Source organism: Nipponia nippon, unplaced genomic scaffold, assembly GCF_047370975.1.
Source record: "Nipponia nippon isolate SJK-2023a ecotype South Korea unplaced genomic scaffold, ASM4737097v1 scaffold_40, whole genome shotgun sequence".
Lineage (NCBI taxonomy): Eukaryota > Metazoa > Chordata > Aves > Pelecaniformes > Threskiornithidae > Nipponia > Nipponia nippon.
The window spans coordinates 910,117-978,569 of NW_028262359.1; the positions used below are offsets into that span (position 1 = coordinate 910,117).

The 68,453-nt window shown below is 55.9% G+C and overlaps 3 protein-coding genes across 4 annotated transcripts in view; 2 read left to right on the forward strand and 1 right to left on the reverse strand.

Annotated features, from left to right (window-relative positions):
• The first annotated feature begins 29,011 nt into the window (after window positions 1–29,011).
• Window positions 29,012–32,086, forward strand: LOC104017597 (eotaxin). The gene is made up of 4 exons (XM_087777640.1): window positions 29,012–29,134; window positions 29,702–29,822; window positions 29,940–30,126; window positions 30,465–32,086. Exons 1-3 carry the CDS (start codon window positions 29,068–29,070, stop codon window positions 30,109–30,111), a joined length of 360 nt encoding a protein of 119 aa, XP_087633766.1. The 5' UTR covers window positions 29,012–29,067; the 3' UTR covers window positions 30,112–30,126; window positions 30,465–32,086.
• A 6,885-nt stretch (window positions 32,087–38,971) lies between these two features.
• Window positions 38,972–41,955, forward strand: LOC104017603 (C-C motif chemokine 19). Its single transcript, XM_087777677.1, has 4 exons — window positions 38,972–39,093; window positions 40,238–40,361; window positions 40,729–40,825; window positions 41,335–41,955. The coding sequence occupies exons 1-4, from the start codon at window positions 39,036–39,038 to the stop codon at window positions 41,353–41,355; spliced, it is 300 nt and encodes a 99-aa protein (XP_087633803.1). The 5' UTR covers window positions 38,972–39,035; the 3' UTR covers window positions 41,356–41,955.
• A 21,994-nt stretch (window positions 41,956–63,949) lies between these two features.
• The window catches only part of IL11RA (interleukin 11 receptor subunit alpha), a 23,879-nt gene continuing 19,375 nt past the window's right edge, over window positions 63,950–68,453 (reverse strand). Inside the window, exons 5-13 of one of the 2 annotated variants that reach the window (XM_087777618.1) lie at window positions 68,210–68,324; window positions 67,294–67,326; window positions 66,742–66,905; window positions 66,438–66,601; window positions 66,181–66,322; window positions 65,619–65,714; window positions 65,323–65,422; window positions 64,582–64,664; window positions 63,950–64,474 (exon numbers count right to left, since the gene is read on the reverse strand). In XM_087777618.1, the coding sequence (XP_087633744.1) occupies window positions 64,458–64,474; window positions 64,582–64,664; window positions 65,323–65,422; window positions 65,619–65,714; window positions 66,181–66,322; window positions 66,438–66,601; window positions 66,742–66,905; window positions 67,294–67,326; window positions 68,210–68,324 (914 nt within the window). In that variant the 3' untranslated portion in view covers window positions 63,950–64,457. Of the gene's footprint in view, window positions 64,478–64,581; window positions 64,665–65,322; window positions 65,423–65,618; window positions 65,715–66,180; window positions 66,323–66,437; window positions 66,602–66,741; window positions 66,906–67,293; window positions 67,327–68,209; window positions 68,325–68,453 lie in introns of both variants that reach the window. The other variant, XM_087777619.1, reaches the window with a different exon arrangement.

Genomic DNA, 68,453 nt, shown 5'->3' on the forward strand with positions numbered 1-68,453 from the left:
GGACAGGGATGTGGTGCTTGCAAGTGGGTTCAGCAGTCTCCACGTTGCTTTTGGTGTCTCCATCAGCCACATTCCCATACCGCAGCATCCTACGGGCAGGCTTCATGCAAAGACTCGTCCCCAGCCTCTCCAAGCCTGGAACCCCAATCCCTTACCCACGCGAGGGGCTGTGCATGGTTCCTGGGCTGCATCACAGCATCTGATGCCTCTCACCCCTCTTGGGGACCCCTGAGCAGCTCCGGTGGTGTGAACAGGGACAGGTCTACGAAGCAGCAGAGCCCCAGCACGCCGCCGCCTCTTAATCAGCTAATTGTGTGTTTGGGGTTTCAGGCGAGGGCCCCAGCCTGGCGTTGCCATACCAACTGCATCAGCATCACTTTCAAACATTTACCAAGCAGGCTTGAAATGCGGGGGCGGGGGGGGGATTAAAAAAGGAGAGGAGGCCAAACAGAGGGTTGATGGGAGGGGAGAGTAAAAGGGCTGTCTGCGCCTCTTTCATTACACTGCATGGAGTCCCGCAGGGCAGAAAGCTCTGATTAAAACGTCTCTTGCTGGGATTCAGAGGCTTTTTGGGGAAAAAGAAAGTGCCCCTGCCTGCTGGAGGCTGTCTGAGGCACTGTTGGTAGTAGCATCGTCTCGGTTCCTTCAGCAGGGTGAGGCAGGCTGTGAGACAAGGGGGCCCAGGTTGTGTCCCCAGGCAAAGGGAGCAGGGACTGGCAGTGGGTGCTGGCCCTGGGGACCCATGGTGGTCCTCAGAACTGGCCGGGCTGGTGGTGCAGCCAGCTGGTGCGGCGGCTTGGTGGAGGAGGGAGAAAAGGTGGCTGGGGGGTGATGTGGGGGCAGATCTGACAGCTCAGAGGGTCTGACCCACGTTTGTCCTCGACCTGGAGTCATCCTGGGGTATGGGGCAGGACCCCCGCCCCCAGCAGTGCTGGCCCCCGCTGACATGTGCCCACCCTGCTTTCTGGGCCTGTCTCCCCTAGTCCCTGGCTGTGCCCCAGTTCCTCCTCTCTCTCCTCTTTCCAAATCCTCCTCTTTGCCACCCTTGGCCTTTCTGTGAGCTGGATCAGGACCCTCCACCACCTCCTGACCCCCTCCATTCTCTCCAGCAGTGACCAACCCAGTGCAGGAGAGGGACCTGCCCCAGGCAGGGGCCATGGATGCGGGTGCATGTTCCCCCTCCTGCTCACCAGCTTCCCCTGCAAACCCATTTAACAGATCAAAATTTTATATGCTGAGCCATGCTGGAGCCCAGAGCACAGCACGATTTTGCAGATTTTAGTCAAAGGAGGGCTATGTCACAGGCAGGAGGCATCGGCTGCTGCAGAGATGCAGGGGAGACAGGGAGAGGGGAGGGCAAATGAGAGGAAGGATGGCATACAAGGCATCAGATGGCATACAAAAACCCTGTTTTTGAGGGTGACATGTGGCCTTTTTGGCATCCTCTCTCATGGGATGGCCCTTGCTGTGGCATCCAAGTGCCTCTGCCCAGCTCTTCTCCATCCCGGCATCCCCCGTCGGGACTCTGACACCCACCTGAGCAGCGTGAGAGCCTGGTGGCACAGGGCCATCACCCTGGCTTTGGAGGATATACAGCCAGTCCCTTCTGCCTGCTCATCACCGAGGCTTCAACATGTAGGGCTGCTTCCCTTCAAACCCCTGCTCCTCCTCCTCTGCGCTGAGCAAATCTCTCCATCCCTTGCATGCTGGCGATGTGGCTCAGCCATGAATCACTGTGGGCAAGGCTGCTCCTTGGGTGTTTCTTGGTCTCCAGAGGAGAGCCTGTGCACCATGCTCCCTCCTGGCCGTGCACCTCCTCCCTGGCCATGCTGTGCTCCTCAGAGCCCCCAGCTCTCTGACTTGCCGAGGGAAGGGGCTGGAGGGAGGCAGAGGGCTGTTTCTCTTGCATGAGCTCTCTTCTTCCCCTCCCAGGTGACTACGTGAGCTCTGCATGCCCCGATTCCCATCGTGGTCATTGAGCATCAACCAGCACCACCAGAGAGGCTGTCTGCTCACCCTCATCATGGAGGGCTGCAGGGACATGTGCTGTGCCTGGTGCCCTGGAGGACCTTGCCCACCCCACAGCTCCTTCCAGCTGCATATGGGTCCCCTGGGAGTCCCGTGTCCCACCCGTCATTTCTGTGGTGCTGAGAGCTGCTGGAGGTGGCTGTGGGGTGGCTGCTCTGAGCCTCAGGCTGAGAGCAGATGAAGAGGTCAGTGCAGAAGTGTGTCTCAGGCTTTGCTGGGGAAGCGCCGGGATCGTCTGTGCTGCCTGGGGCTTTGCAAGCAGCCGTGAGATGGCTTGGCGGGTGCAGTTAGCGTGGTGCCAGGTCCCAGCTTATCAGCCTTGCCGAGCATCTCTGAGTGGTCCAGATGGCTTTCTGCTGGCAGAGCGCAGCCCTGGCAGCTCGCGTCTGCTGCAGACGGTGTGCGGGCAGACCCCCTGCCTCCTCCTGTGCACCCCCGGGGGCTGGTGTGCTCGGTGTCTGCTACTGGGGCTCACCCAGAGCTTGCCACAGTGGAAATCAAGAGGTCAGGAAGGTAAATCGTCCCGCTCCAGGCTGTGTGTGTGCTCCTAGCTGCTGCCGACCCCGCTTTAATGGAGCAATTTGGCAGGTCTCAGTGGGATGCCCTGTGCCAAGGGGTGTGCCTGCTGGGAGCACCCTGGGGTGTTCCTCTTGGATCATGCACCCTCCCTATGGCTTCCCAACTATGGACCAAGCACCAGCCAGGAGCTGGGGCGAGCAAGGGCATCCCCTGTCACAGCTGCTGGACAGGCTGTGTCCTCCTGGCTGCTGCCTGCTTTGCTTTGCTCTTCCACAAACATCATGGTTTGTTCTCCATCCTCACCGGTTGTCCTTTTGACAGGGAGAAACCTCCAAACCATGATCCCCTGCCGCTTCAGAAGGAGATGGCCAGAGTGACCTCCATGCAGGTGGTGGTGAGAGGGGACATGGTGTCCCGGGACCCCACACCTCATCCCAGGAGGGCTCGAGCATTGCTTGCTCCCATGCAGCACTTCTGGGCCTCCGAGGGCTGGGCGTGAGGCTCCTTTCCAGACAGCTCTGTCCATGAGTTTTACAGCTGCCTGGCACATCTCCGAAGGATTGATTTACTGTAATTCCTTTGGAAAGCAACTTTTGTGATTGCTAGCCTGGAGATCTCAAGCTGGACTTAAACAACAGGATCCTAAAGAGGCCATGAATAATTGAGCCTAATAAATATTAATAACTCGCCTGCATGGTGGCAGGGCATGTAATTGCAAGGAGCGTTCTGGAAGCACAGCTCTGCAGGCAAGTGTGTGCTCGCGGCAGGGCTGGGGCAGAGCCTGATTAACACTGATGCTGCTGGTCCATGCAGAGCCCTGCGTGGCCACCAGCCCTGCCACCCTCCCCTGGGGCTAGCCGTGGCTGGGGCAGGGGGTGCAGGACACCATGCGAGTATTTAGATGTGCTCGATGGACCTCTCTCCCATGAGCTGGTCTCCTGTTGAAGCTGAGTAGACTTGCAGCATCCACTGGATCTTTTGGTAAGGATGTTCTCCATCTCTGAGCCATCCTCATCCCTCAGGCACCCTGGAGGACCTGGGCCACCCCCTTCAGAAAGTTCTGCCTGCCCTTACGTACAAGCCAGATGGAGGTATGTCTTAAATTGGAGTCAGTCTGTGGATGCTCCCTGCTATTTGTCTGCAAGGACCGGGTGCCCTGTCTGTGGCCAGACTTCATACAGGACTGTCCTATGCATCACAAAAACTGATGCACTGCAAAATCCAGCTCCCAGGGCCAAGTGATACCAAGAAGGCACAGTCTAAGCTTTGTACGACCCAACAAGTCCTCCAAAGTTTGAGTGTGGGTGGGTTTGGGTGAGTGAAGACATGAATGAGGGATGGGATATGAGTTTTTTTGGATGAAATACAGCCACAAAGCTTAAGACAAAAGCCACCCGTTCTCCTCCTGGGGTGCTCTAGCTCCTCACTGAATCACACGCCTGAAATAACGCTCATGCCTGTGGCTTTGCCAATGCCCGATCAAACCCAGCATTTCCTAGGCTTCTGCTCTTCAAGGAAGATGAGGAAGAGGAGTCTAGAAGGGATCACAAGCACTTGCATTGAAGGGCACAGTCTCAGCAGTGCTGTAAGCAGGGTAGAAAGGGGAACATGGAGGCTTTGCCACAGCTTTCTGGCTGTTGCAGTTCAGGGTGGGGAGCTTGTAGACCTGCCCCTTTGCAAACCACTGTCGGCTCTGCTACCTGATGCTGATGGAGTGATGAAGGAACCTACACAGCTATACAGAGAAGTGGGACAAAGAAACCCTGAGCTCACGGCAAAGGCAGGGGGGAGTTTGGGTAGGATGTTCCCACAGGTTTCCACTTAAAAACTGTCGTGCCTGGGCAACTGAGAAGACCTGGAATGCTTGGCAAGGGTATTGCGAGGCTATATCCCCTGCAGGAGCTTCTCCCACACTAAGCAAGTGTTTCTTTTCCCCAAACTGCCTGTCTGTTGAGATTGCATCTTGCAAATGCGGTTTCAGACAATAACAGCTTGCAATTATGCAGTGCTTTCAAAACCAAGATATCCTGAATTTCGTTAACGTCTTTGTATAAAAGTAGCTGAGGTTGCTGCTGGGATGCAAAGCTCCAGCCTGCGCGGAAACATCACAGCTGGGATCACCCAAAGCCTTCCTCTGTGCCATGCTGGAGATAGTTGATCCTGCAGGATATTTTAGGGCACTGCTGGCTGGCTGGGACCCAGTGCCTGGGCTGTCCCAAGCCAGAGCAAAGAGGGCACAGAGACATCTCGTGGTCTCTGCCCCCTGCTTTCTGTGTTTTCTATTGCTATACAATCGGAGGATGAGGACTTACTGGTGGTGCCAGGAGCCAAAGGGCTCTGTGCTGTGCAAGGGAAGGGGAGACGTGACTTGGTGTGCATCAGTAAAGGGAGCGGTAATTGCTGTAAGACACATTATGGAGCACAACCTCTCAGATGCCATTTCCGAGCACGTCAAGGACAAGCAGGGATTTCCCAAGGGAAGACTGTGCTGGACTCCGAGGGTGACCACCGACAGCTCGGCAGCCGGAGGGTGGCTGGTAACGACTGAAGCACCCGGGGGCTGACACAGGGCGCTGAGAGAGGATGGACCTTCAGCGAAGCCTGAGATGCCACTAGACGAGGGTGGCTGACACCTGGCACAGCCTCAGTTTGGGAGGGATTACAGAAATGTGAGCATTGACCCCCTGAAATTCATCAAGGGGGATGCAAAGTGCAGCACTGAGGTGCAATAAGCCCAGGCTGGGAGCTGCGCACCGAGCAGCAGCGCTGATGGGAAGGACCCAGGGTTATCATGGGCACAGGGCTGAATATGAGCCAAGAGAGCACTCTCGTCGTGAAAAAGGCAAACCACATCCTGGGCTACATTAGGAGGAGCGTGGCCAGCAGATCGAGGGAAGTCATTATCCCCTCTCCTTGGCGCTGGTGAAGACGCACAGATCGCGGAAGCAATTCTTGAATAGCTCCTAACAGCAGCTCTCCCGCAGCTTCCTCTGTTGACAGAGACGTGAAAATACAGACAATGATACCAGGGTTGCTGCAGGAGCAATAAAAGGGAACTGTGGTGTTATCCCAAGGCACTTGGAGCACTTGCTTGGGAAATAGATGGCCTTTCTTGAAAGTCCCATATAGTTCAAATGAGACATTTGGGAAGCAAGGAGCTTTACACTTAGATATTAGCTTCTCTTTTGGATGAAAAATTAATGAAAGGCTTGGCTGAAAAGAGTTTGTTTTTTTCTGTGGTCACAGATACCCTAAAATATGAGAATATCAAAACGCTTCCAGTTGCTCTGTGTTGCTCTGCAGCCGATCCCCAGCTGAAAGGCAATAATACTTCGTCTGCTGGACTGTTTGCAGGCTAGCGATGAACCTGAAAGCATGAAAAAGCGAGTGGTCAGTAGCTTGGCTGATCACTGCTGCGTGCAGCTGACAGCGGGGGTTAACTCTGCAAGGTCTCGCTGTGTCTGCAAGAGAGCGAACAGCAGAAATGAGTATTTGCCCGGGGCTGACTGCCCAGCTTCTGTGTTGCACAGATCCTGCTCACATCAGTGCTTTTTCAGGCCTTTTTTCTTTCTAGTGACATCTGATTCAGAGTTTTGGATGAGATCCATCTGTCATGGATGGGTAGAAACACTGTGGCGCTTTTTCCCCCCAGGGTTAACTTCATACCCTGCGGTTGAGAGGAACTTAAATCATTTTGGGGATTCTCACAGCTATCTATGCACTGGGGGAAAACTATCAAGTTGCATTTTAAGAGGTCTCTAAGGCTGGTGACACCTGAGAGGGGTCTCACCAATGGGTGAAACAATTACCGTGCTGTTGTCGCTTCAGAGGGAGCAGGCATCGCGTGGCGAGGCTGGCAAGGAGACGCAGACCAGAGAGCCGGTGGCATGGCCAGGCTGGTGACAAGTGGCTGGACAGATGTTGAAGCTGCTGGCATGGCCAGGCTGGTGACAAGTGGCTGGGCAGATGTTGAAGCCGGTGGCATGGCCAGGCTGGTGACAAGTGGCTGGGCAGATGTTGAAGCCGCTGGCATGGCCAGGCTGGTGACAAGTGGCTGGGGAGAGCCTCGTTCAACAGGGGAACTGGGGCAGGACTGCATGCCCTGGGGCACTTTTACCCCCAGCTCCTCCCTTCATGGGTGATTGCAGAGCATCGATCCCCAAATCCTCTCCACTGCTCAAAGCTTTTATGTTCCCTGGGCTCCGCTATGCTCAAAGGCAGCTGCAGGAAAGAATATTTTCTCTTTGTAAACAGATGCAGTGACCTGCTTAGCATCGATCCTGTGAGGCTGGGCTTCAAATTCAATTTGTTTCCATCATACCTGTGAAGAGCTTGGTAAATTGATTTTTAAGAACAAAAATGTATTGAGAGTGATTACAACTGATAAATACCATTTTAAATAATAAGATGAGGCTTATGATCACCGAATTGTTCACCTGAGGGGTGCAAAAATGTACAGTCAAGACAACAGTATTTCTCTAAGGCATCACTTAAAGCGCTGACCTTGATTTTTCATGAGATGGCTCCTATTTCCATGTCTTTTTCAGAGGAGGAAGCCCTGGGAAAGTCACAGAGTGCAGCTGATGATCCCTAAACCTGCAATTTATGCGACTGTTGTAATCTCCGCACAACCGTAACTGATGAATATGCATCATATCATTTCTATGCATGGCAGAAAGTAACCTACTTCTGGCCCCCAGCAAGCTGCAGCAGGTCTGGCTGCATCTTCCTGCGGCTCTGTGCCCGTGGCAGGGCTGTGGGATTTTGGGCAAGGTGGGGACACCGTGGGAAAACCCTGAGTCCAGACCCGTTCTGGGGGTTAAGGCCAGCTCCATCCAGCCATCTCATGGGTGCTGGGCGTGCTGCTCTGTGCCTGCCTCCTCTTAAGACCCATTTAATGCAGGGTTTGGGAGACAGTGAGGCGGCAGCCTTCTGGGGGGGGGGGAGGGAGGATGACGGCCACCCCAGAGGCAGCCCCAAATTAACATCTTCAAGCAGAAGCGCAGAGATGTGATAGACGCAGAAGAATGGCCAAGTGACACTCTAATGAGTGTTAATGGGAGGCAGGAATTAAATCCTGCTGGCTCATTAGCATGGGAAGAGGTGCCATCTGCCATGGCTGGCAGGTTCCCTGCCGCCGTTTGAGGGGGGGCTGCTTCTGCAGGGATGTGGGGAGACCGGTGCCCGGGAGGGTCCATGCTGCTTTGCCTGTGACAGCCGGGAGCCAGTGCTGGAGTATCGTGCACGAGAGCCTGCTTTGCCCAGATGAGGGGCTGCCTCGGAGGGAGGAGGAGTCCCTGTGCGCTCTCATTTTGTACGTGGATCCCCCCAGCCCTTTCCAGCCCGGCCAACAAGGCAGCAGGACTGGTAGCAGAACTGGCAGGAGGACGAGCTTTGATCATGCCAAAGGAAGATGATGGCCTCTCTGTGAGCTACCACTACCTGGACTCTTCCCTCCCCAGCGGCACGGGGACACCGGCTGGGGTCCCCAGGCACAGCCAGTGCCTGGAGTTTCTGATTGCCCCTGAGCCCCCCAGGACTGAGAGATTTGGGGCAGCAAGCCAGACAGTGGAGATGAAGAGCTGCTTACTGAGGTCTGCTCCTCCATCCAGCCACCATCACTGGGGAACATTGTGTGTGAGATACTCCTTCTCCTGGACTGAGGAGGAGTTGGTATGGTCTCCTGGTTTGTCCATGGTCCCTCCAGCCCTTCCCAACACAGCCTGCAAGGCAGCAGGACCTGCAGCAGGACCAGCTTTGATCCTGCCAGAGGAAGATGATGGCTGTCAGACTGGCTTTGCCACCCCATGCTTGTGCACGGTCAAGGATGGGAGCCAGCCTCGTGCTGCAGTGCCTGTCGTCATCTCAAAGCTGGAGATAAGGCAGGAGGGGTGCAGCAAGCTCTGGTTGCACGCAGCAAGAAAAACGCTGGAGATAAAGCTGTGAAGCTTCCCAGGGCAGTGCAGTGGTCCACGGAAAGGCTGCATCAGCTGCTGACCATGCGGCCACACACACCTGTGTCCCCTTGGTGAAGTTTAAGCACCTCTTTAAGCCTGAGAAGGTCACACGTCAGCAGCTCGGGACATCCCTGCGGGGCCAACATACACCCTGCCCTGTGCTGCATCCCTTGCCCAGCTGGTGCCCATCGAGTATCATGGCAGTGGTTCCCCCAGCTGCAGCGGGGCTGCTGACTCAGCCCAGGGGACCAGGGACCCCTGACCCTTCTGCTCCACACCTCTCCCCCTCCTCCCCCCAGCATGGTCACCCCTATGAGGCAGAGCTGAACCTCAGTCCCCCTGAGAGCCTGAGCAACATGGACCTGACCCCAGAGAGAGGAGCCCCTGCGGAGCTGGGGTCTGCCTGCTCCCTTGGACCTCTGCATGGCTGTGAAGCCCCTTGAGCCATGAAGATGTACGTGGCACAGAGGGACTGGAACTGTGGCTGGGGGCTGTGCCGGTGTTGGCGAAGGGGTCCCAGCAGCCAGCAGTGCTGTGGCAAGGCTGCCCCATCCTGCCAAAGCTCATCCACCCAGGGAAGACCCAACCCTAGGCATGGCATGGGCTGTGCCCCTCACTGCGTCCACCGTGGTTTCCCTGGTCCTTGTCCATGGGATCCTTACTATAAGCCCAAGGCCAGAGCCCTGGTTAGGAGCACATGTGATGGGTGCACCATGGGTGCTTTGCAGGACCAACCCCAGGAGCATCCTCAGGAACACAGACATGGAAGGGAGATGGACACGTGGCGGCCTCCCACGGGGAATGCCACACCAGATGGCTGTGCCACCTCCCAGCTTAGCATCCTCCAGCCCAGAAGAGACTCCCAGCCAGTACAGCTCACCTTTGCAGGAGAAAACTGCACTGCCCCTGCCACCAGGCACGTGTGCTCGTGCTACCTGTGCTGAGATAATGGTACCCAGGGTACTGCAGTGGTGCTGACTGGTCATAATCTCTGCTTGATCTGGGAAAAGCGATGGGTAAGGAATTGGCTGGATGGCTGCATCCAAAGAGCTATAGTCAATGTCTCAATGTCCAAGTGGAAACCAGTAATGAGTGATGTCCCTGAAGGGTCCGTACTGGGACCAACATTATTTAATATCTTCATCAATGACATAGACAGTGGGATTGAGTGTACCCTGAGCCAGATTCGCAGCAAGTAAAGCAGTGGGGGCTGAAAAAAAAAAATTGAAAAGGCATGTGCTTTAGAAAGGCATTATTAGAAGCTGAAGCCCAAACTGTGCAGTGAGGAAGGGGATTTTACTGGTAGGCTCAGCAGAGAAGGGGAAGCAGCTGTCCGAAATGAGCTGGGTTGGCATGAGCAGACGCAAATGGGAAGTTGGGAAGTGTTTAAAACTGTGAATGCTCCTGGGAGATATGCATGTCTGACCACAGTGATGAGGAGGAGGAGGACAGCTTTTACTACCAAAACACATACTCAACTTTTAAATCTGTTTCCAAAAAGAATGAAAACTCTGTTACGCAAGATGCAGAAAGGCAGGCAATATCTGTATTCAATGTCTGGGAAGTAAACACAAGCAAGGAAGGCTGTGAAACATTTTTCAGTTTATCGGGCACTAGAGGAGATACTAGAAGACATACACTGAGACCAAATATTTCAAAAGCAGCTGCCCAGATAAATTGTACCCAAGAGCCCTGAAAGAACAGGCTGAGGGATCTTAGCTGCGATGGTATTCATTTCTCATACAACTGGAATTTCCCTGGTCTTCCCAGGAGATGCTGGGGCAGGCAGGCATCTGCCGGGTATCTCCCTGCTCAGGCATCCATGTTCCCCAGAGCAAAGAGCATCCTTCATGTGTCAGGCGCACAGGGATGGCACGGCTGTTACTACAAGCATCTTGAAAGAAGAATGATTGCTTGCTCTTTCTGGGAAAACCACAAGCAGAGCAAAGCAAAGCAAATCTGATACAACTCCGACATGAGGTTTTAGAGGGGGAATGGGAGCGCACCCTGTGGGAAGAGGCCCCTTTTGCCCAGCTTTCCATCTCCATCCCCGGGATGGTGAATAAATGTGAGCAGCTTGTGGAGAGAGGTCACTTCTCCCCAGATGTGGGGGCATCCTGAAGCTTGCTGCTGGAAGGGAGCATCTCTTTGTGGTGTGCGCATGGACTCGATGCTAACAGTTCTCCTCTTGTCTGCCGAAGTGCCCTCCAAAAGGAAAACATCCTAACTTTGCTTAGTCGCTGATTCTTGCCAACCTATCTCACAAAACATAGTCTCCAGAATAGCTTCCAATTTACTTGGTCCATTCTGCAGTTTTTTGCAGATTCTGTGACGTTTGCACAATTTAAACTCGGAGATCTCTTGTAACCTTGTTTGCGAGCTGCGCTGCCATTTCTTGTCCTTCTCTGTGCTGTGAAGGATATTATGGGTACCCTATGGGTACCCTGTGGCAGTTTGGGGACTCCAGGTTGCCCTGAGCTGAGGAGGGGCAGGAGGTGATTCGGGACAGCGTGTGTGACTGCAGGCAGAGGCAGCCATCTGCAGGGAAGTGGCACCCGCCAGCCTGTTCCTCTGGGAGCAGTTCTGTACCTGATAACATTCAGCATGATGGGAAATGAATATTAAATGGGTGTAGATGAAATCCACAGGCACAAGGAGACAACTAAGGAACTAAAACATTGCAAGGACTGGGCAGCTACACCACTGCCAGCAGGGCTTAGGGCTGTGAGAAGCTGATCTGATGGCTCCCTCTGGCCGTAGGCTTTGTGAGTCTGTGGAAAATGCATCCTACAGCTGCTTCGTTCCCATAGACGTCCAAAGAGCCTGGGAACTTGCTTGTTTTCTGGATCTGTTGTCTGCAAAAGGCCTCCTCCACCGCTTTGTCCAGTGAGTTTTTGGGCAATGCAGAAACACGGGGCTGGTGCTGGCTGGGCATCACCCACAGGTCCTTAGTGCACACAGGAGCTGATCATCATTTCAAGGCAGCCGGAGCAATAGTTTTAGCAGTGCACTTGAGTTGTGGAAAGGCAGAAGGGCTCAGCTCTTTCCTTCTGACCTCGGGAAATTATTATCCTCCTCTGATCAGCACTCAATACAACACACCTGGGTATTGCGTCCAGGTTTGGGCCCCCCAGTACAAGAGAGACATTGATAAACAGAGTTCAGCGGGGGCCACTGAAATGGCAGGGGCTGGAGCTCCTGCCTGGCAAGGAGAGGCTGGAGGAGCAGGGCTTCTCCAGCCTTGAAAAGGGATGGCTTTGAGGAGACATCCCCCAACATCTATGAGGAGATTATGGAGAAGACAGAGCCAGGCTTTTAATGGAAGTGCATGGGAGGATGACAGTGATCTAGCTTGTAGCATGGGGAAGTTTTTCCCAATGAGGACAGCCGTGTGTTTGAAGAGGAGCCTGGAGAGGTGGTAGTATCTCCAGCCTTGGAGTTTTTGAAGACGCAGATGGGCAAAGTCCTGTGCAACCTGGTCTGATCCCACTGCTGCCCCTGCTTTGGATGGGAGGTTGGACTGGAGACCTAATTTGGTTTGCAAGTCCATGAGATGGATTTGTGAGTCCGTGAAGGCAGCGGGAGGAGACTGGGGAGATCAGCAGCTGAAAATGGTCTTGGGCAGAGGGAGCCTGAAGGAGGGATGGGGGAAGGCTGGAGAAATGACTGCCTGATGCTTGGTGGGAGGAAATCCTGCTCTACCCCAGGCAGTCCACGGTGCCCAGTCGGAGCCTGGAGGTGAGCTGGTCTTGGCAAGGACCTGCTTGGAGCACAAGGCTCTGGGAGCTGGTGGAGGAGAGCAGGACCAAACAGCCTGAGGAGTCGGACAAACTTGGATAAGAAATGACGCCGATTGCTAGCATTTCCTTCTGGATTCGGACCCGTCCCAATGTGTTCTTCTGCCAGCTCTGAAAGAGATGGGAGAGGGGAAATTAATGGAGCTGCTTGGAAAGTGTTTGTTAAATGCTTTGGCTTCATACAGAGGGCTGCGGGGTGAATGGCTGAGAGCGGTGTGGGGCAGGGGCGTCCCACACAGGGCACGTCCTGGAGCTGGGGGCCAAGCTGCCTGGGTGATGGGCCAGAGCTGCCTTCCAGGGAAAAAAGCAATGGGACACTTACGTCTGCATCGGGAGCAGAGCAGGGCATGAGGTTACGCTTACGTTTCAGAGGCGGAAGGGTGTAAATCAGGGAATGTGTGGGGTGCACAGAGGAAGGAAGCTGGCTGGGCTGTCTCAGCCCCTGGTGGGAGCCATGTCCGTCAGTGATTAATGAGGCCACTGCTGGGTCTGGATGAGCTGATTAAGTGTGCGCGGGAACACCACCAGGCACCTCGGCCAGCTGGCAGGGAGCAGCCCAGGGCCAAGCTCTCATCCCTGGACAGAGTGGCTGCATCCCCCGTCCCTCGAGGATGGTCCCTGACCCTGCTCACCCCCATACACTTAGCTCAGCGCTAGCTGGCCTGGCTCTAAAGCATGCAGGGGAGCATGCACACAATTTATCAGCGCAGACAGTGATGTTCCAGCGGTGTCACTGCAGCCCGAGCATTGCTTCAGGGGGACACCGTCGCTCCAGGGACTCTGTGGTAATACATCAGGAGCTACCAATGCAAGAGACTTTTCTGAAGCAATAAGTGATGCCTGGTTTCGTGGTTGAGATGCTGAGAGACCAAGGGCTGCAGCTATGGGGAAACCAGCAGGGAAAGGCACGAACTCTATGGCCACCACAGTTTCTCTCTGCCCGACAGCCTCTGCCACTACATCACGAAGTTGAGAAATCGGCTCTATGTGCTCTCCTTTTGCTCCTTTTATCCTCCCTTGCCCCTCATCCATGGACAGTTAGTCACACAAAAAGCTTCTCTATCTGGTCACATCCCTGTGATTTTCTGGGACGCTTTTGTCCTCCTGACTAACGAGAAACAGTCGCCCTTCTCACCACGGTTCACAGCGAGGACATTCATCAGTGTCATGGGTTCCCAGGGTCTCCTGGTCATGCAGGGTCCCTAGTGCTCCTCTGGCAGCTCCCCTGGCTGGAAAGCCCATGCCTTTCACCCACGTGCCTTTCAGGAACACGCTTATTTTCAAAAGAAAAAAGGAGAATTGAAAGTGTTTTTCCTGTTTCTTCCTCCGATTGTGCTCCTCACTTAATTAAACTGTTTGTCTCAAAATCTCCCCTCCGTAAATCTGACCAATGTTTCTGGTTTAACTGACCAGGTTTTGGGTCCAAGTTGTCCTGTTTATGTTGTTGACAAAAACTTCAGGCTGTCATGCCTGGAAGACATCACCCCAGGAAGGCCGGCCGTGCCGAGAAAGGGATGGGATCTTTTCTAGCCAAGATGCCGCAGATGGGACAGCTGGTGGGCTCCCTGCACCCGGGTCATCCAGATCCCTGCTCACCTTGTGCCCTGCCAAAATCCAGCCGTGCTTAGCCTGAGCTTTGTGCTTTGCAGCAGTGCGAGCATTGCTTGTTGTCTGCCTTCAAAACCACTCACTGGCAGGCAGAGGAGGTCCTGGTGTGGCTGCAAGTGAGCCCAAATGTCTGCGGCCATTTGAGCCTGCTGTAAACCCCCCCAGCCTGTGTTGTGCTGGCCTTGGGGAGGATGAGGGGGGCTGGTGGCAGGGAGGGGAAGAACAGAAGGACAGACCTCCCCCTTCAACATGCCTGGAGCCAGACAGGCTTGCTTGGGTCCCTGCATTGCCAGGGAAATGGGCTGTGTGCTCTACTCCTGCCCTGGTGTTGGCACATCAGCCACCCTGTATCCCCAAAGCACATGGGCATCAGGGCGGTGCATTTTAGCCCACTGTCATGCTCTTGCACGCAAACTGCCCAAGGAAATGTCTTCCTCACCTCCAAAGCAGCGATACTGGGCGACCTCCACCATGCTGGGGGAAAACAGTGCATTTCAACCACAAGCCCCTCTTATGGGAGCATCTGGCTTCTCCCTCCTCCCCAGCTCACCCTCACGTCCATCCCTTGGGACTCAGCGCTGAATGGCTGGGAAGGGTCATGTGTGTCAACTGTCCATCATACACTGCAGCCCATCAGGACCACCGGCTGGCTGCATCCCCTCCCTCCCCCATGCAGTCACAGTGAGGCCAGCTGCAAGCGGCTTGTTTCATACAGTGGCAAACATGGGGCTACAGATGGGCTGGGGGTTGAAAGCAATCCCTCGAGCTTGTTAGTAGAGGAAGAATAACCTGTTTACTTTGACAGGGACAGCAGCTCGCTTGGTGGGTGGCTGCAGAAACCTCAGCTCACAGCTGGACAGATGCAGGATGGCTTCTCTGTCCTGTTGGCTTGGAGTCTTCTGGCTACGAGAGTTCAAAGGCTGCAAAATCTGGAGTCAATCTAGTAGTGAACAGCTCCAGCCAGCAGCTACTGCCTGCAGCCGCAGGGCAGCACGAGGATGGGGGGCTCTGGCTGTCAGGATGGGGGGCTGGAGGCTCCCATCAGCCCTGGGCTGGCCACCCAGCTCCATAGTGCCCTGCCAGGATGGAGGGATACCCCCTCCCCGAGAGCGTGAGTGTGGTAGCGTGCTCGGGAGGCTGGAGGTGACAGCTGGGCAGACTTCTTGGGGGGACAGGGGACACAAGGACCCAGGCTCTGTGGTAAGATGTGTTATGGACATGAGTCTTCTCTTTGACAGCCCTGGGCACCTTTTCTTCAGCCTTGCTGCCTCCCTTAGCTTCCCCTTTGAAGGACCTGTGCCTCGTGGCCCTGTGGTTTGCAGTGTCCCTAAGCTGGTGGCTGGCTCCTGGCTGGTCTAGGTTAGCACTGAACCCTTCTTGGGAATTCCCTGCACAGATGCCACAGGGTTTATTAGCCCATGTGCAGGAGTGCAACTGCAAAAGCTGTTTGCAGAAACAGGCTTGAGCTGTTTGCAAACCTTCCAGGCTGGGTCTTTGCCTTAATCTCTGTGATTAGCTCAAATGGAAAGGAACAGCTGGGCAGCTGGGAAGCCTGGGAAGTGGGACAAACACATGTGAGATCCAAAGCTTCCCAGAAATTGCACTGTGTTAACTTTAGTGCCGAGGGACTGGAAGGACAGCTTTTTATGGGGGCATCCTTGGAGTGGGAAAAGAGAGCGGACAGTGTGTGGTGCGCTGGTGGCTTTAGCCGGCAGACAGTCTGGCAGCCAGTGATGGGCAAGAGAGCCTTGGCTGGACTGCACAGACAGAGGAAGGTGTGGGTGCCACATCTCCCTTTGTTTCTTGTTCCTCTGGGCCTCTGCTTACACCATTTGGTGTTTAAAGCTGGAGGAGACCACTGGGTTGCCCAGTCTTAGCCCTGCACGGTGCAGACCAGACGACTGTGAGATTGCTCTGGGGCAGGAGGGCATCGCTGCCTGCAAGGAGACCCACGAGGGATGCTGCCGATCCCCCGGTCGGTTTGGTGGTGGGTCCAGGCTGCAGGTCCCCCAGCTGTAGCTCTCTGCACCCAGCTCTTCCCATGCAGCTTGGGGCCAGCAGGCTGGGGTCTCTTACGGTCAAGGAACCACGGTGGAGGCTGCATGTTGTTTCAGGGAGGTCCTCGAAGGGAGATCTGGGAGTACAATCTCAGATGGGCTGCGCCACCCCAGAAGAGCTCTTCTAAAGTCCTACGTCACTCGCTTTAGCATATATAAAATGCCTATTCCAGCAAAGCGTGCCGAGCACAGGCATCGGCCAAGTCTCAGGTCAGCGGGGATTTCCAGAAGATTTAGAAGAAAATGTTATGCCAATATTTGACAGGGGTACAGGGGTGACCAGAAAGATGGTGCACGTGTTTGGGGAGACACTTAGTCCCTAGCACATCCCCAAACTGGAGGACGTCTCTGGCAATTGAATGTTTTTAAATAAGACAAGATTTTTTTCCTGAAATCTGTGTGTGACTCAGGAGATCCCAAAGCAGATAACATCAAGTGGGAAGGGAGAGCAACTTGACCTCCAAGAGCTGCTTGGATGTTTGGAGTGTTATCCTTATCTTTGCAGTGCTCTAGCCAAAGCGGCTGTGTGCAATTTCGGCTGGACGCTCAGCTTGGGCTCGGCAGCCTGGAGATACACTTAATCTTTTAATTCCCTGTGATACATCAGCGACTGCAAATTTCAACAGGTTCCGGGAAGATCTATTGTCCCGGGCAAAGAGGCTAACATCATGAGGACGGGAGATGAAAAGGCACTGAACGAGAGGCAGGGAGGAGATGGGGTTGATGTGATGGGCCTGATGATGGGAGATGGGGGTCCCCCGAGCAGAGGTTACTTGCATGTGAAGCTGGAGCCATGCAGAGATGCAAGGTCGGCCGTCCACCCTGGCTGTTCCAGCCTCCCCTTGTGAAGAGCAGAGTGATTTATGTATGCTTTCGGATGTAAACATGCTAACCGGCCTTGGCAGTTATGCTCCAAACCCTCTCCCCAGACCTGCTTAGTCCAATCTTTATGTGTGCTAGCGCTGCCACAGCACAGCGACAGGGACACACAACCTCCCTAGAGCAGCAAGGCCATTGCAGATGGGAGCAAGATGGGGGGTCCTGCACCCCAGGGAGGTTCAGGGCATCCTGCTAGGCTGCAGCAGGGCTGTGCTGAGGCTCATGCCCTCGTTCCCTGCCCCTGTGTGCCGCCACCTCTCTGGCAAGGGAAACTGTGGGGCTGGCAGGGTCTTACTGTTTGGAAGAGAAAATACAGATGGTGCTTCAGAGGAAATCCTGTTTTTTAAAAAAGCACGTGGTGCCCCTTCCCATGATACCGGAGGCATCAGACAAATAGAGGGGTGTCTGTGTGGAGTCTGAAGCCCCTTTCCTGCAGCTCTGAACCCTGCAGCACTGCCAGCATCATGGACAACCATGCCCTCTGCCCATGCCCACCTGGGAAGCAGCAGAAGATGCTCTGAACTCTGCTCCCCACCTCTCCTGCTCTTGATTTTAGCTCCAGCATTGAGTTTCCCTCTCTGTCCACAAAGCTTTCGGCTGTTGGATCATGAAGGGATGCCACATCATTGTGCAGCAAGGAGGGCAGATGCTTTGGTCTTTGGTTTTCCAGGCTTAGTGCAAAGGTCCTTTCACTGGGCAGCGGGCACGCAGCTCGAGGTGGGAGTTGGGCTCTGGGCTTGCAGACCCCTGGTGATCCTGTTCCCAGAGGTAGGAGCACAAGGCAAATACAAAGGGAGCAGGAGCATCCCCAGAGCTTTCAACACTGAAATGGCACACAATCCTCTGCTGCCGGTTTGTACATCTTCCCCCTCTCCCTCCAGCGAGGCTGTTGTTTTGCAATGCTGGCAACTCTCACAGAGACCTTCGGTACTGGAGCAGAGCCCTGCGCAGATGAGAATTAGGGCCGTGGCCCTTGTGGTCTTCCTGGGGGTGCAAAATCCCCTTTCTGATTGCAACCACAGTCAATTACTGTTGGGATACATGGGGCACGATCTGGTCTGAATCTTGTCTTGGCAGTCTGAGCTCCTCCAGACCTCTGCAACGCGCAGGGTCTACTCTGCTGCCAAGGTGTCAGGACAGGACCCATCGGGGGAGGTGGGGATGGGACCTCTGGTCCTAAGATGGGGAGTTGGACCCTCAGAGCGCACAGAGTGCGAGGCCCCATGGGTGTGTGCAGAGCCACCCAACAGCACGGCCACCAGAGGCAGATCTGCTTTCAGTGCACAGGGATGTCTCTCTATCCAGTGTCTACATGCCACCACAGCCCTGGCTGCATTAAGACCATCTTGCTGTCTCCATCACCCTCTGCAAAGGGGAAAGGGCCTCGTGTGTCACATTGAACTGGTCTCTAAGGGGAGGCAGAGGGAAAAAGGCACCCACCAGAACACAGGGTAAACAGTGTTTGGAGCTGGGACTCTGCTTGAGATGCCGCAGCCGGCCAGCAAGCATCTGAGCTCTTTGGTTCAGCGGGTGGCTGCAGGTGGTGTGCGATGGGCTGGGAGCAGTGCGAGGGGCTGGAAATTCCCTTTGGGGCTGGGGATCAGCAAGGCGGCTGTTTACAACAAGGGAAGAGCTGCAGGGCCAGAAGCCGGGAGACCTCCCGGCAGCATCTGCCTGCCAAGGCTCTGAAGACATATCAGGAGGATGGAGACAGGACACACTAGCCCATCGGGACAGAGCAACTCTGGGCTGTGGGAAGTACCAGATGGGCCAAGGCAGATTGCTTGTTCATCTCCCCAGGTCAGAGAGGAAGGGTTTGGGCTCTTCTCCAGAAGAGATGCCAGCTTCTTCACTGTTTTTCAGCCAAGATCCTTTTTCCAGGGCAACTCGGTCTTGTGGAATGAGAAGCAGCTCATGCTTCTGGAGCGCAGGGGAAGCATGGACATTTGGGTCAGGTTCATCCTGAGCTCTGACCTGACAGCATCCCAGAGCAGCCTGGGGTTTGCTAGGGACTTTGGAATTGCTTCGCAATATCCACAAGTGCCACCAGTTTTCCATTCCTGGGAAGGCAAGGGGTCCCTCCTGCCCATTGTGGGATTTCCTTCTGATATATCAGGTAGAAGGTGTATCTGATGTTTCTCATTTTGTGGGGTGTTCCTTGTGAAAACTGGATGTTGTAGACATGAAAGAGCTCATCATCACAGCTACTGTGGGGAACAAACTGTTGGCCATGGCCAACCAAATAGACGGAGAACTGCTTCCTGCGCTCTGGTCTGACCCTGCAGCTTTGAGTCAGTAAATGTGCCTGATGACTACCGTTGACAGGCAAATCTGGTGGGACACAAAGCGGGTGCCTGTGAAGGCTGCACACCAGTCTCCTGCCCATTAGAGATATCTATTAAAGCTTCCCCAGTGCTATGAAGGAGGGGGTTCTGGCTTGGATATGCCATATCAGCTTCTTGTAAAATCTCTTTATAAATCCCCTCTCACCCTTTTTTCAAATGATTTTTTTTCTGAAAGGCTGACTCCAGAACTGAATGGTGTCAGCAATGGCCTGATGATGTATGTGTGCACAAGGGTACATCAACTCCAATGCCCTGTTTGTGATTTCCCAGCGTTTGTGCCAGCCACATATTTTCTAAGTACAGGTTATTTTGGCTGCTGAAACTATTGGGACTGGACATACTGACGGACAGCAGGGCTGCCTGTGTTGTGCTTATGGAAGAGGAATTGACCTGACTGATCATGACAGTGGGCTCAGTTGATGATAGCTCCTGGCCTATGGTCAGACAGGATGAACATAACCATGGCTTCCATCCTTCACATCTATGAAAATAAAGCTCCCTGACTGTTGTGTTTTGGCCTCAGTGGCAGAAGGAGGTTGGCTCTTGCATTTTGTGCTTGCAGTGATCCCACCTGGGGCTTCCACAGCGTCATGGGCAGAGTTAGAGTGGGCTGGTGAAGCTCTAACCAGGGAATAGAAAGGTGTTCCTGTAGGAGATAGCAGATGTACTGGTTTGGGCTGGGACAGAGTCCTTTTTGGCACCCAACACAGGGCTCAAAGGGTGTGAGATAATGACAGATTTGATTGAAGTGTGCTAGACTGAATTTATAGCTGTTATAACTGTTTAGCTAATTGGCAGGCTCCTGCATTAGCCATGAGGCTTGCTTGCCTCATTGTATATTAGAGCCTAGTGCCTGTTAGTGACTGCTTTTTGCTTTTGCTGCTTGCCATACTGCTTATCATTTTACTCTGCTGTGCCTGGGAACATTTTGATAACAGCAATGGCGATGCTCCTGGGCTGGCAGATGGCCAGGGCATCGCTGCTGTTTCTGTGCTGCGGTACTGGACAGGCTGGAACTCCAGTGTCAACTTGAGTTGAGGGGACTGTGACCTGTGGATGAGTCCTCGTGGGAGCAGGTGCACCCCAAGGTGTCTGTGGCCATGCATATGTCCATGTTGCAGCAGGTACACATTGAAGCATCTGCAGCCATGGTAAGGCCATGCCAGAACACCTCAAAATGTCTGTGGCCATGGATAAGTTCACGCCACAGCAGGTATACCCCTGAAGAGACTGTGGCCCATGGATAAGGCCACACTGGAGCAAGAACACCCCTAAGAGATTGCAGCCCACAGATAAGGCCATGCCAGAGCAGGTTCTCCCCTGAAGGCACTGTGGCCCATGGATAAGTCCAAGGCGCAGCAGGGACAAGGGGAGGAGTTCATTGCAATGTTAAACCCTATGGCCTGGTCCATAGGGACCAGGGGTGGAGATTGTAATGGATATACCTTTACATTGTTGTAATCCGTGATCTGAGTTGCATGTTATAGGAATTACTATAGCAGGAACCACCTGAACCAGTGGAGGACAAGCCTCACAAGAAGCAGTGCAAGTGCAGCAGTGACCCGACCTGAGCTGGCTTTGGTGCCCAGTAACTCCACGCAACACACCACCTCTCCTGTCCTGAGCGACCACCATCACAGATGGTGCCCAAAGTCATCGACTAAGTGAATTCAATGGATATCTTATGGCCATTTCACAGGGGTGGCCCATGGACTAAGGGAATGATATCTGTGTATAAATCAAAGGATGGGAGGGAGGGTGGTGGTTAATGAGGATGTATTGGATGGTGTGGGACCTAAGCATGGCATAAATGGTATTGAATAAGGGGTGGAGATTGTACTGATTTTGTCTGGGATAGAGTTACTTTTCTTCATAGTAGCTGGCATGGTGATGTGTTTTGGATTTGTGACCAAAACAGTGCTGATAAAATAAGGATGTTCTAGTTATTGCTGAACTGTATTTGCACAATCTCAAGGTCTTTACGGTAAGCTGGGAGTGCACAACCAGCTCAGCAATAAACGTCATGCTCGGCAATAAAAGCTGGGGGAAAGAAGGAGGAAGGGGGGACATTTGGAGTTACAGCATTTGTCTTCCCAAGTAACCGCTACATGTGATGAAGGTATTTACTTCATCAGCATGATAAAGGCTTTCCTGGAAGTGGCTAAACACCTGCCTGCCAATGGGAAGTAGTGAATGAATTCCTTGTGTTGCCTTGCTTGTGCATGCAGCTTTTGCTTTACCTATTAAATTGTCTTTTATCTAAAGCCATGAGTTTTCTCAGTTTCACCCTTCTGATTCTCTCCCCCATCCCTCTTCGGGAGGAGCGAGGGAGCTGTACGTTTAGCTGCTTACAGGGGTTAACCCACTACAGCAGATCAGCCTATTTTTAAGTTAAAGTTGTGCTAACCCTGGGCTGTGATGAGAGGGTGAAGCCACTGCTGTGAGTTGTTGGTGGGACACGTCCTGCCCGACTCAGTATTGAGCCTGAGTTTAATAAGGCTCTGGAGAGAGCGGGAAGAGATGGGAACAGGCAGCGAATGATTTGTCTCTGGAAATCTGTGGGAAGATTTGGATCTGGCCTCGTCTCCCTGCTGAGTGGAGAGAGAAACCCAAGGGGCATGGGATGGACCACATCTGCCAGAGCTGTGTCCCGAGGGGCTTCAGGGACTGTGGTATTTGCCTATGTGATCAGGTGTCAGATGGGAGGTAGATGTAGGCTGTGGAGACAGCAGCATGTCCCGAGGATGCTTTCCCTGCCTATTGAGTAATGCCAACCATATCACTTGGTCTTGTAAACCTCATTCTTCTCTCTGTAACCTTGACTTGGTGCAGCCAGGTGAGGGTTTGCAATCCAGGCAACTGTCACAGGGACCTTCGGGCCTGGAATGGAGCCCTGCATAGATGGAAATTGGGGCTGCAGCCCTCATGGTATTCTTGGAGGGGTAAATTCCCCTTTGTGACTGTGACTACAAGAGTACAGTCAGTCCCTTCTGGGTTACATGGGACAGAGCCTGGACTCAATCTTGTCTGGGCAGCTCTGAGCTCCTCCACACCTCTGCAACATGTGGGATCTGCCCTGCTGCCAAGGCGTTGGGACGGGACCCACTGAGGGGATATGGTGGTGTATCTCCCCTTCCTCCTGATGCCTGAGCTAGGTACCCTCCAGGAGAGGCTTGCAAACTGCCTGGGTGACTTTCCCAGACCTGCCATTGCAGGGTCTGCAGGGCTTTGGCAGGCAGATGCTGCCAGGAGGTCTCCCGGCTTCTGGCCCTGCAGCTCTTCCCTTGCTGTAAACAGCCACCTTGCTGATCCCCAGCCCCAAAGGGAATTTCCAGCCCCTCACACTGATCTCAGCCCATTGCACACTGCCTGCAGCCACCCGCCGAACCAGAGCTCAGATGCTTGCCGGCCGGCTGCGGCATTTCAAGCAGAGTCCCGGATCCAAACACTGTTTACTTGTACTTTGGTGGGTGCCTCTTCCCCTCTGCCTCCTCTGGGAGACCAGTTTGATGGCCAGGTCAAATGGCCAGTCTTGATTCCCCAGGTCTTTGGTGCACCTGGGTTAGTCCCTGCTCTGTGTGTGCCTGGGAGGAGGTTGCTGTGCATCGTGTCGGTCTCCTTGGTGGTGCAGGCCATCCCCTCTGCGTTACTCCTGTCTGCCTGGGTGCCAAAATGACCCTCAGGTCACTCCTCACATCCTCAAGTGCTGCTCCCATGGTGGAGTCAGCTATTGCAGGGTTTTGACGGCTCCTTTGCTTTGCCCTGCTGCTCTGAATTACTGTTAATGACTAGTTATATTTAGGTATGGAGTATATTACTTCTAATCTTTTAATTATATCCAGGCAAGATGAAACCTGTCCAGTGCGGAGCGGGGCTCCCGGAACACCCCGGCTGTTTCTGTCCCTTCCAGCAGCTGTTTCCTTTCTGTGCAGACTGCTGGAAAGGGCTGAGTCCTCCGCTATTTGGGTGCCCTCCTGGCACCCGTGCTCCCTCTAATGCCAAGTCCAGATCCTTGTGGCCCATGAAGTCGGCAGACAACGTGGCGGGTCTCTGCCTGGTGTCGGTGCCTGGCAGCTCCTCGCCCTGTGGGGCTTCACCTCCTTTTTCTTTGCTTTCTCTCTGCCTTTTGCATTTTCCACCGTGGCTTCCCTGGTTAGCGCGGCCAGCTGAGCCATCACCAGGAGCTTCACCCTTCTCTGGTGTTTTCCAGTCTTGGCTGAAGCGTATCCATTTCCTAGTTCACGTGTTGCTCTCATGTCTTCTGCAAACCCTCCAGAGCCTTCTCGATGTTTTGCTTCATTTCCCTTTGGCTGTCTTTAATTTCTCTGTCTCCATTTCCCCCCTCCTGATGAACTTGCTGTGTGTGCCAGCTGCTGTTTGCTCTGGAGGCTGGATCTGGGCTCTCCAGCCCGCGGAGCTGAGCTCGTGCCAGAAGCGTGGGGCAGAGCAAGCTGCTGTGCGGACGCCGGGCGTCTGCAGCACGGCTCTGCCTGGTTGCAAGTACGAAGTCCGACATCTCTCAGCACGGAGATGAAGAAGGAGCAGTTTCCTCTCCAACAACACTCGGCCAGCTTTTTTCCCAGCAACTTTTCCAGACTCTCTGAATTCACACGCCAGGACGATGCCTTTGCACGAAGTGTACGTGTGTGCGCATCCCTGCCCGGACAGAGCCCAGCCAACCCACCCATTCCAAACTGCGCGGAGCTCCTGGCGCGGCTGGCATGCACACTGTACTTTGCTTTGGGGGCTGCTGCTCACTTTGCCATGAGAGGATTTATGACTTGTTACATCTCCACTTTCAACGAAGGCTGGGTTGGTGCCAGCAGTTTCCACCGAGTTTTACGCTGCTGTATGAGGAACCGTGGGATTTCTGGATGGAGGATTGATGTGCTTCACAGTGGAAGAAGGAGGGCTGGGCCTGTGGTTGGTGGAAGAGCTGAGAGGGGCCCAGTTTTTGGAGGGTTATGTAAACACCAGTCGACTCCCTCTTCCCTGCAGCATCTGCTGCTCTCTGGCCTAGCATCTCTGCCAAGAGCAGGAGTCTCTCGCCGTGTCCCCTTTCTACCACGAACTTTGGCCACCCTATGGAGGTCTCCACCATGCCATGGAAGGGCAGGCTCTGAGCCATCACCCCTTTCAGCACTGAATATATTTCCTGGTGAGGTAGCGACACATATACACACTCACAACAGCCCGAGCCCAAAGGATCCCACATGTTGGGTAATGCCTGGATCAGGAGGGGTGAGAGCTGAGCAACCCTGACCACGTGCTATCCACAGGGAGACAAAACACAGATACTGCCCAGCTCCTTGCATTTAGGTCTGAGGGAGCACTACTGGCAGCGCTCCATGCCACGCAGAGGATGCTGTAGGAAGAGGGCATCTTGCCATGGTGCAGGACCTGCTCGGGTCCCTCTCAGCCTGCTCGCTAACCCCCTGCACATTTTCCATCAGCAAGCCTGTCCTACCCCAAAGTGGCTGAGCCACTCTGCAGGTGTGCTAGCAAACAAAGGGTTAACTCCTTGCACCCGTACCCAGCTGGGAAACCAAATTTCCACCTAGGGTGTTCAGGGCCGTGAGGGCAAACTTCTCCTGGTCAAAGACCCTCTCCAAGCCCGGCTGGCTCCAGCACCCGTGTGCAGGGAGGGGACTCCCAGGGAGCTGGCTTCCCTGCCCTTCCCAGCATCTTGTGCTCATCCCGCTCTTCCCATCAGCCTCGCTGAACACTGGGGGGGACAAAGCAGCAGCCAGCAGGGAGCCTGCCTGGCTCGTGTGCTGCTGGCTTCCAGCAATTCTTTCCCACTTCCCGAGGACCTTTTCACTATACGGCGTTTCTATACGGTGTGCCTGGCAGGCAGCCCGCTCCCCTTCTCAGTCATGGGGGTTTTCCACGCTGGGCTTTGCAAACTACCTCTGCACTGGGTCTTGGGAATCGGGGCCTCTGCAGGAAGGAATTTGCTGGTCAGCGGGTTGAGCAGAGCTGTGCGACCCTGTTCCTGTTAGCAGTGACTTTAACTTGGAGGCAGTGTCCAGAAGGATTTGGAAATTCCCAGTCCCCTTGGTTGGCTCCCCTCGATGCCTTTGGTCCATGCATGCGCCCAAGGAGCTTCTGCTCCCAGCCCTGAGCCCCCCAGGGAGCAGACCACACGTCTGGTTAAGCAGGGAAGAGCTGAGGGCTTTTGCAGGGCTGAAGGGCAGCCCAGAGCTGGATGAGAAGAGGGCTGTGGGGTCAGGAGAGAGGATCTTCTGGTATTACGGGGTGAGATGCCAGGCAACTGCCATGCTGGAAGCCAGGGAAGTAATTTGTGGGCAAACCTGAGAACTTGTTGGGATGTGAGGTACAAACATGGGAAGCATTTGGGATGGAGGCTTGAGTGAGTCCCTACAAGCTCCCACAGTGGTTTTGCTGCCTGGGAAAGGCTCACAAGCAAGGCGATTTGGTGACTTTTGTTATGGTCCCACTGTATTTGCACACTCGGTGTGCAGGGACGCCGTAGTCTCTGCCTAGGACACCCTCCCCTCTTCTTGCAGTCTGGAGGTCCCTCCACCACAGGGATGCACAGAGGGCTGGAGCTGGGCTGCCCGAGTGTGGGGGTAGCTGGAGGCACCACTGCACAAAGCCCTGTTGCAAAGCCTCTGTACAGTGTCTGACACAGACCCTGGGGCCAGGAAGGGGTTCCCTGTAGCTGAGACACTGCGGAGGGGCACCCTGCCTAGTTATGCCCCCCTCCCTCTCTCTGTCTCCATCCTGCACCTCTGAGCTCTGGGAAAAGACTGGAGGCTGCAGGAGCCCAAGCTGGTGAGAAATGGGTTTATGTGGGTGCCTGCAAGAAATTGTACCTGGCTGAGAGGCTGCTGGAGGCTGCTGGTGTTGGAGAGCCCCAAAAAGCCTTGCCTCCACCCCCCGCCCCCAGCAGCTCCTCTGTATCCTGAAAGTTTCGTCTGCCTTGCGACCCCCCTGCAGACAGGGATGCTCATTGCCTCTCTCATTGCCAGAAGCTCCCTGCTTTCTCCCTGGGCTGGGGGGACAGGTGATAGAGCAAGGGACTTGGGGAGGAAGGATTGAACTGGGGGCTCTGAGGGAAGGGAGGCAGGAGGGGAGGTGGGACAGGGACCTCCATGCCAGTTTCCATGAGGTCCTGCTGATCAGGCATGCAGGTGCGTCTGCATTGCTCAGCCAGAGCAATGACCAAGTACCCCTACCCTTAGTTTATTCACTCTTGGGTCTTCTCCAGTCCACCTTCCCTGGAGGTACTGGAGTGAGGGTCTGCTCAGTCGGTTGCGTTCTTCAGGGTGCAAACTGCAGCAACCAGAGACTTGCCAAAGATTGATGCCTGTGAAGTGAACACATGCCCTGACCCTCTTCAGCAGCTCAGACCGTATTTGGGGCTGGCCTCTGGCCGGAGGATGCTGCTGCAGTGTCTCGAAAACATGCAGAGAGCCAGGGACTTTCCAGGCGCCTGCTGCTGCGGCTGGGGCTGAGACTGGGCAAGGGATGGAGCTGGGCTCTGCGCTGGGACTGCAGAGCTCTCCTGGGCTCCTTCAGGAGTGGAGAGAGCCCTGGGCTGGACCAGTCCATGCTGGGGGCAACCTGTGACAGGTCTCCTCTCCTTCCACATCCCTTGTCCTCATACCACATAGGCTCTGGGAGACACTTCACCAGGGTGGATGGCTACAGGATCAGTGCTTCCCCAGCTTCTCCAGCACATGGATCTGGGGTGGGACAGTGTCCCAGATGTGCCAAGGGCAAGGGTTCATCCAGGTGCTCAGTTGGGCACTGCTGCCTGGAAAGGTTGCAGAAATAGAGGCTGGAAAGGCGGTAAGAGCCAGTGCGGCTCTCCATTTCCTGCCTTGTTCTGATGCCACCGGTGCTTTGGGGTTGGAGGGATGGGTGACAGCACATAGGATGCCTCCAGAATCCAGTTCCCTGTGCTGCCAGGCACCCTGGGGAGATGCACCCACAGGCAACCCACTGCTGCCCATGGCCCGTGCCTGCTGCATGCCCCAGGGGCTGCTGCCTGAGACATCGACCTCGGTGCCACATGAGTGCATGGGGAGCTGCCTCCCCCCATCTGGGCACTGGTACCCCCCAGCATGAGAGCTCCCTTTCTCTTCTGCACAGGTGATGGTGGAAGCCACAGGAGCACAGCCCTGGATCCCACACTGCCCCAGGCACCCAACTTGTCCCCGAGGAGGGCAACAAGCCGCTGCAGCTTGCCAGTCTCCTTGCCCAAGAGAGGGCTGCAGGGCAGTTGTGGGTTAGCCCCCCCACCATGATACCAGCCTTGCCCCCTCCCCGCTGAGGGGGCAAGAGCCTGGTCATCTTATCGTGGCCTTGCTTTCTACAGCAGCTGGGACTTTGGTCTTCTCCCTGGGTTGCTCATTGCCCTTGATATCTGTTTATGAGGGTCCTTATCAGGAACTGGTGAAAAGTCCTGGGGCTGCACCCCAGGGCTCAGGCAGCAGGGCTGAGGAAGGGGCTTGGCCCCCACCGGCATTGGGGAGACCCCATCACAGCCCTGCGTCCCATTGGCACTCCCAGGACATGGCTAACACAAGCAGCAGGAGCAGGGCTGGCCGAGGAGCTGAAGGCCAGGGCAGGCAAAGATGGGCTGTGAGCGGTGGGGTGGTGAAGCTGGGGATGAGACAGCAAAAGGGGCTCCTTGCTGGCTGCCCGGGGGGGCTGGAGAGACGCCGGTGCCCAGCTCTTCTCGGAGGGGCCCTGGGGAGGGCGAGAGGCAGCAGCACCGGATGCATCAAGGGAAATTCCAGTTAAAAAGCGGGGAAAATGTTTCCAACATGAGAACATTTCAAGCACTGGAACAGGTTATCCAAAGCGGCTGTGAAACCCCATCCTTGGTCTCTTCCAGATCATACCCTGGCAATCACATGAAAATGTGGAGGTCTGTGGCCATCCCCTGCTCAGAGCATGACCGGTGTTTCACCAGCTTGCTCAGGGCTTGGTCCAGCCATGTGGCCATCTCTTTGGGTGGCCTTTGCCACCACAAGGGTGCCCTGAGGGTTCCTATTCAGCCCTCCGGGTCCACTTCTGCATGGTCCCTGTCTTTCCAGCCATGTCCAACCTGTCTGACTGCATGGGATCATGCCGTCCCACCTGTTGGACTTCACATTTTGTCTGTGTTGAACCTCAGGAGGTTTCCGTCAGCCCATGCCTCCAAGCCATTCGAGGTCCCCACTCATCCCCACTCATGGATCAGCACCAACGCACGGTGGGCTCTGCTATCTCCCCCAGCCCCATTTGCAGTCCAGCCCCTGCACATCCCAGCCCTACAGATGTATTCAGCTGTTTGGGGAGGCCCCCGAGGCAGCTGGACAGAGATGGAGGCTCAGGGGGCTGAGACATGGGGTCACCCTGAGCCCCTTCTCGCCTGTGTTTTGCTCAGGAGAAAAGCACGAGGTGGGGAAGCAAACCAGATTGACTCCTTGGTTTTCCTAATGGCTTGGACACCCGCCAGGGTCCCTGTCTGGGGAGTAAACAGGCAAGCAGCAACACTCAACCCACCAAGAGCAGGTAGCGGCAGGCTGCAGGACCGGATAGGAAACAGGAGCCCACAAACTCATCTAGCCACGATGAGGGCCGTGTCTCTGGTGTGCCCCCCACCTGGCACCCCGCACCGTGATGGGCAGCTGGGAACAAGACAGGACGCATCCGTAAAGGGGGGCTTGCAGCTTACAGGAATCCCCCATCCTCCCGCTTCTCCATCACCCAGCCCTCTGACGGCTGGTGGGCTGCCTGCCAGGCGGGGCCGAAAATGAAAGCAAAGCGTCCAGAGATAAATAGGAGCAGCCCCAGCACAAGGCAGCAGTGCGCATCCTGCTTCCCAGCCTTGCCAAGCTCAGCACCCGCGGCACCCGCCATGGCTCTGCGCCTCCTCCTGCCACTGCTCCTGCTGGCTGCTACCCTCCTCATCGCCCAGGCTCAAGGTGAGCGGCACGAAGCCCTCCTGCCCGCCTATGGGTCGATGGGGCAGGGGATGGGTGCTCGGCGGGGTCTGTGCAGGGTGCTGGGTGGTGCGGTGGCAGTGCACGGTGGGTGTTTGTGGTGCATTTGGGTGCGTGCATGGCTGGGGTTTGCCACACAGTCGTGTGTAGGGCACGTGTGCGTGTGCGCAAGCCTGGTTGGTGTGCGGCGTCGGCTTGCAGTGCTTGCTTGGCTTGGGAGCACATGTGTGTACACGTGGCTGGTGGGGCAGCAAAACTCCAAGTTGAACAGCGTAGGCAGGAGAACGAGGTTCAACCCTTTGCAAGGAACCCATCTCTGCCTCAGTTTCCTCTCCGCTGGCAGTGAAATATCCCTGGGGCAGGGTCTGACCTGCAACTGAGTACTGGGGTTGAGAGCTCCCACCCTCATGTGCTGCCCCAGCACCTCTCCCACGAATGACACCAAGCAAGCCCTGGGCCATCAGCCAGCTGTGCCGTGCTCCCCTGGGGATGGGAAAGTGCCCTGGCTGGGTGAGGGTCCAAAATCCCATGTCTCCCCCTTGTCCCCAGGCATTGGCAGCTCAGCCACGGACTGCTGCCTGAAGCACAGCCGGAAAGCCATCTCCAGCAACTGGGTGAAGTCCTATAGCCTCCAGGGACCTGAGTCGGGATGTGTGCTGCGTGCTGTTGTGTGAGTACCCTGCTGCAGGCAGGACCATCTGGAGCAGTTTGGATCCAGCTAAGTCCCCCCTCCCCATGTCCTCCCCCCTGCCCATCGCCCAGCAAACCTTTCTGCCTGCACCACCAGCTTTACCACCAAGAAGAATAAGAAAATCTGTGCCTCTCCCACCGACCTCGCCGTCCAGAAGCTGATGCAGAACATGGACAAGAAGGCAAAGAATGACAAGAAGGACAAGAAGAAGGGACATAACCCGCGTACCGGGGGCAGACCCAAGCGGCAGAAGCGGCAGCGGGTCTAAGTCAGGCCTGAAGAGGTAGGCAAAGGGGAGTGGGGGGCAGTAGGGTGATGGGGTGGGGGTCTTGCCCCCCATCCCAGATCCCTCCCCGTGGAAGGGCAGACACCAAGCTCCCAGGGCAGAGCCTGGGAGGGCTGCCACAGCCGTGGCTGGAGTGTGGAGGTGCTTAGAGCACAGCTCCCTCCTGGTCTGCGCTTGCCTTAAAATCAGATTTCTTTCTGGAGCTGCTGGGGCAAGGGAATGCTTGGGGACAGGCAAGGCACGTCATGCAAGGCAATGGCCCCCTGGCTGGGGTGGGTGCCTTTGCTGAGACCCTCTCCACCTCACTGCCCCCTCCTTGCCTTCCTCTCCCCTAGGACGGATGCCTTCCCCACCGATGACCGACCCACTGCCTGGCAATGGACATCCACAGACCGCACACTTGCCCGCCAGCCCCGGGGCGAGGACGGGGCTGGCCGAGGGGGCTGCTCTCTGCTCCGCAGCCCCCTCGGTGCTGCCACGCCTGACGCAGAGTTCCCCCCAGCCGGGACCCCCTGCACCGGCTGGGTGCTCTCAGCAGCAAAGAGCACCCAGGTCCTCGCTCGCCCCACGGCCATGCCAGTGGGGACCTGGACCCATGTGGGAGCTGAGCCATGGCCCCGAGGGGGAAGTGAGAGGGGATTTCTGTAGCCTGGCAGGATGGCAGCTTTTTCTATGACTTTTTTGGGGGGATTTTATACATTTGTATTTATATGTAAAGACTGTGCTTTAATTCGGTCTTCCTGGAAGGCTCTACTTCTGGCTCCTTGTGCTTCACAGAGTACCCTTTATGCTGCAGGCTGGCTTTTCTGGAAGACTGCTCTTATTTTTCTACCAAATAAACGATGGCTGCATTTCATTTCCCTCTCACCTTTTTGCTCCTTTTCGGCTTGCAGGACTGTGGGGTGCCAGGCAGGTCCCACGTCCCTGTGGTCCTGCCCGGGCTGCTTCCTGGCTGCTTCTTCACATGGCAATTAATAGCAACTGAGATGGAGAGTTTGGAGACAGTGGGGATGACAGTGTGGCTATATCTGTGGGCCGTTCTAGGCTTTCCCTAAAAATAGTGCGTTGTTGCAGTGTAGTTTGGAGGAACATAGTCAGGATTTGTCCCTTTGATTTTTTTTTTAGGGACAAAATTGCAAAATCAGAACAAATTGTTCATTTTAGCGGAATTTTACCCTTTTATCTCTCTTGGTTTTGCTGTTGTCAGATATTCAGACATTATTAAGCCAAATGCGTAGTTTTCTGAAAAAAAAAGAAACTCTTGTATACTTTCTTCCCAAGTCTGAAAAGCCCACATGGTGAAAACTGCATGTGAGGCTGTGCAGGTGCGGGAATAGAAGACTTTGCAAAATTCATCGCAGAGACGCTGCTGCCATTTGACAGCAGTTCTATCCTAAACCTTTAGTAAAATGAGAAGTCACTAACCTGAAGACACCATAAGGTGAGACTGCAAGTAGAGGGGGGACAGATCCCCGGGACAGGGCTGGCGGGGAAATCTCCCCATGCTTGCAAACCCGCTGCAGTGTGCCAAGAAGGAGCAAACTGAAGTGCTGTACTGCAGCCGCAGTGCTATCTGCTTGCAGAGACTTCAGACGTGGACTTTGGTCAGTAAAGGTCTATTAAGTCATATAATTGCAATAATAGGATTTGCGGGGATTAACAGTATCAGCAAAGGCTGCGTGTTGGCTGGAGTAAATCTTGTAGCTGACTCTTTCTATCAAGCACATTTATCTGGCTTGATCACTTTATTAGGTAGGCGTTATAGGTCTATTATTTTAAGGCTGTGTAAAGAAACTGTGAAGTCCAAGATACTGGCCCTGAGTACGGGACGGGCGCTGAGCTGGCTCCATGCTGCTGTCTCCACGTGGGAGTGCGCGGCCGTCTGCCAGACTGGCTTTTGGACAGGATGCGAGGCAATAAAATATATCCTTTACAACCAAACTCACTCGTTCTGGCTGTTGTGACGGGCTTTGGTGGGGTGGGAAGGGCGGCATGGGGGGACTGCTCCCCTGCCCCATACACAGTCACCCCCCAGGACCTGGCTTTTGCAGCCCCCCTGGGCGCTGCGTCCCCGGGGGTGCAGTGTCTGCGAACTGCTGGCACAGGGGAGGGGGACCATGAAAGTCACCTCTCTTGCAGCTGTGTTGCCCAGCAAGATGAAGCCGTCCTGTTTGCTCAGCTGTCCCCACCAAGAGGTCCCGAGATGCCAGCAAACACGGATGCACAAAATGGTTTTGTACATGGCATCTTTGCTCACCACTGAGCCTGTCCCTCTGACTCTGACCCTCTCTGGACAAGCACTACTTGCTCAAAGCAGGGGCTCTGTGCTCCCTGCTGGTTTGGGAAAACAGCATTAAACCAAGTTATTAATGAGGCTGTGCTCTGGCCTGATCTTTGCTGAGAGCCTGGGAACCAACACCCATGTACTGGGAGTCAGCTGGGGCTGCTGCAGGAGGGCTGGAGACAGCCCTGCGTTTGCTGGGGATGCACTGCATCCAGCGCTGTGAGGCTGGCCCTGCCTTCTGCGGGACTCCTTGTTGTGCTGCTTGCGGTGTCAGGGGATTGTGAAATGATTGCAAAAACCCCCTAGAAATGAGGCCCAGCCGAATACATCTGCAACCACAAACAGCAAAGCATGAGCTGATGGCAGGAGCGAACCAGCACGTGAAATCTACCCTGGTGTCTCTGTGGCTGCAGATGTAAACACCACACGGGTGTGTTTTTTTCTTCAGATGCTAAGTGGGCCTTAGGCTAAGACAGGTTAAAAAACATGCACGTGAGGGTGCTCTAATTTTACCCTAAATTTTACCCTAAAAGCAGGGCTTGTGGAAGAGCACCAGAGTTTGTCCCACACTTGGGCACTGATGCCTGCGCGGGAAGGCATGTGTGAGCATGGAAACAGATGCACAAATGCAGCCCCACGTGTGCCTGTGCCTGCACACGCACGTGGGCATTTGCACGCTGCTTCCAGCTTTCCTGCAGAATACTGCCTTTAAGGAAAATAAGGTGTCAGGGTTAGCGGGAGCTTCTTATTGGGGCAGGTGGCCACAGTGCTGCCACAGGGAGCTGGCACTGGGGAAACGCCTCCGAGGAGATTCCCTGCGAGAGGCCGAAAGGAGAGGCAATGGGCTGGGATCTGGAGCACGCAGCAGGGGCCAAAATCCCTTCCCCATGGAGGTGCTGAATCCACGGACCCCAGCTGAGACAAGTGATGTAAAGAAGATGCTCTGTGATGATGCCACAGTGAAGTAGCAGAGGAGGATTCACACAGTTGTACCCCACGGCAGGGCAAACCCGCTGCTTTGCCCCACATGCAAAGACAGGGCAGGGTTGATGCAGTGTGTGCGGGGCCAGTGGGTGTGCAAGGGCTGTACAAGCCCCCCCAGACATCTTGGAGGGAACGCAAGAAAACTGCACCCATGTCAAGCAGAGCAAAAAGTTAGGAGAGCTCGGCCACCCTGGAGCAGAAAGGCTTCAGTGACAGCAGAAAGTAACCACACAAGATAGAAACCAGAGAGTGCAGCCAAAAAAAGGGGAGTCTTGAAGCCAGGCCAAATGATTAGCTCAAGTCATTAGCTGGCGCAGATGGTGCTCCAGGCTTGTGCTGGCAGCGGAGCTTGCTGGGCTGCAACGCCGGGCTGAGCTCCAGCGAGGCTCACCTGGAGACATGCGCACCGGGTCTGTCCCTCTGCCCCACACCATCCCCGAGGAGCAGGAGCCGGCTATGCTGCAGCAGCCCCGCAGGTGCCAAGCGTGTGGGTGCTAGAGGGGCTGTAGTTTCCAGCTGAAGCTTCAAGGTGTTTTTAGCTGCTCTCTCACCAACACTGCCCTGCTGGGGTCTGCCATGGTCCAGAGAGGAGAGAGGAGGTGGAGAAGTGGCTGGTGGGCAATAGGGACTCCTACCCTTCCTGCCCCAACATATTTCCCAGTGCCAGTCATCCCTTGGCACCCATTCTCTCCTAGAGGTCCCCAGCCAGAGCCTCCTCTCAACCCTTTCTTCACCTACGTGCAGCTCCCAGGTGCCCTCCTTCCCCCGTTCTCCGTTTTGCTGGCTGGAGCCCCTCGGCTTTGGTGTGTCCTTGTGCTGATGGTCCTCATTCCACTTGCCCAGACCCCCACGTCCCTCCGCTTGCCTCCCATCCTGCTGGGGACTTCAGACCTGCTCCTGGGCTGCAGCTGTCCAAGGGGGTGGTGGAAGAGCATCTGTTTTCCTCTGAGGATGTCCTGCAGCAGGGCCAACGTGAGCCGTGTCCCAGAGCTGCACCAGACCAAGACCCCCACAGCCTCCTCTGTCTGGTGTCAGTCTAAAAGCCAACAGAGCAGTGAAAGACAGTAGTCTTCAAGGCTTTTGGTCCATCCTATGTGCTTTAGATCTGTCCACAGGTGAGTCTGGGGTGCAGCCTCACCGGGCATCCTTCCTGCCAAGCCACGTAGGAGATGACGAGGAAATTGCTGACAGGCTGCTTTTTGTACAGGTCTCCGAGCTGTTCTCCAGCCATCCCCTCCTGAAACCCCTGAAGAGGCTGCAGAGAGGGGGACAGAGGCAGCGTGACAGCGGGAAGCCAGGGCTGGGGGCATCCCACCTGGCCGCTGCCATCTCAGTGCCATCACAGCATGTCCAAGAGCATTTTCAGGAAGCACCCAGCTGGGAGACTGCGCAGCCTGAAGATGATGCTGAGGGACACCTGAGTTGCACAGACCCCGAGAGATGAGTGTTCACCTGGGTGGAGTTGAGGGGGACCCAGCTGAAGGGTCTTGGCTCTGCTGCCCATCACCTACGGTGACCTCAGCATCAATGCCACTGAAGGCAATGAGCGTTAGGGAGAGATGGGCTCTAACAGAGCAGGAATTGGCACCTTCTGCATCCCTCTTAGCCAGACCCTCAGGACCATCTTTACTCCCTCTGGGCAAAGCCATGGCTTGCTTTTTTCTTTTCCTTAATTCCATTTAAATCAGATTGACCGGGTTCCCTCAGGTAGAGGAGATCCAGCAGGATCCCAAGCCCCGTGGGCTGGCAGTGGCCCCAGTCCCTGTGCCGCACTGGGACTGAGGCTGCAATGGAAACTGTGCAGGAGTCTCCTTTGTGCCAGGAGATGGAAGGGAAATGGAAATAGCTGCAATGTCTGCCCAGTATTTCCCAATGAGGTGAATGCAGCCTGGCCAGATCCTACCCCAGGGACTGGCTGTGCCTGGAATTTGCTGAAATTCCCCCATTTGTCCTTTCCAGCTCTGTAGGTGGAAAGCTGAGCACCGCAAGACAGCCCAGGGAGCACGCTGGAGCCCACAAACTCAGTGGGGAGCAGCTGCCCTGGGGGCTCCTGCAGCCGGCAGATATCCGGGAGGGTGCCAGTGTGGCTGCTGCTCCCTGAGGAGAGCCCAGGGATGGAGGTGATGCTCACACAGCCCATTTACATTTTGATGGGTTGGATTTCGCATGGGGATCCCCCCCATATACGGTTTCAACTTTAATTAACAACCGCATTATTGAGGCTGGTGCCGGGGGGAGTGCTCAGGCATGCTTCTCGCTGCCGGTGGTGTCCTCGGGGCTGGAGCTCCAGCGCTCCCAAATTGCTCTGGATGAGGCTTAAATGGGTCAGGGTACACAGTGCTCTCCGCTCTTCCCAAACCACACAGATCCCCTGCCCGTTCCCTACCTGCTTGTGCCTCTGAAGAGCCTGGACCCCAAAACATCCCCTTTTCCCCCTCTGTGCCATCTCTTCTGGTCCCCAAGGCTCAGCCCTGCAAGGGGAATGGTGCGACCTCCCTGCATGCCACAGCGATGCGCTTCAGAGATGACCACTCTCTTCTTAGAAATCCCACTGACCCCAGTGGAGGGGGGAAAAGCCGTCACATTCCCCTTTCACAACGCGAGCGGAAAGCCCCTTTCCTCACTCTTCGGTGTCCCTCCTGGGGAGCAGAGGCATCTGGAGCAGCCGTGCTTTCACCCACTTGGCACCCAGACAGCTGCTGGGAGGAGGCAGGGACTCTCCTTCCTGCCCATGCGTTGGCAGGGACTGCAGGCAGCGCAAGGGCAGGGGTCCCCTGCAGCCAGAGTTGGTTAAGGGGTTTACCCCTAGAAGGATGTATTCCCAACACTGGACACACTGCTTTCAGTGTGTGGCCTGCCAGGAGCCAGCAGTGGGTGGGAGTCCCTTGTGTCAGGAAAGTGGCAGGGGACCTCACTGCTTGCCACGGTGACCAGGACCCCAGCAGTGCACGGGAGGGACCAGCACCCCCCAGCCCCCCCCAGCACCCCTTGCCAGTCCTTGGGCATGCTTTTGTAGCTGCCGAACCCACTGAAAATGCAAGGAGGCGAGGGTTTGCCGTTGGGCAGCACCGCCAGCATCCCTTGCTAGTGGGTCAGGGCTCTGATTTTGGGGCCCTCTCTTCACCGGGGGCTTTGCGCCATCAGTCCAGCTCCTGGGGAGGAGGCAGCTCTGGGTTAGGAGTGGCTGCACCCGGAGATCTGGCTACCAGTATCAGCAGCCAGGAGCCATTGCCCTTCCTGCTGTGGCATCTCTTTGTCAGCGCCCTGGGGGAGATCAAGCAGAGACGAGGTCTCAGAGCCAGCCTGCATCCCCAAACCCGCAGGGAGGCTGGGGCTGATGACTGATGCTAATCCTCTGCCACCTAAATTCCCCTTCTGCCAGCGAAGATTTCTCTCAATAGCTTGTGAGTGCTGGAAGAAGGCAGGTGCTGACTGAAGTTAATCTGGCACATCCTGTTTGCGCTGCTCACCCTGCCCACCTGCCCCTGCCTAACCCCTTCGGCACAGCGCCGGCTTGCCGGGGCACAGGAGCACCCGCAGGTGATGCTCTCCTGATGGAAGAGACCACCCCATACATGAGGCTTGTGCCAATGCCAGTGCAGGGATGGAGCACTTTGGCCGGTGGCATGGCTGGAGTCTCCTTACCATGGAGTGGGGAAGGGGCAAAGCTCACTATCTCCTACTGCTGAGAGGAGCAGAGGGACCCACTGAGGTCCTGGGCTCACAGCCCTGTGTCTTGTCCCCGCGTAGATATTTGTCCCTGTGGAAGGGCTGTGCAGCCCTCTCCACTGAGGTGCCAGGACAGGCTGGAGCTCGAGCGAGGGAGAGGGTGGAGGGATGGAGATCCTGCTCCAGGATTTGTTCACCCCTGTGGGGAAATATTTTTCCTATTATAAATGGGAATTTCCCTGAGTGCAACTGGTGGCGTTGACTCTCATCCTGTCCCTGGCCCCCCCCAAGAAGAGCCTGGCTCTGTCATCTCTCCAAACCCCTACAAGGCAGCTGCTGACAGCAGTGAGACCCCCTTCACCATTCCTTACCTGGGCTGCACAACCCCACTGCTCTCAGCATCCCACCTGGTACCTGTCAGGGCTGAAGCAGGCTGGTTAAGGGACAACACTGCAGGTGGCACTGGCATGGTGGTGAGTCACCATCCCAAGGACAAACAGCCCCTGTCCCTGCGCTCCTGCAAAGGTTTGCAGCAGGAGCGCTGGTCTTCACTCCCTGCAGTGCCCATGCAGCCGGTGAGCTGCTGGCACCCCGTGCCATGCATACATCCTCTGTGGGGGATTTCTGCTCTTGTGCAGAGAAAACCTGTTTCCAGGAATCTCTGTAGCTGCCTTTGGCCGTGAGACCATGTGGTGGTTTAGCCCGGCACACAGCTGAACACCATGCAGCCTCTCACTCACTCCCCCCAGTGGGATGGCAGAAAGAATTGGAAAAAAGGTAAAACTCATGGGCTGAGATAAAGACAATTTAATAGGACAGAAAACAAAGGGAGAATAATAGTAATGACAAAAGAATAAACAAAACAAGCAATGCACAATGCAATTGCTCACTGCCCACTGACCGATGCCCAGCCAGTTCCTGAGCAGTGGCTGCACCACCCCTGGCCATCTCCCCCCATTTTTTTGTTCAGTGTGATGTCATACGGTATGCAATACCATTTTGGACAGTTTGGGTCAACTGTCCTGGCTGTGCCCCATCCCAGCTTCTTGTGTGCACCCCCAGCACCCTCGCTGGCAGGGCAGTATAAAAAGCTGAAAAGTCCTTGACTTAGTGTAAACACTGCTCAGCAGCAACTAAAATATCAGTGTTTTATCAACATTACTCTCATCCTAAATCCAAAACACAGCACTATGCCAGCTACTAGGAAGAAAATTAACTCTATCCCAGCCGAAACCAGGACAGCCTATTTGCTGGGACATCTGGAAACCAGGTTGTCTTTTGGCATGTGAGATCGCGGCCCTGAACTGGAGCATGCTGGCTGGGCTCTCCTCTATCCACCAGCTTTGGATGTGCCCCCCTCCCCAGGCAATGAGGATGGCAGGAGAAGCCAGCCGGGCTCCTGTGACCAGATGGGGGGGCTCAGGGGAGCCAGGCATCACCCCAGTAATGGTATATACCCCAAAAATGGGATTGAGGCAAGTTCTCCCCCCACATCAGTGGGTTGAGCCTATGCGATACCTAATGGCAACGTCCCAGAGATGTCTTGGAAGGAGGACTGGGAAATGTATGGGGTGAGACCTACCATGTGCTTGCCCAGGGCCCTGGGGTGCTTTTGCAGGGTGAAGGGACCCTGGAGCTGCTCTGGCCCTGACCAGCAACCCCTGTGGCCTGGGTGCTGGCAGCGGAGAGGGCAGGAGGGTGTTTGGCTCGGGGACTGCAGAGCAGCTGGCTGCAGGGAAAGCAGCCGGGATATTCGGGAACTGCTCAAAGATTAAAATCCAGCCTGTGGCAAGACTTGTTACAACTTCCCACTCCTCTTCTCCAAAAGAAAGTGAAAGCCACGGGCTGGAAGGATAAATAGGCAGCAGGGAGCACAAGCAGCAGAGCGCAGGGAAGCTGTGCAGATCTCACCTCTCCTGCCCGGAGCACCGTCGCCTCCAGCCCATCCTCTGCCAGAGTCAGCAGCAAAATGCAGCAGCTGCATCTTCTCTGCCTCAGTTTCCTGGTACTGGGACGTATCCTGGATGGTAAGAGGGAACCTCTCAGGCTGCCTTTCTTGTGGAAGGGAGGGGATCCAGTTTCTTGCTCTTTTGCATTTCCAGCAGACTTTTAGAGGGACCCATGGCAGGGGCTCTGCTGCAGCCCTCTTGCGTCTTCTGCTTGCAACCTGTCCCAGAGGGACTCTGTCCTGCCCAAAGTCCAGGCAGGAGCCTGCAGGGCGCTGGGGCTGGAAAGCTGCTCTTGGGAAAGACCATGGAGCAATCCTGCCTCCCAGTGCCCTAGCCCAGCTTGTGCACACTGGGCTGGGATCACCTTGGTCCCATTCTCCCCAGCACACCAGGGGAGCATCTCTGGCACCCTTTGGTGTGGGGCAGCCCTGGGGGCAAGTGGCAGGGCTGGGAGTGGGAGGGAAGGCATGTGTTAGGGCAGAGCCCATGTTTGAGGGGCTGCTGGTGTTGAACACGGGGTTTGCACAGGTCACAGCTGTCTGGGTGGGTGACACCAGGCCCTCTGCTCTGCTGCGGGGAGCTGGGGAGTCCAGACACCTTGTGGTGTTGCACCTCACCTTGCTGCCTGGGGTTACAGGAGCCCCTGGGCAATGCCAGCCTTGGCGGGCATTAACAGCGAGTACAGCATTTGCTTGGAGGGTGACCAAGCTCCCCTACCCCGCAGTGAAGTGCAGAGAGCTGTGTCCCTCAGCTGTCACAGGACTGATCAGTGCGGGGCAGCTGGTGATAGGGTGGCTGCAAAACCTACGGCTGGTTCAGCAAATACAGCTGAAGCCATTCCGAGCCCTTTGGGAATGGGCATCTTCAGCGTCGCAGCATCCTGAAGTGGGGTGAAGACCCCCATCCTGCCCCACTTGCCCCGGGAGTGTGGGAGGGACCCAGGCACGCACAAGGGCCGCCCTCTGCCAATCTGCTGTTTCTCACCTCCTTTGCTTTCTGTCAGAAGGAGGCAAAGGGCTCCCGGTGCCGGGGCACGGGAGCAATAAGGCTCCTGCCTGCGTGTGTAGCCGGGGCAGTGTGCGAGGGCATCGCTGGCGGGCACCATCCTGCCCCGCTCCGCCAGGGCAGCCCCGCAGCTCCCGCACCCTCTGGGGAGGCTGGATGAAAACACAGCCGACCTGCGGAGAGCAGCCTCAGCCTGCATGGTGTGTTCTTCCTCCAGTGCACGGTGGGAACAATGTCCTTGACTGCTGCCTGCGGACGAGTGATATACCCATCCCGCGGCGGATAGTGCGGGATTATCAACTCCAGCTGGTGCAGGATGGCTGCAACATCCCGGCTGCCGTGTAAGAGCCCCAGGGTGGTGATGGCTGAGGGACAAGAGCCCCAGGGTGGTGGTGGCCAAGGGATGGACCCTGTGGGAAGGCAGGGAGGGAGGCAGATCAGGGTGGAGGAGGGATGTTGAGCTGGGTTTGGGGGGCGAGGGAATAGGGAGGGTTGTGGAAGCGACCGTGGAGATCAGAGGCTCAATCAGAGCAGGACAGACTTGCCAGGAGGGGAAAGCTTGGGAAAAAAGACAGGGAAGAAAGTCATTCCAAGGTAGAGATGGAGGAGGGCAGTGAGGAAGGTAGTGGGTGAGAGCTTGGGGTGCTCTGGAGCATCCCTGGGGTGTCCTGCTCACCTCATCTTGTTTTTTTCCTGTGGGCCTGGCAGGTTCATCACCACAAAGGGCAAGCGCCTCTGTGCCCCACTCCAAGCCCCGTGGGTGGTTCGCCTCCAAGAGAAGCTGGACGCCGGCTCTGCCAGGAAGGTAAGAGATGTCCCTGTGCTTAGCTAGGAACAAGGGCAGCTGGGGGGTGGGTTTATCCACCACCAAACAGGCTTTTCCCAGTGTGATTGGGCTGCGCTCTATGGATACTTCACGCTCATGGATACTTCATCTCAGTCTCCATCCCTCCTCCCTCCAGCTGGGACCAGTTTGGCTCCTCTGCAATCCCTCTTCCATCCCAAATCAATGCAGCCCTGGGGCTGTTGCTCAGCCAGTGCCACCCTGGGCTGAGCCCAATGGGTGCTACAGCAAATGGCACCAGGAGCAAACCCTCCCCACTCCTGCCCTGCAAGCTTGGAGTTTGCAACTTGTGCATCTTCAAAGGGAGGGCTTGTGTTGACTTTGGTGGGTGCTTTGCAAGCCCTGCCAGGTCCCCGCTTTACCATCATGGCTTGGCCAGGGGAGGTCACCCCTTAGTGACCACCCTGACCATGGGGAGGCTCTGCCCTGAGGATCACGCTCATCACAGTTGTGTTTTTTCACTTCTTCAGGCCAAACCTGAGGGCAAGTAGTCTCCGAAGAAGCCTGTGGCCGGTCCCAGCGCCTTGAATGGGGCCGGCTCCCAGCTGTGAATCTGAAGCTAATGGAGCCAACCTGCTTCCACCTCCAGCCACAAGGCCAGCCCTCCTCGGGACTCGCATCAGTATGTGGGGCTGGGCAGAGCCCTGCCTGCTCTCTCTTCTTCTCTCTGTCTCTGGTGTGACCCAGCAACCTGCGTCAGGCTGAGCTGGGGGCTGCTGGACCAGAGCCTCTGCCACCTTCACAGCCTGGAAGCTGTTTGATGGACTGTTCCGTGAGATGAGTTTGGGGGGGTCTCAGCCTACCCTTTGGTGCAGTGGCTGTGACCTCCACCACCAGTCTGATCCCTTGGGTTTCCATCGTCAGCCCCAAACCTTCTGCAGTCCTTCCGCATCCCTGGGAAGGGCTGCCAGGACGGGATAGTGTGGGAATGGAGGGGAGGGATGGAGAAGTTCCTCACTGGCCATGCACTGTGCTGCTCCTTCGCTGAGCACAACCTAGATGCTGTCAGACAGAGCGTGGCTGATGCGGTTCCTCTCTCACGCCCTGACTTCCCTGCACCGTTTCCCTCCCCTCCTGCCCTTCCTTGCACAGGTAGAAATAGAGCCAGTAATGCAGCGGCGGCAGAGCGGGCAGCGATGTTGCCCTTGGCCCTTGCACTGCTCAGGGACATTGCCCCCCTTCTTGGTCCCTCAGCCTGCCACCGTGTTCAAAGCCTGCCCCGTGCTCCTGCCTGGGCAGGGATGCATGAGCAGTGTTCGTGCTGCTCTCAGGTATTGCTGCTAGATCTGTTCGATGCAACAATTACGGGTGTAAGTTGCTTCTTTTCTCTCTTTTTTATTGTGCTGTGATTTTATTAAATAAAAAGAAAAGCCAGCGGGTGGTTGTCCTGCCTCATGTTTGAGCCCAAAAGCCAGCGTGGAGTGTGGGGCATGCAGCCAACGCTGCCTGCGATGCTGCAGTAGCAAGGGTGGGGTGCATGGGGGGGAAGGGGCTTTCACAGGGGTGAAGAACGCTTTCTACAGCAGCTGGGCTGCAGATCTCTCCTGGGAACTCTCAGCACTGTGGTGGGGTGGGCGCCCTGCTCCGCACGGCTGGGCCAGGCTGCCAGAGTGGGTCCCCAGGGGGTTGTATTGCAGAGATGGGGTGGGAGGGAGCATGCCGGTATTGCACCATCCAGCCCAAAACACTTCAGTCCCACTGGTGAAGCTGCCAGGCTGGAGTTCCCTGGTTTTCAGCTCCCATGGGAGTGTGGGACATGGATGAAGAGCTGCAGGAACAGGAGTTCTGTCCTTGTAGTGAAGGGAAACTGAGGCACAGCGTGGATGATTGGGTCTGCTGATTGCCCTGGCAGTTTGGTGCTTGCTAGCAGCTGGGTTGCCAGGGAAGATAAAGAGCTTTTGGGGAAATGGAGGCAGGTGAAGACACCTGCTCCTGGGCATGTCCATGGACAAGACATGGAGTGCAGCCCACCAGCTCCTGCCCCTCATCGCCAATGAACTGGAAGTACCTGGCCATTTTCCTCCTGAACCTTGGGTCTCCTGGGTCTGTGCACGGGGTCTGTGGTCTTGCTGCCCCAAAGTGGCCTTATGTCCCCTTGGGAACTGCCCTTTCGCCCATGCCATGTGATGTTTGAACAAAGCTGCTCTGTTTGGGTGAAGCATGGGACAAACATGCATGAATGGGGTTTGCATGGCCAACAGCCAGGCATTGTGCTCTCCCCTCAAAGACCACAGTGTCAAACATGACTATCCACATCATTAAATTATTTACACTGTCCCTGGCCAGGCTTTGGTGCCAGCCAGCAAGCCTGGGCACAGGCTGGGAATGAGATGGCCCAGGAGCTGTTCCTGAAGGCAAGAGGGATGTGGCCACCAGCCCCTCTGGGGGGATGGCATCCATGGTGGTGCAGCAGCTGGGCTGTCCAAGCCAGGGGATGTCCAGACACCTGATGGCTTTTGCTGAGACTTGTTGAATGCAAGCTTAGCCCTGGCCCTTTTCCTCCCCTTGGCCGGTGTCCTGGGTTTCTTTTTCAGGTGTTCCCCCCCTTCAAGGTCCTCCTCCCTGGTATCTGTGCACACGCAATGCCCTGGTCTCGGCTGTCTCTTCGCATGACTTTCCCAGCGCGCCAGCTCTGTCCCAGCTCATTAACTATAGTGACAGCCCGAGCAATACAATCCTGAGGAGGAGGAGGCAGAGGAGGAAGGCTGGTATGGGAAAAGAGGCCAAGACAAACAGTGTAAGTGGGAAAGGAGGATAACTGGAGCTTGCTTGGGCAGAAGCCTTCCTGCCACTCACTTGGTGACCCGTGAGGGGCTGTGGATGGGGAGGAGGAGGAGGATGCTTGGCTTGAATCTGCACCAGGGCTGAGCTGCTGCAGCTGGTGCGGGTCACTGCGCAGGACAGGGGCTGCAGGAGGGGCTTAGCCTGAGATGCATCAGGTTCGTCCTTGGCCGGAGGCTACCCTGACAAAGACCACAGTGTCCTGGCCCAGTTCCTTGGAAAACTGAGGGAGAAGGGTCTTACACTGATCTCTTGGATGCTGGAGGCAGGTTTATCTATTTCCATCGGGGTGTGAGGGACTGTTTGGGCAAGCTGCCTGTAAAAGCATGGTTGCAAAGCCCGTGGCTCCCACCTCTTCTGGGAAGACTAAATGCGCCCTCCTCGGAGCAATTCAGCCATTCATCACAGATCCCTGCCAGGTCCTTGTCTTTCATAGCTCTCGAGGGGGTGGTGAGCCAGGCCCCAGCTCTGGCAGCAGGCTGCCCTTACCCCCCAGTGAAGGACTGGAGGAGATGCTGTCCCTGGCCAGGTATGTGGTCCTGGCTGGCTGTCCCTCCTCCAGCCCTGCAGCAGCTGTCCCTACTCCAGAGCCTGACTCTTGGAAATCTGTCAAAAACGAGCAGGGCTCTGTCCTTTGTAAACTACGGAGTGAGTTTTTCTGATACAAAATGTCAACAATCTCTTTAAAGGGAAGCAACCACTTTCTTTAGAGAAAGCAGCTAGTCACTGCCACATCAAAAACCTCAAGTCCCAGCCAAGAGCTAGTTTCAGTAAAAAATATTCCAAGTCCTCCTGTTTCTCTCTGCCCAAGTGTGCTCTTCCTGCTCTTTGCCTACCCTCACCACATCCTCAGGGGTTGGTGGGGCAGGATCAGGATCCATTGCAGACATGCCCTCAGTAGGTCTGGGGCTATGTGCAAGGATCACTTTGGTGTGAGGTGTTCTGGAGCATCAGCTGAATCACCTGCAGTCCTTTATCCACTCCTGGGACGTGTATTTCACGTATATGGAATAATAAGACATTATAACTGAAAAGCTTTCCTAAGGAGCTGACAAAACTGCTGCTTTCTTGATGACTCTGCACAAGGCCAGGAAAGAAAGACAAGGCTGCATCTATGCAAGCAAATTGAGCATGCTTTGGGTTGTTCTCTGGCTGCCAGGTCTCATAGCCAGGATCATGAGAGCACTCCTGTCTCTCCCAGGCATGGTGAAAGCTGTCTCGGATGCTTCCCAGGCTGCATTCAAGGGGCACAAGACAGAGCAGGCACAATCTGCTGCAGTCTCAGGGTCTGACCTGCCATGGGCATTCCCAGCCAGGAAGGAGGTAGGATTGCAGGTCCATAGCAAAAGCGCCCCTCTGTTTCTCTGCAGCAAGAGCGGGCACCAAAGCAAAATGCTATGCTGGTCTCCCTTGGTGCCATAATACCCCTTCCATGGGCTTTACTGGAACTGGTTTTGTCCCTTGCCTCCAAAGAGATGGTGTACGGGAGCTTTTTCCATCAGCAGCGTCCCCCATGTGTTGTGTTGCTCCTGGAGGGACCAGGGAGGAGCTGGCTGCACCCTCCCTGCATGCACCCGCAGGCACGGTGAGCAGCACCGCGAGGGCTAAAAGCTGTTCCCCCCTGCCGCAGCCCAAACATAGCCTCTTCACGTCGCTCCCTGGTGCAGAGGAGTCCACGGGAGCTGTGGACATGCCCTGGGCATGTTTGCCAGTGCAAGGGCCAGTTGTCCCCTGTGCTGGTGGTCTTGGTGCCAAGGCAAGGGGCTGATCTCCATGGCCACAGCTCCCTTGGCACCAGCACTGGACTTGGCTGCCAGGGCCTCAGGGATCTGCACCGGTTTTTGTGAGGAGATGGGACACGTGGATGGTTGGGAAGGGTGAGAAGCCAGGTGCGGAAAAGCCCCTTTAATCTCATCCCATCACGCTGTTTGCTCTTGCCTAAATAGTAACATGTGTGGGTGATGGAGAGGATCCAGGTCTGGCATCTCTCCTCCCCAGGCCCCTGCTTGCTCCCCTTTCTTTCCCAGCATGTCATCACCAGTGCTACTTGTCTGGACACTTTCTGCTGAGATTTGTCCTGTGGGAAGATGCCAGCACCCTTGGCCAGGCTGTGGGGCTCTGAGCAGGAGCTGGTGCCATCCCTGCTGCCCTTCTCCTGCAGCCGGACTCTCCCTGGTGGTATCGCCCAGCCTGCACCTCCATGGTCTGGCTTCTTGGGTCTGATCCCCAGGACTGGAGTGTGGGACCAGGGTGCTTCTCCTGGCCCCGGACCCTGGAGTCAAACTGAGCCCAGAAGTTGTCTGATATGGGGATCCTTGTGCCCTTTTAGGGCTCAGCTCTGTGCTTTTACAAGTTGCAGGTGCTACAGCTCATTGCAGTGCAGGTTCAGCCCTGAGCCGGGCGCACCCTTGCCCAGATCCCATAGCTCAGAGCACCCTTTGGAAAGGGAGGGGGAACACAACCTCTCCAACCTCAGATGCACCCATCTTCTCTTTATGCACAGTAGCAGTAAAAACCAGAGATTAAAGAGAAAATCAGAAGGACAAGCAAATAATAGACTTCTCCTGCTGCCAGAAGTCTCTGGAAAGTACCTTCCCCGTTACCCATCCTTCCCAATGAACCGGTAGGCACCGATGGGAGGCTTAGTGCCATTTCTATGGCACTCCCCACCTCTCCCTCCTGTTTTCCTGCTTAGCCGTGCCTCTAGGTAAGGCTTTCTCTGCACTCTGTGGTGTGCCCCTGGCCAGGAGGCTGGGAGGAAACCTGCCCTCCCTCCTTTTCTCAGTTGTTCTGCGGTCACAGCAAAAAGGCATGGCTGCACAGCAAAACAGAGCTGGGTCTGTAGGAGATCGTGGTGGGGTGGCACCAGCTGGCTCAGACTGCAGGGCTGGGGCTTGGAGGGGACTCATGAAGATCTGGGAGCTCCCTTAGCTCTGCTTGGGAACAGATGGGAGGGACAACCATGGGGTGAAAACTGAGGAAGGACAGCAGCAATGAAGAGAAAATTTTGGAGCTTCTCATGAATTTGGGAAATAGATGTGCAGCCTCAGGCTGGCTGGGATGCGTTAAACCCATAAGCGTGAAAAACCTTTCCTTGTCCAGCATGGAAAGGGAGAGCCAGAAGACTGCTAGCAGTAAGGCAGACCCAGAGGCTCTTCCTGTGATCCTTGTTTAGCTCTATCAAGTGCAAACCTCTAATCCTGGGTTCTCCCTTCCACTCTGTCTGTTTGGCCCCGTGCTGCCCAGTTTCTGACCAGTTTCCTTGGACCCTTCTGCCCCAGTCTTTACCTGAGTGGTGGCTATTCTGTGCCTGTCCAGAGGGATCTGACAGTTGTGTTGTGTCACTACAGATGTGCCAGGTGTGGTACGGCTGCTTGGCTTGGGAGGTTCACTGTCCACAGCCTTCAGTCTGCCTCTTCCACAAACACATCTCACTCTTCTCTACTTTCCCACAGAAAGCAAGATTTTGTTCCTTGCAGATGTTTTGGCTGGGAAAACCCCTCCTCTGCTGGGCTGTGCACTGACTGTCCCCACACTGCAAGCACACAACTGTGTTTACATGCACATTCCTTAATCTTGTTTAAATTATCAAGCCACGACTTTCTACTGTCTCAGGGGGGACAAAACTCCAGAAAAGCAGCATTTCTTATTGGGAGTCTTGTGAGCTGCTGAGGTGGTCTTTGGTGAAGAAATCAAGTGCTTTCCTTGAAAGACCCTGCAACTTGTAGTTTTCCACCTTTTATTTAGTTGACGTAGCTTTTGGAAAGGCTCCAGTCAGCATTTACAGTGATGGATGACAGCCACTGTATTGCAAAGAACAAAAGCAGAAGTGTCCCGGCTACACTACGGCTACACATTTGCCCTCTTCTCACAGTGCTTGGTTTCATTTCCCAGCTACTGCACAATGCTCCAGCATCCTCCTCTGCCCCACCAAGGCCAGCTGCCCTAGGGAATTCCCAGTGTCGGAGCCTGCAGGGCTGCGGGTTTCATTGCCTGCCTGGGGCGAAAGCAGCAGGGCTGAAGTCCACTGGGTTGACCCCTGCTGTGTCCAAAGGCTGTGTTTGTGCTTTGCAATGGTTCTTTGCTGAGCCTGTGGGATTCGGTTGGTCTGGGCAGGGCAGCAGGTCTATTCAGCTCTGCACTTGTCACTTGGGGTAGGGAGGCTCTGCCTTGTTTGCGTTTCATTGCCCTGTATCCCAGCACAGACACTAGGATCAGTAGATATTTTGCAGCATGACAGGGATGGTAGGAGGGAAGCTCTCTCCACCTTGGCCTCGTTTCAAGCTAAACAGCCTTGCTGGTAGCAAATCCAATGCAGGTGGCTCGTTGCAAAAATTAGCATCTCCTGGCATGCTTGTGTGATGTAGAACCAGTGTTTAAAACTGTGTTAGTGCAGACTAAAGCAAAAAATCACCACAAAGAGCTATTTGTGAGTCAGCCTCATACCAAGAGGTGCTCAGATCTGCAGCCCAACTTGGCAAGTGGTGCAGTGGTAATGGGAGAAATGGGGACTGCGCTGCGGCTGTAGGGATGAGGACAAGGGGGTACACATCCTGCAGCTTGCTGTCACTGCATCCAGGCTCTGTCCCCTTCCCTCCTGGCAGGGACAACTCTTTTAACTTATCTCCAAATCCTCAGTGGGGATTTTGGGCATCACTCATGAGTGATCCTCTAGTGCAGGAGTTATTTAAATCAGTCTTGGTGGGAGAGATCGTCCTGGATGGGACAACCGGGCTCTGGAAAAGTGTGCACCCACTTAGGAGGGTTGTGGAGGACAGCAGTGAGTTTAGTCAGAGGTCTGGATGACCTGGCCTTCAAGCACAGGCTGAAGAAGCTTGGGTTTACCCTGCTTCCAGGAATGGATAAGATGGTCTCCAAGTGCACAAAGGGGTGCTGCTAAGAGAAAGTGAAAAAAGTACTCTCTGAGTTTACTTCTGATAGGTGAAGAAACCACAGGGGTCCCTGGGGTCAGACTTCAGGGGGAAATTCCATCCAGCAGGAAGACGCAGATGAAGAAATGCTACATCTCCACTGCAGGAAACTTTTACCGTTAAACCAGTGCCTGTCGGAAAGCTGTAAGTTGTGCTGGCCCTGGCCCAGCACAGGATGGATTAGATGACCTGGGGCAGTCCTTCCTAATCCTTTTTTTCACCTGTTATTCTGGCCTACTAGGTTTATCATGGGTGAGGTGGGGTTCCTCTGCCTTATGCTATTCCTCTGAAGGCTACATGAAGTCGCAGGTACCATGACCTTGGGAACCTCTCTAGAAGGTGGAGGTGGCAGGATGGAGTCACACTCTGAAGTCCCCACCAATTGTTGGGTGCTTGATGTGAGGCAGCCCATGGCCAGAAGAAACCCTTGTCCATGGGTGCAAATCCAAATTGACCTAGTGCCCATGTGATGAAGGTGCCATGGGAGCATGGGAGAGATTGGCAAGCTGGGCCAAAGGAAGCAGATCTTGTGTTGCATCCATTAGTCCTCTTTGAAGCTGAGCAGGCTGTGCAGACGCTAATAGTAGAGTGTGAACCATCAGCAGTGAAAAACAACGTCCTTACTGTCACCATCTGGGCCACATGCTAGTGTGATCCTGGCAAGGGCCGTGGCAGCCTTGGCTCTGTTCTGCCAGCATAATTTGAGTTTGGATTTGAGAAAAAAAGAAAGCAACCCAAAGAGAGAAAAGAAATGAGCTCTTCAGGGTGAACATGAAGCCAAAGAGTTTATCATCAAATGCCTTATGAAAGCAGCTATGGAGCCTTGCTCCCAGATAAAGGCAGGCTAGTTTGAAGCTGCAGAGATGGCTGGCAGGGCACATGGTTCCCATCTTGCCAAATGCTTCCCGGACCACCTGTCCTTGCAAGGCTCGGTTCTCCACAGAGCTGTCGGGAGCTGCCGTGGTGCCACATGCTCCGGCAGAGCAGTGGGGTGCATCGCCAGGATCATGATGCTCAGCCTGGGCTTGGAGCAGGGGCAGGGCTCAGGGTGTCACGGGGAGGGGAAAGCCCCCAAGGGGTCCTTTCTCTCTCCAGAGAGCTTGGAGAGCTGGACACCTTTCCACCTGGTGGTTTATGCCCACCCTTGTGAGGTTTTGAGGATTTTTGAGTGGGAGGCAGCCATGAGAGTCTGGCTGGCAGCACATGTGCACTGCCTGGCTCCCTGGTTAGTACTGAATGGAGGCTGTGGTTTTGGGTTGGTGCAAGGTCTGAAGCATCTGAGTCAAGGGAGTTTTAACCAAAGCAGTTCCTAAAGTGTCTGTGCTCAGTGATTTAACAGAAGGAGGAAGGGCTCGAGCAGAAAACATCTGGAACAAGATCAGAAGCCAGACATACTCCTAAACAAAGGAGATGTATGGCCTTGGAGGAGAAAACAGACATGTAAATGGAGATGGAGAGGGCCAACAGCAGGTTGGGTTTCTCTGGATCTCGTTTGTCTTCCTTGTGCTTCAACTGTCTAAAGTAAATGCTGGGGGGCTGTGGTGTGCCAGAACATGCCGGGGCCATTCATCACAGGCTGTGCTGGCAGCTGGGACAAGTCCGTGACGAGCAGAAGCTTCCAGCTATCCAGAGGGGCTCTGCCTCATTTGCATCACCGGTTTTGAGGATGCAGCCTTTACCATACTGCATGCAGGCCAATGCAGGGAGAGAACAACTTTCAGCAGGGCATTAACCCCTGCGTATGTGACCCTCTGTTGCCTTTCTACAAGGGCTCTGGCTGGGCTTCAGGAAGGTCATTGCTCTCTCTGCTCCCAGAACCCCTTCAGCTCAGTCCGGGAAGGAATTCCTCCTGGTTTGGATCTCGCCCCTCATAGGGTATTTCTGGTTGCACTCACACAAGCCTTCTGGGTCAGTACTTTCCAGCCTGAAGAGTCCCAATCTGCTCAGCATTGCTTCTTCTCTTCCACAAGCTGCTCTCCTGTTCCAGACAGTGTGTGTGAAGGTGGAGGGCAGGTAGTTCTGCAATGATTTGACATAGATCTGCTATGAAGGGCTTTCTCTGAAAGCCAGGAGATCAAGTCTGGGTACAGCCCTGGTGTGAAGAGAGTCTGCAGCTCCGTGCCACTTGCATGGGCCATTGGGAACAGCACGGGCAAAGAGTCGAATGGAGAAATTGCCAAGTGAGCTTTTTCTCAGCTGCTTGCAAAGGAAGCTGGAGGAAGCCACAGTCGCTGGGTCTTTGGGGGCTTCCCCATGGAGCAAAGGGATCTGCGCTGCCCCGGAGGCAGCATCTTCCTTCCCAGCCTTCCTATGGGATACTTCTGTCCAAGGATTTCCAGGCAGAGGATGACCAGGGCCAGGAAAAAGCTATCAAAGAGAGTAAAGCTGGAGTCTGCAGGGCAGAGCTGCCAAGAGTGCAAAGGCAGCACAGGGCAGGAGAGCTGGGGAAGTCTCTGAAGCAAATAAGATGTACTAGGCTGGTATTCCTACCAGGGCACAGCAGCAAAGAGTGGAAAGTCCCTGGCTGGCTCTTCTGTGTCTGATAAGGCAGGCTGGCTCCATGTCCCGCCAAGGAAGGGCTTGCTTGTGGATCCTTTTTTACAGGAAACAGAGGGGAGAGGCATCAGGATAGCAGTCAGAAGGATGGGAAAAGAAAAAGCAGTCAGATCCTTCCTTCAGGCAGCTCCAAGCACAGCTGCAGCTTTAGCTGGGCCCCTAAACTGCACGGGGAAGCTGTTGGGAAGTCCTGAGCAGCAGGTTCAGGACTTCTCATCTGCAGGCTGGGAGTACAACACTGAAGCCTGCTAAGCCCCTGAGCTCCCCTCCCCTCTTCTAATGCTACCATGGTCCCCTTAGAAGTGCACTGCCCCCCTTGGAAACCCTGAAGGTCTTTTAAATCCTCCTCCTGCTTCAGGAGACTGATCCAGGACCCCCCTTCAATTTTGATTAGAAACATCCTCCTCGCAGCTCGCTGCAGCGCTGCCGGGGCCAACCTAGCTGCTCCTGTGCTAATGTTGTCCCCAGGTCTGACACGTGCTGTGTCCATCCCTGAAATGATCAGGTTGCAAGTTTAAAGCAAATGGGAGCATCCTTTTCACAGCCTCTGTAGAGAAGTCATGGAAACCTGCAGTGCAGGGTGCTGGAGGGGCACAGGCGGGGGCTGGACAAACCCATCACGGGTGGGTGGACATGGGTCCCACGCAAGCTACACCTGGGGAAACTCCTGTGCTAGTGATTCCTGGGTGCTGGGACAGGGTGGCAGGGAAAGACAACTCTGGTTTGCTCTGTTTCTTGTGCTTTTTCTTGTGTATCTAGCAGTGGTCTCAGCTGGGGAGAGAGCCAAAGTGATACAGCCTGTCCTGACCCAGCACTGCTGTTCTTGGACTGTATCCTCTGCCCTTTGCACTGCTAAGTTTCACTTGGTATCTATTATATCCACTTATTCTTGTAAGATATATTGCCACTCCCCTGAATCATCAGAGAGTGTCATTAACCTGCTCCCACCTTTCGTGTTGATGTCCCGTGACCAGCCCCGCAGGTTCCCGGGGTGGCTCGCTGAGGGACCCAGCCCCATAGTTGCTGCCCTTTCCAAACACCCTGCTTGCTGTAGCCATCCCTCACCCCCCAGCAAGGCTGGGATGAGGGGTACCAGCAGAGGCTCTTCCCTGCCCTTCATCCCCAGGAGGTCTTCACCTACCCAGTGTTTCTCACATCCTGAGGAAGCGGCTGCAGATGGAGGAGCAGCGAGCACTGTTCAGGAGGGAGTATGCCGGTCCCTTGACCTCCCATCCTGCGGGAACAAGAGCTCTCCTGGCTCCCTGCCCTGCCCTAGCAATGCTTAACCAAATGGCCCTGCCTCCTCGAAAAATCCCGGCCGGCAGAAAAAGGCAGCCACCCACCGGGAAGGAGAAGGAAGGCACAGCCGAGCCTCTTCTTGTCTTTGTTTGGGCAGGCAAAGTCCAAGGCTAGCTGTCACATGGAGCTGTTCCCGGCTGTGGGTGTGTACCAGCACATCCCAGAGACCCACAGGAACTGGCAGCAGAGAAAAACAAGTGGGAGAGGACTTTCCCTGAGGGTTTCCAGGGGGGCCCAAGGCTCAGGACATGATGCATGAGGTTGGGCTGTCTTTTTTGTGTGCTCCCTGTGCCATTCTCTGCTCACTGTGATGGGTTCCTCCAGCTCCTTACAGCAGAGAAACAGTTAGGACCCGGCTGCCCTGGGAGGTTGGTGGGGGACAGGTCCGGTACGGCGTTTGTGAGCAGCCTGGACCACATCTGGTGCTGACTGTGGAGTGAAAAAGTGCTGATGGGTCACTCCAACACATTTCAAATATTTTGTGGTTTGGTCGTTGTTTGTGGTTTGTTTTGTTTTGTTTTGTTTTTTTTTTTAATTTAAAAAGGGAGTGATTTCTTGGGACAGGGAAGCTTTGGGTGAACATGGCAAGCCTCGGAGATGGGCACAAAGTAAGGGACTGCTCCAAGAGATGCCTGCCCTCCATCTAAATCTCTTGTGGCTGCTGCTGCTACATCCCAAACACCATTTCTGGAGGGGCAAGAGGGTTCGTGGTCATCTTGTCTAAAGACACCCCTTGTCACCAGCTCATCCCACGGTGGAGGAGCAGGCCCAGCAGAGCAGATTGCCACCTGCCCGTGTCAGAGAGTTTATGAGGCAGATGTGGCTGCAGCTCTGAGCCCCAGGAGCACCTGGGTTGTGGGGGAATGACCCTGCAGAGCTCTGCTGCGCAGTGACAATGGGCTCATCCTTCTGCTGTGGTTCTGCCACGGTCTGTGTGTGTCACTTGCTGTCCCTCTCCTCCTTCCCTGTGTAACGGAGTGGCAGATCAGCTCTTTCACTCGTTGCTTGCCTGGTCTATTTAGATGAGATTGTAAGGTCTTCAGGGTCCAGCGTAGGTCTGAGTCTCTGAACACCACCTGTAAGAGCGGCTTGGACAGGCGCACATGGCTGGCACGTCCCTGCGGTCTGAGTGCTGATGCTCCTTGCAGTGTGCAGGAAACCCAAGCCATGGTGCTGAGTGCTGGCAGTGGCCATGACAAATGCGTCAGCACTCTCTCTCCCTCTCTACTGTCCTAAAATCCCAGGAAAAGGCTGCAACGCTCCTCCAGGCCAAGGGAGCCCTGCTTTGGTCACGTAATGTTTGTCTTTGCTGGAGACACTGTCTCAAGGGCTCTGTGATGTGCTGGGATGGGTCCACAAGCCTTGGTCCCTGCAGCTCCCATCTCACACAAATGCAGAGCAAGGAGAAAGCATCTCCCAAAGCTCCATCAGCACCAGCAGGGAGGCAGAGGGAGCTGAGCATGGGAGACCTCCACATGCGCCCTGCTGCTCATGGTAGAAGCTTGCACAGCACACAGTGAGCATGGGAGGAAGCCAAAATCTCCATCTTGGTGGGTCTCTGCTACTCTTTTTTAACCTCTCATGCTGGTACATGTAAGCCTGCATCAAAACTGACATCACATCAGTACTCTAGACACATTCCCTAGTGTCATTCCCTGAGTTCATCCCTGCTGACACCCTGAAAATACACCTCACCCTCCTAGCGTGCCTGGCCGGTTGTCACTAGGTTGTGCATGGCCCATTGTACCTGTGCAAGGACACTGAAAGCCACCTGGTTTACAGCCAAGGATGGGTCAAGGTTAGCCTGCCTGGCCTGCAGCAAGTGCATGCCAGTGAATACTTCCCAGCTAATAAAGGATGTTTTCCAGTGAGCTCTGAGCCACACACAGCTAAAGTCTCACACCAGTGCCGTTTACCTCTGCAGCGAAATAAGCTGCTGATTATGCAGCAGCAGATTAAAGGGCTTTTAATACCTTTATTGGGTACAAGATACACCAACTCAGCCTCGTAACTGTCTTCAAGAAAAAAAAAGTGAAAGTAAATCTAAATGATCAAGGGAGAACTCAGCGCTTTATCCCCCTTTTTACAATCTGCTCAGGTTTGCAGATTACGCAGCCCTGGGTACATTTGGGTAATATTCACAGTGATATGAGGCAGGTTCATATCCTCGAAGGGACTTTTGCAACCCCCATGTGTCAGTCTTGCCCTCTCTCTTCCTGAATTGCCAACGCTAATTTGTCCTTTGCTGCTGATGGATTGCGTGGCTGGAGAGGTACTTTGTCACTCTGCATCCTGCCTCCCGCCACGAGCAGCGAGCAGAGGGGCAATGGGGATTGCATCGTCTCCTTGCTGCTCTCGGCAAAGCTGAGGAGCACAGGAGAGATGTGTGACATCGAAAGTCCAGATCCTAGAGACACCAAGAGGCTGGGCTTCCCTTGGCGTGACAGGAGCGAAACCTGATGGCCGGCTGGGCAGCAGCCCCTCTTTGCACCTTATGGGGTTTCTGCTGCTGCCCGTAATCCCGATACCCAGCCTCCTTGTGTGCAACTGTCTTTTTTTGGCTTTTCTTACTTTCTGGATCCCAGCTGTGCTTTGAGGAAGGGTATGGGGGTTATTATACCAGGGGAATCACAGCAGTGGTTGCTGTGGTCTATGCTTGAGCCTGGGTAAAGGGAACTTGCACTTCCTTTGCTGCCAGTGCCCCAGTGAAGGCGACTGATCCTTTCTGGGTTTTTTTCTTCGAAGTGGCTGCCTTCAGGAGGAAATGAAAGCATGACCCTTCAGGCACCGGTACCCTTCCTCTGGGGTCCAGACCCTGGTCAGCTCTTAAGTCTCTTATGGGTTTCCAGCCCTGAAGAGCAGGCAGCACTATAGGGGTGAAGCAGGTCTGCAGATCACCTGTCAGGTCTTCACTGTGGATTCGCAGGCCACAGCTTAGGAACCGCTGCGTTTAAAGGATCGTGATGCAGAAAGGTAGATAAAGAGGTTATCAACTACAGAGCTTGGCTCCGGAGCAGAGCCAACATGCTTATGCAAGAGGAATAAGCAAACAGCTAAAATCCCACAGGAAGCGGAGCCTGCGAACCCACTGCAGGATCTGAGCCACCAACAACGCTGACTCCTTTGTCTTTCCTCCACTCTGAGGTTTCGGTCTCTGCTGGGTTCCCTTCCTATCAGGCCACAGCAGGCTGCCATCCCGGCAATGGTGGCACGCAAATTGTACTGTGTTTCCTTCCGTTTATCCTCCCAATGGACTCCTTAACTCAGCAGTTCTCTTAAGGCATGCTACAGGCACGAGTCTGAACTTCTTGACTGTCCCAGTGGCCCCTGAAGACACAGCGGTGCCCACTGCAGGGCATCAGGGCTGTGTGGGTGACGGTAACTGAAGCAAATGTCCCCTTGTCCTGGAACACCCTTAGCATCGCTCCTCGCAGGTTTTGGCCCAGGTCAATTAGCCTGGGCAGCGGACCCCAAAGGTGGGCATCATTCCCAACAGGCAATTTGGGTGCAGCCAAGGAGGGTGAAGAGGGCTTAGGAGGTGGAGGCTGGCTGTCACATGCCTGTTGGCCCAGGGCTAGAAAGAAGTCCCCAGCAGAGCTGATTTCCTAGCGCAGATGTAGCTGTAGGGTCCCTGCTCTTCTCTGTGCAGTCCTGGGTGTTGGTTTCTGCATGATGCTTCTGCTGGGGCTCTCAGTGTGTCATGGTGGGTTATTGCCTTTACCCCCTGGAGAGCAAGGTCAGCTGGGTCTGGAGAGGATCATCCCTCAGCACACAGCAAGAGCATTTCCCCAGCCCCCTCAGCCACCTTGCTTGCTAATGCCTCTCATCCATCACCAGCTGCCCACGGCAGCCTGTTACCATCTAGAGATGCTATGCAGAGGCAGGAAGCATTTGCTTGGTGAAAACTACCCAGGATGAAAAACCCAGAACCTTGAGCCTACAGCAAAGGGCCAGAACCTCTCCCAGGACCCGGACTGGAAAGCTGGGTAGGCACGTGTCAAGGCAAAGATGTGACATCCTCAGAAAAGGGGACTTGTCCATCCCTTGGTGTCCTCGGGTCCGGAATGAGGGACAGACCCTCCTGGATCTGTAAATCCCACCTTTAAGACCAGGTAGATCTGTGCTGAACTGCTGCTCCGCTGCTCTCAGAGGCTGTGAGTTTGGAAAAGGGATGGGGAAGCCTCAAGCCACAGGGATGCACCAGAGCCCACACCATCCATGTTGTCACTGCTTCTGCCCTGATCCCATGTCCCCAGGCATCAGCACATGCCAACACAAGGGCTGGCAGGGAGCCCAGCTACACTGGAGAGGGCCAGAAGGGCTTTCTACCTGCTCTGCTCATGGTTCAGTGGTTGTCACGATGGGTTGGTAGCTTGCTGCCCTGAACCACACACCAGATCCCAACAGCTCCCTTGGTTTCTGTTCCCCAGTCACCCTCTTCCTCTCATTTTTCACATTTTTCTTTTTGACTACAAATAGCCCTGAGAGGGACTTCCCAGCCCTCATGGAGGAAGAGGCAATAATAATCCCTTCCTGAAGGAAGGGGCCAGGGTGCCTGAAGGACCTTTCTCACCCAAGTGTAAATGACATGAAATAATGCCCCTGGGAAGGAAATGTTGGCAGCAGCAAGAGGAGCGGGTGCTGTCAGGAGCAGAGCTCCCCAGCCCTTTGGGGAGGAAATACAACTGCTGCCATTAACTCGTTAATGCTCTTGGGGGGCTGCCATTGGGAACCCGGTCGTTGGGGTTCCCTGGTGCTCCTGTCCAAGCACTGCTGAGCTCTGGAGCCCCAAGTTTGCCACAAAAGCAGGTGGCATGCTGTTGAATGGCCAAGAGTCACGTTGGGGGACTCCAAGGAGTGCTTTGAGTGGGATGATTTACTTCTCATTCCGCAGCTCTGCACCAGAGATGGCTGCCATCCCCTTTAGCCCCCCAGAGGTCTTTGTTTCAGAAACAAAATCTTTCTCTTAAGAGACTGTCTTCTTCCCCCAGGTGAAGCTACCTACATGGCGGTCTGGGGGTCTGCAGGAAGATCTGCATTCAGCGTCTTTACCCTTGGCCGGTGCTGGGAGCTGCTGATCCCATAGTGGCTGGGGTTGTACTCTTCCACAGACCCCCTCCTCCAGGCAGGACAGACACAGCTGAAATGACACACTTCTCTCTTGACATTGTCTAATTGGCTTGATTTGTCCGCATTAAACATTTACCATCCACAGTTAGCTCCTTCATTAGCTATGACACATCATGTTTAACCACACAGCAATATTGCAGCAGTGCCAGAACCAGCAGCAAATGCTCAGAAAACTTCTGCACGAGGTTAATACAGAGGCCATGAGAAAATCTGGGACTGAATTCAAACAAACGTACACAAGCCTGGAAATACATCTGAGCTGGCAGAAGATCTTAGACAAGTGTGCACATCCACCTGCACAGCCTTCATCCCTGCCTCCTTTATTTATACCCAGCAGAACGGCTTGCCCGTGGACCTGGGGGCTTGCAAGGAGGAATGAGCACACAATTGGCTTGCAAACCACAGCGTAATTAATTCCCAGCAAAGCTTCTGTGTTTCACTTTGTGGCTGTGGAAGTTCAAGGTGGTACCCAGGGTTAACCAAATGCCTCTCCTGCGTGCCCGGGGCGCTCAGCCCCACTAGCACAGGGCGAGGGATGGGTCTTCCACAACTGGGGAGAAACCAGGCAGTTGGGAAAGCAAAACAATTTAAGAAATGACAGAAAAAAAAAAGATGAGGAGGGCATCAGGGGTCCCTGCCCCCCCCAGCCCTGCTCCCAAGCAGCATCAGGCGCTTCACCCCCAGGGCTTTGCCTTCCTCAGGGTTTTCTCAGACTTTTCTCCCAGGGAAGGCACATAATTCCTCAAAAGGCTGTTTTGAAGGCAATGTTTGCCATCTAGTGGGAAAATAGGGTCTGGTCATCCCTTTTGGCTGCAGAAGGACGGGGCTTGGGGTTGATTTGGCAGGAGTTGGGGAGCCACGCAAACCCTGCCCATAGCTGGGCAGTAGCTCCCAGCCCTGGCGGGGAGCTCTGGGGAGGAGGGAAATTGGGAGAGGTGGTGCTGGCTCAGCTTACTGCAGGCAGCTCACCGGGCTCTTTGCAGCCAGCTATGGATGCCTGCCTGTGTGTGGATCCCCAGCCCAAGCCCTTGGAGTAGTCCCTGGCTGCACTGGTGCCCAGCATAAGTGGGGAGCTGAAAGTAGTGCTCTGGAGTAGGGGAGAAAGTACCATGTTCTAGATAAATGGTGCTTTCTAGGTCAGCAATGCCCTGGGGACCTGTCCCTTCCAGGTCAGCATCTCCCTGGGGATTGGTGCCCTTCCAGGTCATCATCCCCCTGGGGACTGGTGCCTTCCAGGTTGGCATCCTCCTGGCCACCACTTTCTTCCAGGTCAGCATCCTCTTGGGGATCAATGCCTTCCAGGTTGGCACCCCCAGCATTCACCTGGCAATCAGCACCCTTCCAGGTCAGCATCCTCCTGGTGATTGGTGCTTTCCAGGTCAGCATTCCCCTGGGGATCAGTGCCTTCCAGGTCAGCAGATCCTCCTGGGGATCAGTCAGCATCCTCCAGGAGATCCCAGGTGCAGACATAGACCTGTCACTTAATTTAGCACCTTACCACCTCTAGATCCATCAGCACAGAAGTGACTATGCCAGTGCCCAGCATGTATGTAGAGCTCAGCTGCTGCCACGTCTGGTGGATCTCGTAGTGCAGTTGCTTGTATGCTGGGAGGGCCCCATGTGTTGTAACTCTGCAGAGCCACAGGAGACTCCCAGAGTCACATTTAACTCTGGCCCGTCATTTTCAGGATGCAGAGAAAGGCCTTGCTGTATGGGGCTGTCTGTCTGCCCAGTGCCTGCTCTGTGCAATCCTGGAAACCGGGGAGCACTGGAGTCCCCAAGCTGGTTGAGGAGCTCCTGTGTAGGGCTGGGCTATACTATCCATAACCTCTCTTTGCTTGGTCTGCCCCTGCAGACAAAGCAGCTGATGTGGCAGTGGACACAGGGGACCACAAGGTGCAGCTGGTGGGAGGAGAGCGGATAGTAAGGCTCCCTGGTCCTCCCCAGGGCAGCTCCCAAAGCGTCTCCTGCTCTATTTCAGTCCCTGCAGCTCTGGAGGCAGCTGCAGAAGAAGATGAAGTTTCTGCCACAGGGAAGGGAGAAGGTCCCTCCAAGCAAGTGACATGGCAGCATCAAGGAGATAAGGTAAGGTCCTCATGCTGCACAGTAGGGGAGATGTGTGCATGGTGGGCACTGCTGTGAAAAGCGATATGACTGCTTGTGTCCTCCAGTACTACCACACTCCATGGCAGGCACACGATACACTGGGAACTCTTGCTTGGACAACAGGACTGTTTGCAGTACAAAACAAAGCTGGCAGGAAAGTCCTGGGCTCAGTGAGATAATCTGAAGAGCTGCTGCTGCTTTGAGGAGGGAGCAGCCATTTCCTGAGAGCATCACGAGCAGCAGTGCTTGGGTACAGCTAAGCTGCTGGCTTTAGCCACCCAGCATCTTTGTGGCCGTCTGCTTGGTGTTTCCTGGCCATGAAAGACCAAAAGCACTCTGGAGGCAGGGAGGGGGCCAGCCCCAGCAAGCAGAAGAAGAAACAACCCATTCCTGCAGGGAGAAGCCTACAATGGGGCAGGAAGAAGAGATGTCTCAGGCCTCTCCCCTCTCCACATCATCCAGCATATCTGGTCTGACAGGTGATGTCTCCCCTTCTCTCTGTCAGGAAAGAGCAATGATGGGCAAGGAGTTTGCAGGCCTATGGCAGTTAGAAAGGGAGGCAGGTGAACAAGAGGGAGTATGGGTGATCTCAGGGGTCTCCAGCGAGCTGGGCACTTGGACCCTCTAGCAAGACCGCAGGTAGAGATATCCCACATGCAGGTGAGATGAAAGCTACGGCCAAGGTGAATGCTCAGCACTGGGTTTTTAAAGCATGTGTGTTTGTATTTGCTGTGCTCCTGGGGCAGGGTCCCTGCTGCTTCTCCACTCCGAGTGCCCGGACAGCGTGAGATGGAAGTGGCTCCTGAGGGGGATGCAGTCCCTCTGGAGATGCCCCATGCTCTCCCCTGACACTCTCAGGACCTGCACCGGTAACAATTTGGACTCTGTTTCCTCATGTCAGCTGTGATGACACTTCCATGGAGACTGGGTGCATGGGTCACACCTGGGACTTGTTCCCAGACACCGTCCTTGCTCTGCCCACGGGCCTCCCTTTGCTAGCCTTGGCCTCCCAGCCATCTTCACAAGTCAGCTTCTGCATAATGAGCATCTTTGATGCTTAGGATGGTATTTGGGTGTCCAAACTGCCTATCTCTCCATTCATCCATGCATCTACCCACACATCCATCCTTCCCTTCCTCCCTCTGCCAACTGATCCATGCATCCATCTATACATCTGCATGGCTCTTTCCCTCAGACCACGCATCCTTCCCTCCCTGCTGAATCACTGACTGTATACAGACCATCTCCCTTTCTCCCACATGTTTTATGCCTCGATGGCTTCCGTGATTGGCTGGGGCTGCTTTTATTTCTTTCCTTGGCTCAGGACGTGGCAGAGAAGGAAGCAGGAGCAGTCATGAGGGGTAAGTTGAGACTGTTTTGCTTCACAGTCCTGTGCAACCCGCTTCCTCCGCTGCAAAATGTGGGCTGATCCTGGCAGCGAGGCAGGGAGAGGTGGAGGCTGGGCCTGAGGGTCAGCCCAGATACTTGGCAGGGTCTATGGCAGTCAAGCAGCCCAGGCACCACCACACAACTCTCCACAACCAGCGCCCCACCACAGTGGCTTTGGCCCGGGCTATTGCTTTCCCAAACAAGCCCTGCACTCAGCTGGGTGGCTGGTACCCCCCAGCCCCTGCCCGAGAGATGCTCTGGATGGGGCCACCCTGCACAGGATGGAGACATGGAGCACAGACATGAACCTTTCTGCAACTCAGTGCTGGCAACCTTCCCTGGCGTGTGGCATTGCCTGCTGGAAATTTTGTGCCCCCAGCAGGACCTGGGCCATGTTCTCCTGCTCATTTCTCCTGCTGGGCTTGGGCTGGTCCCGGTCCCATGCCAGGGAGCTGGACCCATCCCTGCTTCTCATGGATGCAGCCCACAGGCTGCTTTGACCTGGCACAGCCTCAGCATCCCCAGGCCTGGCTTGTACCAGCTCCCCCAGCGATTCTGGCACAGCATCCGCCCTGGGGAGGGTGGGATACAGCAGCAAGTTAGGTTTGGAAGTGCCTCTGCCTGCTCCGGGCAGGGTGCGTCCAGGCAGGGCTCCAGCCTGCAGCAGGAAGCCTCCTGCTCGCTCAGCGGCCGTGGAAGCCACCGAAGAGCCCGAGCCCTGAAGGAAGTGCCCTGGCTCCGCGGTGGGACAGGGAGGTGCCGGCACTGGGACTGCTCTCATGGTCCCTTCCTGTTTTTCTTCTCCACGGCTTGAAGGCAAAGTTGACTTTGGCATCTGGAGCCCTCTCCTTTATCCCAGATTGCTGTTCACCCCAGCCCTCCCCTTGCATCTTCACTGGTCCAGTGGAAAGCCCTGTTCACCCACATCCAGAGCCAAGGCATCTTCCCCCCGGGCAGCTGGGAGTGCAGCACCCAGCACCAAGCATCTGTAGCCCCCCAAGCACTGAACTTGCTGCTTCTTTGGGATACTCAATGCCTGTGTGTCACATTTACAGGCTGCTGGGCAGAGAGTTGAGCCATGGGACATCCCGGCAGGCATCCGCAGTGTGGGCAGGCAGGACTTTGCAGTGGTGTGCGGACCTCTTGCTTGCTCTTGGTATCTCCAGCTGCCAAATGGGTGGCAGGTCCCGTCTTGAAAGCTTTCATCAGAGAGGAAAGGCGTTGCCCTGCAGGGCCAAGGGCAGCAGGATGCGGTGATGAGGACCAGATGTGCATCTCCTGCCCTCAAGCTGCCCTCTGTCACCAGAACTGGGTGTCCCCACTGCCTGGCCAGGCAAGCCCCAGCTAAGGAAGGGGACACAGGGGTGGGCACATGGGGACAGCACAGTTATGGGTCCCCTCTGCCTGTCATTTCTCATCTACCCATCTGAGCTTGCCTGCACAATGCAGGCAGACATTCCCTTGTGAATGTGTGAGGCTCTGGTGGTCTCTGCTGCCCGCGGCCAGCAGCAACCCCCTTCTATTTGGAGCACACCTGGACTTTCTGGAGTTTATAAGCAGGCAGGATATGGGCGCCAGAGCCACTCTCTCCTATTTTCTGGCCATTGCACTCCTGCGTCTTGAGCAGGCGTCACCTTCTAAACCAGCACCAGGTGCTGGGAAGCCACTGACTCAGCCACAGCTATGGGATGGGCATCACCCATGTTCAACAGCATCCCACAGACAACCACAGCCCTGATCCCCTCCACAGTGGCAGGGGAGTAGGATCTGGTGGTGATAAGAGCAGATTTCCAAGTGGAAAAGGCTGCCCATGCCATGCTGGGGACTGAGGTGAGATGACAGTGACCGTGACACATCAGAAAGGGTGCTGTCTGGGTTGGATACTGGGGACCAGAATCCAGCAGGTGATGGCAGCATGACACAGCTGGAGCTAGCAAGTTCTGGGATGCACCTGGGAGAGGGGATGTGGCTGCTGGGCCCAGAAGCCCAAGCAGGATCTGGCCCCTTATACCTCCCCAGCTTGGTGACCTGCCTTACTTTCTCCGTGGAGAGTCCTGCTCCTGTTCAAGGACGGCGTCACACCAGTAGCGCACCGTAGATGGAGGGCTGACCCCCATCTCCCCCATCCAGGGTGACTGCGCTTACCAGGGGCTGTGAGGGGCTGGGACACTGCAAAGCCAAGCACCGGCACAGGCAGCTCCCCATGCCCCCACATCCCGGGTGGGAGAGCAGGGGCACCCAGCGAGGGCAGAGGGCTCCATGGGCACACATGACCTTGCAAAAGGCACAGCCCTGCCCTGGTCCCCTCCAACCTAGGACCCTTTCGGGAGGTGTCCCCCCCTCCAGGCTCCCTCTGCACCCCGGGTTCAAGGGCAGCCCCGGGGTCCAGCCGGGAGTGACACATCTGCCCAGCAGGGCGGGCGCAGGGTCCCGCCCCGCGCTGGCTCTGCTCCCTGCACTCCCCACGCCGCGGCTGCCTGAATTTCCACCCAGCCCCATCTGGATCTCATTGGGCCGCTGGCGCTGAGCACTGGGGTCGGGAGGTGCCAACACATGGAAGCCATTAGAGGGGCCAGGTCGAGGCGCGGGGAGGGGGCCACATGCTGAGCGAGAGGGGCTGTGCAGAGGGTCCTGTCCCTGCTGCCAGGCTGGTGAGGGCAGGGGAGACGTCCCAGGCATCTGCCTGCATCCTCTTCTGGCACTCAGCAAGGGCTGGCCTGGGCAAGGGTGTCTCTCAGCCCCTCTAGGCTCCTGGGGAGGGGGCTGACCTGTTTGGGGACCAGCCCTGCTGCCTGTGCACCTCCCGCAAGGACTGTCCCCAAGCTGGCATCTCACCCGGTGCCACTCACCTCTCCCCTGGCCCAGCACCATCTGCAAGAGGGTCTTGCCGGCGTAGTGCCAATGCTATCCCCTTTATTGACATCACTGCTCTGTCCACCCACGGCACGGGGGTGAGGGGTAGAGGGACGGGGGTGGGGGTCCCTTCTGTCTGCTGGTGGCTGGTGGGGGAATGACGGGCAGGGCTCAGCACCCCCTGCTCACTGATGCCCGGCACCCCTGGGAGCCTGCACCCATGGTCCCCCTTGACACTAGGCAGTGAAGTAGAGCTGGCTCAGCATTTCATCCCCATATGTTCAGCAGCGCTTGGTGGTGGGGCTAGCCCGTCGCCCTGAGTCCGAGGTGCCTCCAGCCGGCTCCTGGCAGGCACGGGCAGCCCAAAGCTCCTGGGAGCAGAGTCTCTTTTCTTAGGGTCCATCCTGCACCCCCAGCATGCTGGGGGCTCCGGCAACGTCCACAGCCATGGGGCGACCCAAGAGGTGTGGGGTCCTTGGGGCCAGCAGTGGCATCAAGTCCCATGCGTGGGCAAGCGGGTGCAGGGAGCAGGGACCGGCCAGGGCTCACTACAGGATCTGAGCCTCTGCTGAGAGAGAGGGCAAGGGGTCAGAAGGGGCACTGACCTATTCCCCCCCCACCGCACCCCCTCCCCTGCATTCCCCCCATCACCCTCCCTGCACCCCGACTCACTCGGCAGTGCCTTCAAGTGGGTGGCAGCAACCAAGAAGTTGTGGGGTTTGGTCTCGTCCTTGCCGTGTTTCCTCACCCGGAGCCTGGGGACAGAGCAGCGGTGGCTGAAGACCCTGAGCAGCCCCCCTGGGCACTGGGACTGCCCACGTGCCTTGCAATCCCGCTCTGCATCCCCATCCAGCTGTGCCCAGCTGCATCCAGCTGTCCAGCACATCAGCTCCAGGGCTACAGCAGGACCTGGTCACGAGATCAGGCAGGGCTGGGCTGGGGACGGGGACAGACAGCGGAGCCATGGCGTGGCTAGGAGAGCCCAGCAGTGGCAGCATGAGAGGGGACCTGGGGACAGGACCAGCAGGCAGTGACGAGGGGCAGGGCTCCTGGGGGCAAAGGCATATGGAGGGGTCTCTGCACTGACCATGGAGCAGGAGAGTCCCCAGGAAGGCAGGAGACCTTGGGGGGATCTTGGGGGGATGTTAGTAGCAGCAGCATCTTTGGGGGATACAGAGAAAGGTCCCATCGATGTGGGCACATCAGAAAGAGCCTAGGCAGGCTGGGCTGGTGGGGTGTGCTGGGAAGAGGCATTGATGTAGCAGAGGTGCAACGGGAGCATGAACCAGCTTATGGGGCTGGCATCAAGTCTGTTTGGGCAGGGACATGGGGCACCCCATGCTGGGGGTTCAGGGCCAGAGTGGGATGGGGACAGCAATCACACAGACCCCTCCCTCTCAAAACCCAACCTACCAGATGAGGATGGTAATGACGAGAACAGCAGCCAGTACGAAGAAGGCGAAGATCCCGAGGGACACCAGGATGGCCATCTTCTCCAGGGGGTCGCTGCGGTCTGGAACAGAGAGACTGTCACGGCCGAGGGATGCCACAGGGGGACCCTACTGCAAGCTCCTGGGCACCCCAGCACACCAGACACACATGGGCATGGGGGAAGAGACCCCTCCCATAACTCAGCCATGCGTGTGCCCAGGCAGGCAGCTGCCTGCGGGCAGTTCCCATTCCTGCCTGCCACCTCCAGCTCTACTCACTGATGGGCTCAGGGTTGGGAGCCTGGGAGGGCTCCTCGGCCAGGGTCTCCAGGCTGGCATCTGTAGTGGTTTCTTCACTCGCTGTGGTGGCTGGGTCTGGAAGGACAGAGGGGATGGGAATCACCCACCTAAAATCATGGGCAGCACCCCAGGGACCCACAGAAAGGAGCAAAGAAGGGTGCCCCTGTGCCCAGGGATCCCATGAGCCCAGGAGTACGCCCAGGCTGCTACTGGAGCTATGGGAGCCCCACTCTGCCCCGAGGCTCTGGGGGGCAATCCCCAAATGGCAGCAGCACAGCTGCAGCCTGCCATGGGGCTGGGAGATGCTTTGTCCCCTTGCAGCTCTGCCTCCCACCATGGGGCCAGTTTTTGGATGGTGCATGGGACCAGCTTTTTGGGTCAACTTCAAGGGACCCCAGGAGCTGGGGCTTGCTCTGGGTGATATTTGGGGGGAATGGGTGAAGGGGCTGGAGAGGGGCAGCCCAGGGTGCTGGATGGGCTTTGGGGGGGGATGGCACAAACTGCTAGGGATGCTGGGGGCTTTAGGCTGTCCCCCTCGCACCTCTGACTGGCGTCGCCCGGGCCTCAGCACTCCACTCGCTCCAGTTCCCCGCATCCAGGAAATCCTTGGCGCTGACTTGGACCACGTGCTCCAGCCCAGCAAAGGCATCCGTGATCACCTCAGAGAGGTTCACCGTCTCCACCTGCACCGGGCAGATGGGAGCTGTGGGGCAGGAGGGTGCACCCCTTGCTGCCGTCCCTGGCCCCATGCCCACCCTGCTCCCACGCTGGCTTTGCCTTCCCTTGCCCACCGCTTACCACGGACCAGGAGCGGTGGATGACAGGCCGGTACTGCAGCCGAAATCTGAGCTGGAAATGGGGCTCCTTGGGCCAGGAAGAGGGATATTTCCAGCTCACGTGGAGCCGCCGCGGGGCCAGGGGGATGGGCTCTACCACCAAGCCCTCTGGGGGGTCCGGCTTAACTGTGCAGGAGAGGAGAGGGAGCCCTCGTCACACTGCACTGCCGTGCAGAGGGATGCTCGGCTCCCCACTGCCACCCAGGGCTGGATGACTGGGGGATGGACAGACACGGGGATGGACAGATGGACAGATGCGGACTCACTGATGGCCTGCATGGTGACGTCGAGGAGGCGGAAGCTGGAGCCCAACGGGTTCACCTCGGTGATGTTCAGGCGGTAGGAGCTCCAGAACTCCGACCCGTGGACAGTGCAGGTGCCAGGGCGGGACGGATCCTGCAGGCATGGCCCCACGTGCCCGTTCTTGTTCCTGCAGACAGGGAGGTGGAGTGGTGACATGTCCCCCCTGCCTGTCACCAAGGTGGTGCCATGTGGAGAGACCCCATGCCGAGAGTGCAGTGGAGGAGGCAGCCCCCGTGACGGCTCAGGCAGGGTCTGGGCAGCTGCCATCACCCCTCCAGAGCCCAGCACATCCCTCTGAGCATGAGCGAAGTGACCCCCGTCCCAGCCCCACAGACCCTCCTGGGAAGGTCCTTCCCTGGGGCAAACCCTTCTCCCAGGCCCCCAGGTTTGAGGAGCTGGTTCCCCCATGGGGACAACCAGCCCTTGCCTTGGGGACCCCATGGAGGACAGTGGCAGAGCCTTTGGGATGAGGGCCAGTCCCCAGCGTGTGGGACTGGGGTGGGAGCCAGCCCTACCTCCTCTTCTCTTCGCCTGTCAGCGATTTCTTCCTGCCATGGAGAGACAGAAAAGCAGAGAGTGAGAATGAGGGGACAGCATGAAGCCAACCCCACTGCGACCCAGAGGAGGGACAGGGGTCTCTGCACCAGTCCTGGGAGGCTGCTCTGCTGCACCCCACTCCTGCATTGATGCGTATGGGTGGCACGGCACAGGTGATGGAGCTCATGCCATGCCCAGCCCTGCTGGCAAGCAGCTTGGCAGCAGGAGCCGGGGGTCCCAGAGGAGCGAGATGGTGGGGTGCCCACGAGGGTCATTCTCAGAGGACCCCTCCTCACCCACGCAGGGTTTCATCACACAACAGCAGCAAAGGTGCAGGGACGCTGATAAAAGCAACTCCCCAGGAGCTGGCTTCGCCCTCACCCTATGGCCCCCAAATCCCCTTCCTTCCCACCGCCTTCTCCCTGCAGAGCCCCCATTGCTCCATGTGGCCCCCTCCCCAGCGAGCCCCCAGCCCCCCACTCTGCAGCTTTCAGCAGGGCTGTGCTTTATGGGCTCCAGCTGACTTCAAAGCAGCCCGTTAATTTGGCCTGCCGGGATAATTAGAAGCAGAGATGGTGTCGGGGCTCCTTTCATCCTGAAGCATGCTGAAGTGCTCGGTGGCTTGCAGATGACCTGCTTCTCTTTTATAGCCCCTCTGGTGCTGGCAGAGCTGTCGGCAGGGAGGGAGCCTGCCTGTACTGGCCCTCCAGTGCTGCTGGGGGACCCCCCTTGGAGTGAGCAAATGCTTGGTGCTCTGCTCTGCTGCACCAGGATGCAGCATGGTGAACCCCAGGCGTGGGCCAGATGGCCAGCAGGATTTGGTGGTTCACCTTGGATGGGACCCAGGGCTCACCATGTAAACCCCCCAGCTTGTGCCCTGTAGGGATACACCACCTGTACGTTGTGATGTATCTAGTGGGGAGGAAGGTCTCCACACTGGAGGTCCAGGAGCAGGAGAAATTCTCGTAGTCGGACGCTCTGCAGGACACAAAGGGGACCCCCGGCAGGTCTGGGGTCCGGGGGGAAGCGATGGTCAGCGAGGAGTTCCCCCATCCCGCAGCCCAGCTGGCACGCAGGGACCCGTGTGTCACCACAAAGTCCCCTCTTGGCAAGCCCCTGCCAGGGGCGCGGGCACCAC

Coding starts and splice junctions, on each gene's coding strand:
- LOC104017603 (XM_087777677.1), top strand. CDS start 39,036: ATGCAGCAGCTGCATCTTCTCTGCCTCAGTTTCCTGGTACTGGGACGT. Junction 39,094..40,237: donor ACTGGGACGTATCCTGGATG/GTAAGAGGGAAC, acceptor TTCTTCCTCCAG/TGCACGGTGGGAACAATGTC. Junction 40,826..41,334: donor ACGCCGGCTCTGCCAGGAAG/GTAAGAGATGTC, acceptor TCACTTCTTCAG/GCCAAACCTGAGGGCAAGTA.
- LOC104017597 (XM_087777640.1), top strand. CDS start 29,068: ATGGCTCTGCGCCTCCTCCTGCCACTGCTCCTGCTGGCTGCTACCCTC. Junction 29,135..29,701: donor CCTCATCGCCCAGGCTCAAG/GTGAGCGGCACG, acceptor CCTTGTCCCCAG/GCATTGGCAGCTCAGCCACG. Junction 29,823..29,939: donor TGTGTGCTGCGTGCTGTTGT/GTGAGTACCCTG, acceptor CTGCACCACCAG/CTTTACCACCAAGAAGAATA.